Raw genomic sequence first — 72,089 nt, forward strand, 5'->3', positions numbered from 1 at the left:
GACCTTCTATTTATATCTTTCATATTGTCAAGTTGGCTAGAATATAACTTAGAACAATTAATAGTCATCTCCTTAGTCAGCTAGAACCAAGAGACAAATCAATTGAACTTAATATGCCAAAACAAGAAAATCCTTTGTTAGTCAACCCTACTTGATAGACACTAACTCAAAAATGATTTTCATGTGTTAACCAAGTGAACTCAGTCAACACTGCATATTCAAAAATTTCCTTTGGTAACCAAGTGAGCTTAGTTAACACTGGTTCCATCCAACATTTCCTTCATAAACTAAGTGAGCTCATTTAACACTCAACTTTCGCAAACTTTCCTTTGGCAATGAAGTGAACTTGATAGATATTGTCTTCTAAATTAGGAAAACTCTGAAATGCTTGGCAGACATAGAAAGTTGTCTTCAATGCCCAAGTAAGCTCGGCATACATTGACTGGTAATAACATGACATTTTGTGTAACATCAAAGACAATACACAATTAATTGATTGTTGCAATAGTTTGGCCAACCTAACATAGTTATAACACTTAATACCCAGATATGTAAGTTTTGAGAGAGCTTGGGTGTGGAAGCTACAAGAGATGTTACCTCACTTATATGTTTGAAGGTTTATAATGGAGTCTGTAGTGTTATAAAATGTGTACTTGTACTTATTAAGTTTTTTTTTTTTTCATAAGATAGAGTTATTTTTAAGGATCAATTTTCCCTCTTTCCTATTATTTGTACATAAAAAGAAAATTGTGTTCCAATGAGGATTTTTTTTCTGATGTCCAAATATTAAATCTTTCTAGAGGAAATTTTAATTTTTTTATTAACACAATTATTTTGATTATCATTTGTAGGCATCATATGATACATTGGGATCATTACTCCGATGTCTTTTAAACTTAAAATTATGTCCACCAGAGATGGTCATTGGTCTTTCAAAGATGAAATTTTATAAATAACTTTAAAGGACAAACCTTCATAACTTAATGTCTTATTTAATCATGTGAACAATACAAAGCTAAGAAATTTTCTTGATAGTTTATCTATTTGACCTTGTAAACAACATAGTACTAAGCTATTTCCTTGATAGTTTATCTAAATTTGAAATCTGACATGGATACAATCTCTTTCTATTTCCTTAGTTCTATATCAAAGATGAACATTTATAATTTTCTTCAACATAATTTTTTCTTGGATGAGATACAAATTAATTATCTAATATTAATCTTATGGAGATTTCACTTCTCTTTTGTTGAATATACCAAATAGGAGATTTTAATATTATTGGATTTAAATTTTTCTTAACCTTAATGCCTTATATCTCCCTTTTTTGTTTCTTGAATAATCATCCCAATGCTTTAACCAAGAAACAAATGGAGATAGAAATTCCCCCTTCTTAAGCTTCCTAGATGATCTAAAGAACTCATGCAACTTAGTGTATTGATCAATATTCAAAATCGAGGGCTATAAACATGACTTTTTTTGGATATTAGATAATAGTTGTCCAATATTTATTTTATGGCCATTTCTTCTCTTTTATTAGCTATACTAAATGAGATTTCATGTCATGTTCAAACTATTGTTTTAGTTTTCAACTTATATTTGGTGCAACTTTAATGTCTTTGTATCTCCCCTTAGCATTTTCTTCTTGAGTACTCATCCCCAATCTTTCAATCATTATTTTGAAAGGAATGGGATAGGTCTCATTTTCTAAGTCTCCTAGATTGTGCAAAGAAGCCATGTGGATGAAAATTGACCAATACTATGAATTTAGGGATACATGTGGCAATTATGAACTCAATTGAAACATTTTTGCAAAATCCAAACCTTTCCATTACTATAATTAAAAACTTTCAATTCACTTCATCATTAGCCTTCTTGATATCTAATTTATAACTAGCACTCTTGATATTTTTCTAGTTTTGATAGTGAGTATGGCTTCATGAACAATAATGATTGCATATGTGATTGTTTGGTCTAGAGTAAAAGAAATTCTCTAAGATTAGGTCTAGTACTACACATTGATTTTATTACTCATTTCCTTGGATATTGTTTTATCTAACACATAAATATTTTTTGGAAGTCATACATAGTTTATTCTCTAAAATTATTTAGGACCAATGTGATATAAAGTTTTCTCATTTATTTTAGTGTTAAAAATATCTTTCCTAACATTCAACTATATATGATCAATTATATTCTAGTATTTATATAAAACTAGCTAACAAACCTTTAAGATCTATGGATTTATAGTGTCATTTGAGAGACTACCAAACTGACTTTATTATCTATTCAAAAAATTTAATTTGGACTTTGTTGTGTTCTTTTGTTATTTTTCATGGAATATTCCTAGGAAAATCCAATTGTGACTAGTAATTTGTGTTGTTAGTAATTTTCAATGGAAATTTGAAGAAGTTTATAACCATGTCACTTATTTCTTCTATGTCCTCTATTACTCTAACAATGATTTTCATACACAATAACATTTCTATATTTCTCACAATGTTCATTGTATTATACAAAATATTTTGGTGTTCATATCTTCCACTTTGCGCCAAAACTTTACATTTATATATCTAATATATATGTCCTCTCACGTGCAACTATTTTAATGTGTCAACCTTTTAAATATTTCTCCTTCAAGCGATTTTTTTATCCATCTCTTCATCATGAATTCATTGAGGAAGTATAGCCTTGCCTCCACTTTTGTTGTCTTCTAAGGCATTCTTAAAATCAGTTTCATCTAAATTCTTTTAAATATTTGATATGGATTGACCTTTTATAGAAATTAAATAGTTTCCCTTTGATCTTAGAGGCATAATTCTATCGTTCTTTGATATTCTTTTATCAACTCTAGATGACTCATCCACAAACTTTTATTTTGAATGGACAACTTATAAGTTTAGATTCAAGTGTGAAATTAAGAAATGATGAAAAGTGATCAAACCCTAAGATTGAAAGTATAATTTGAGATGAAATTGGATATGGGATTAATCACCATAAAATAAATTTGGTTTAGTATAATCTACAATATTTTTAATCCTAGCCTCCATTTTAATATGTTCTTGCTACCTTGAAATGGGCCCCCATTTGAAGCTTAAGAAAGTATCTTTTGTTAGGGCCCAATATATATTCCTTTTTAGTGCAAACAATAGACATTCATCAATGAGTTTCAAGGGTTTCTCTATCAAAAACTTGGGGACCTCGTACTTTTGAATCTCATAAATTTGTAGAGAGATTGTTACCCACTTCATTTCACCTATTTTCAATACTTTTTCTTATGTATGCACCTCACCTATTAGTGCCATAATATCATTATACGCCCTTTTAGAAACACAAATGAATTTACTACCTTCTTTGAGTACCCCATCAACCCATTCATCAAAGGCTTCCGCCAAGGCCTTCCCCCTTTGAAGCTTGCAAGGGAGGTAGGATCAAATGTATGTGGTGCCTGAGCAAGAGTTTGAGTGCCTAAGCTGCTAAAAAAGTGTTAGTGTAATCTTCCATAGCCTTTATGATTTTCTTCAACTCCTTATCTTCTTCCATGTTCGATTTAACATTCATTTTTCTAACACTTCAAAATGATGATTATTGGTCTCCATGTTAGCATAGATCACTCACAAAATATATACTAGGAGGAGGAATAATAAGATCCCTCCATAAGGGAAATCCAATTGGCACAAGAGAAAAGTACCAATGCATGATCTCCCTAATGTGAGGATACATTGGATTTTGTTCCTCCTTTCCCTAAGAGAAATAATCATTAAGAAATAAAATCAGTTATGTAACTTGGTTTGTGAAATAATGAGATATGAAATAACAAATAGGGAAAGATTTGTACCTAGATGTACACCCTAATATAATTTGTCAAATTGAGTTTGAAACTGGAACATACCTAGATCCGAGGTCTAAAAGTTAGAAAATACAAGTCTAGAAAGCCTTAAGGTCCTAGGTCAAGGTCAAGATGGAGGGTTTTGTTAACCCCAACCAATAATACCAATAATTTATACATGAAAGACTCACATTAGTTTTTTTGTTTTCATTGATGTTAAGCTTGAATCAGTAAGACATTATGGTAATTTAGTAGAGTGCCATATCATTTGAATGATGAAGAGGATTTTAAGAAAGTATGTTGATGAAGTTTTGATAAGTGTATGGATTTCAAGTGACACTTCATGAATTTGACTTTGATAAGTATAATGTTGGTTTGATTGTTTTACATGATTCAATTAAGTGTTGAGATCATGTATGAGCAAGTTATGAAGTTATGAAGTAAGAAGATAGTTTGGTTGGTGAATGAAGAAATCAATGGTAACTGAGCTACTATAGTTATCACCAAGCATTTATAGTTATAACCAAACTTATGGACAGAAGCAATGAATGAATAGTATTGAGAGAGTAAGGATAGTGTTCACTAGAGCCTAGTGTTGATTGAGTGAATGAAGTATCAACTAAGAGAAGGAAAAGAATAATAGTTTGAAGAAGGATTGATTTGAGGCCAAAATTTGATCAAAATATGGATTGTTTGAGAAGTTTCAAAAATAAGGATGACGTTAGTATGAGATAAATACGGCTAGAAAAATTCAAAGAAGATCTAATGAAGGATATTTGATGATTTGAATTGAAGAAAAAAATCAAGGTGAAGGTGTAAAACCCGAGTGTCTAGATTCAATGAACCTAAGCTAGATGAAGATAAAACAAATGTAATCAAGTAGAAAACATGGAGGAATCCACTGAAGTAGGAAAATTTTATGTGTATGTGAGTGAATTGACTAGAAAAAAACAAAAGGAAGGAAGAGGCTAAATAGAGAATGAAGATTGAGAAAAAATAGAGATATGACCAAGAAAAGCAAGTTGCTAATCTTAATAGATTATTTATTATAACTCTGAAATCATTGTAGAAAAAACCTATTAACCAAGTAGACCTAACAAGTTTTATATGTAAATCCAATTGCATGGTAGCATTGAGTTTAATGTTTGTAAGTCCTTTAAAGAAGGCCACTCTAAATATTAAGGAGTGATAAGTTCTAGATGATATTTGTTGCAAATCCTCTAACAAGGTCACATTTGAAAATGTGTATGTAACCTTTAACAAGGTTGGCTCCTAACATAGTTCACTTTAGAAAAGTATAATTTTTTGGTTTTATGTCCTAGGTGGTTCTTCCCTTAACAAGGTTTTCAAGTTAAAAACTTGTGGTAGATTGTCCTCTTGGATTTACATTTCCATTAATAGATTGAAATTCAACACATTCCTTTGATAATTAAAATTCAGAAGAATTTTTTTTTTCATTCAATTGGTCTTCTGAGATTGAAGTTAAAAAAAAGTGAACTATGGTTTATATTCAAGTTCTTTGCCTAGTGATTGATGGTAAGCGTGCACTATCTCTAAAGGGTTTTGATTATCTTGAAGTGAATATTGAATTAACTCTATTATGTCCAATAGGAGTAAGGAATAGGTCAAATATAATTTCAATAAAGCATATTATTAACTAAAGTCTTCAGAGTTCTTTATCATACTCCAATGCTCTACAATTCCTAAAACATATACTTGTTCAAAATATTTAAAGGATTCAATCAAGTATTCAAAAAGCATTAATCTTTCCATATATGGATTCTCCTTGGGAATAACTTTCTATCCCAAGAGAATCATGTTATAAAATCTACATAAGCCATATCAATTAATCCCCATTAGGCTTATGCACCTAGGTTAATAGATCCTAAAGTGAAGAGGATTTGATCTCTAAGTATCAATCCTAGTCATTGGCCAAATTGTGTTGGATTATCCAACATTAAGTAAGCAAGGTTCATAGGTTTTTCCACCAAAAATTTGAGGAACCAACAAATCAAATGAATCACAATGAGATAGAACATCACTTGGTCAAAGGGAATAAGCCCTCAAGACCAAGGTTCCTAGCTCTACATCCATGCACAAAAGGTGCAAAGAAAAAAATTAAAAACAAAACAAAAAGGAAAAGATATGACAAAGGGATCAGTACTAAAAACAAACCAAAATCAACTAGTGAGAGAGACCTCGGCTAAAGAAACATCTCACCCACTAATATTATATTTGGAAATCCATTATAAGAACATAAATAGTGACATAATAAATGCAAGAGAAACATCCTTAATAAACATAGCATCTAGATCTATCTCTACTAGCATGAAATCAAAAGAGAGAGAAGTGATTACGTCACCAGATAGAGTGCCCACCTTATTGTGAAACACCAAAAGAGATGTAGTAAAAGTTGGCATCGAATGGTCTAGCAGGGTGGTAACCTGCTAGTCAACCCACCAAAGTTACATCCATTTGTATCACCATGGCATGGTCCTGTGTAAAAAGGTATTACTCATGTATGGATTCAACATATTTTTCTTGAATGCATTACCTATATTGGGACTTAGCAAGTTGTTATGCATTACCCAAATATAATATTTAGCATTTATATGCCTAGATGTGTTACCCATGAATGAGCTTTAGAAAGTTTACCTACGTTACTCATTATGAGATTTGGAATATGTGTTTGAGTGTGCAAAAAAGAGATGAACTAACAAGGCATAGATTTGAGAATGACTTAGAAAGCATACCTATCAACTAGGGCTAAAGTAATCTAAGTCATGCTTAGAATCTATATTGGCTACCCCATGAGAGAAAGACTATATATAAGAAGGGCATATGTATGCCCCCTCCTTATCATGTCTATATCAAATAGGCATGAGAAGGAAGACAAAGAGGATACCTACTTTACACAACAAGGAGATGTCTTTAAACAACAATGTGGACTATATTCATAAAGAAGAGCCTTTCCTCTTACAATCTAAGAATACAGACAATCATGAAAAAGATATATCACTTATGGAAAGAGGATCCTCAAATGGGAGAAATCTTAATCAAAATATGTTCACCTAAGAGGAGTTATTGATCAAGATAACATATATGAGAAGAGAAGGAAGGAAAGAAGAACAAGAATGCACCTATTCATCCCCCTATAGATAAAATAGGGATCCTTGGATGAAGGATAACAATCTCCAAGTAAGGGAAATTGTATATAATGGACATAGCTTTACTTGAGAAAGAAGAGGTGAGGATGTAGGACATGAACCTCTTGCAAAAGAGAGTCCATAATCAAGACACAATTCTTCATAAAGAAAAGAACAATGTTACATAATAAATAAGTTCCATGTAAGCTTAAAGAAAGTAGATCCTCTGAGAAAAAGATAAAGAATGCACAAATCTTCTTTCCCCCCAAGCGTGAGCCAAGAAAAAAAAAGATTTATAGTGGATCATATAACCAGATATTGAAGAATATAAGGATGATTTGTAAGAAAAAACCAATAGCCATGCACAAAATGCAAGCACCCAATATCCAACAAGAGAAACATAATACTACACTATAGAGGAGTAATCAAATCTAAGCAATATAAGAATGCCAGAAAAGAGTAACATAGATGAAAGGAAGCTATAGAAGATCATTATATGAGAAGCATTTAGATTGATTATATGAATGATACTATACTAGAAAAAAAAAAACACATGGTTAGGCATGTAACAAAGAAAAATATATCCACATCTGAAAATGTTCCATAAAACAATACCAATCTATAGGAACAAAAGATGTCATTATAACATCTAAAGAATATCATAGCAATCCATAGAATGCAAGAAGATGTAACATATAAACATAATGCAAAAAAAAAAAGAAAAAAAATAGAAGTTGTAATAAAGAAGAGATAACAAACTCCTCTTCTCAAGTAAGATTTCAAACAATGCCCATGTATAAGAAGAAAGAAAAGAAGGAATCACTGCCCCCTACAAGAAAAAGAGACTTCTCAGAAGATTTCAAATACACAGTATACAATATATTGTGTTATCTACTCCAATAAGTGAGAAATAAGACTAAGTGAAGGGTATGTGCAAGATCATGGTCAACCAAACTATGTGCTTAAGTGGCAGTGAAAAACCAGCAAATCAGGATCATGTCAACTTGATGCATAATTTTAAAGTAGTAATAAACTTTATATCAAAAAGTTGTAAGAAAATAATATATATTAAATTTAATTTAGTTTCTAAATTACTAGGCCTTATTTGAAGAAAAAAATGTTTGGTCAAAATTTTGGATTTTAATGCAGTACTACAAAAGATTCATGACAAAAATAAGAAGTAGGTGTATGTCTAACCACCTTAATAAAAATCAAATGATAATTTTTTTTAATAACATTTTATATATAAAAATTACACTCATTCCCTGATGTGACACATATTTTTCTGTATTTTTATTCCAAATAAATAATAAATTATGAATTTTCTACTATACCATTTTTAGAATTAAAAACTCTTGTGTCTGACCACCATGACTAATTTCAAAAAATAAAAATTAAATTATTATTTTTTCTTCCTTTATAGTAGTTGAAGCATAGAATATGACACATCTTTTGGATTTTAAAAATATTGTATGGTTTGAAAGTTATAGCTATTTTTCAATCATTATGTCAATCAACACTTTGTAGCTAACTCCATTAGAAAATAAGTAATAATTACTTACTAAACTCGCAATCTAACAAACATTATATCGATGAAAAGCTGAGAAAATTATCAAGAAACCCTTTTTCAATTCATCAAATTTGGATGAAAAAAGTCATCAGCTACATGGCCGAAGTCAAAAACAAACAATAACAGGCCAAAAACACATTTTTGGGACATTTTTTGTGTTGACCATTGAGGGTTGGCATCTAAAGAAAAACCAAGCCTAATCAAGTAGGATACCTAATTTTCCCAAAAAAAAAAAAATTGAAAATTAGATTTTTTTTTTTATTTTTTAAAATTAAAAATTATTTTTTTTTTCATTTTTTTAATAATAGTATGACCCCTTTTTAGGATCCTTAGTATGTCTTTTTAAAGGCTTTAGGATCCTTAACCATATATATAATAGTTCTAAAGGATCATAAGGGGTCATAGGGCACGACCCCAATGATCAAACGAGTAAGTAAACGGCAAATTGGCATAAAATGAAAAAATGATGATTGATTGTGTTTGTGCATACTTATTATATAAGTATAGAATCTATTGAACATATCATTATGATAGAATTTGTGTCATTATGGTACAATTTGTACCATTAATTAACTTACCGACCGAAGAATTATTAAGAATAATTATAGGAAATTATTCTATAATAATTATAGAATCTATCAATAGATCTGGCTTAATTTCACAATTGGATCAGGCAATAAAAACTCTAATATTCTAAAAGAATAATATTAGATTGATGAAAGAAAATAATATCTTGAAATAAGAAGAAAAGCAACTTTGGTAAAATACTCTTTCTTCTGTCTATCTTTATTCAAAAATACTTGACTTATGTAAAAGTCAGTTATCTCATTTTTGGGCATGAATTAGAAAAAAACTTGTTGTTTTCATTTTGTCAACAAATAAAGGTGTAGGAAAGATGGCTGAGCGGTTCAAGGCATAGCATTGGAACTGCTATGTAGGCTTCTATTTACTGAGGGTTCGAATCCCTCTCTTTCTGTATATTTGTATTCTTTTTTGCATCGTTTTATCATTAATCTAAACCTGATAGGATGGTTTCATTTTCCCACAATCTCCTTCCATTTCGGGGTAGAGAAAAAAATATTGAAAAAAAAAAAAGAAATATTGAATTGAATAACAATGACATTGTTATGTAACATACAAAGGAACAAATGTGCAGAAATCCTTTCTTTTCATTCCCTTAAAATTGGGAATAATTTAAACTCGACAGGAATAGTATTCTATGACCAATAATTCATTAATCTTCAAACTGATACGCTTATTATCTATTTTTTTTTTACTAATCCACTATATTGTGACTTTTTTTTAATCCGATTTAAATGGGGGGGCACCCTCATTTTATCCTTTTGAAAAATCTCTATATTTTTCTTCACTATATTTCTCAATCCTTGTTTCTCTTTTATAGAAATTAAATCTTGGGGTTTGCAACGCTAACTTGGTATATCTACTATATGACCCTTGACTAAGATATGCCTATGGTTGACTAATTGTCTGGCTTTAGGAATAGTAAGCGCCATACCCAATCGAAAAAGGATATTATCCAAGCACATTTCCAATAATTGTAATAGAACCTGACCTGTTGATCCCTTGGCTCTTCTAGCAATACGAACATATTGAAGTAATTGGTGCTCTGGAAGTCCATAATGAAAACATAATCTTTGTTTTCTTTTAGACGGACAGGATATTGAGAAGATTTAAGAGGTTTAGAATTTTTTTTTTAATAGGCTTTTGAATTCTGTTGGGTGTTTTCTTACTTAGTCCTGGTAAAGTTTTGAGACGACTTATTATTTTTAAATGAGGTCCGCGATAACGGGACATAAAAAACTCCTTATTTCAAGAAATGACATAGACATAAATTAATGTTGGAAAGAGGAATAATATAAACAGCACGAATATTGGAATGATTTTATATACAGAGAGAGAGAAAAATTATCTTCAATTTGAAAATAAAAATATTGTAGAGAGAAAAAAAAGATATGTTTCAATCATTGATTTCGTTTCTAGTTGGAATGAATCATGCCATGACAGACCCGACAAGCTGACGATACAAAAGTTAAGAGCCTTTTCCTTATTTCATAGATTTTAACGATCTATGGTTGATAATGGTAAGAAGTGGAAAGAATAAAAATGAGCCAGCTATTGGGATCGAACCGATGACCATCGCATTACAAGTGCGACGCTCTCACCTCTAAGCTAAGCAAGCTCATATGCATGCAATATGTAGTCACATGCTTATTGGCTGAAAAGATCTCCTCAAAATCGCTAGAATTATACATAGCAAATTGAATTATAATAATGTAATTCAAATTCAAAACATTGCATCAATTTATCTTAATGGATTATTATAAAACAATAATGGGGCGTGGCCAAGCAGTAAGGTAGCAGGTTTTGGTCCTATTATTTCGAAGGTTCGAATCCTTCTGTCCTAGGTGGAACAGTATTATTGAATTGAAAAAAAAAGACTTATAGAAGGAAAAGATGATTTCGATAAGATTCTAAATAGAGAAAGGGATATTTTTGCAGTTTAGGATGGGACGATAACAACATTGCATCAAAAATGTAGAAATAATAAATTGCTCATGCAAATGAAATAATTGATGGGATGCAATTATTGTTTTATGATTTCGTTCTACAAGAAGGGGATATGGCAGAATCAGTAGATGCTACGAACTTAAATTTTTTGAGCCTTGGTATGGAAACTTACCAAGTGATAGCATCCAAATCCAGGGAACCCTGGGATATTTTGAATGGGCAATCCTGAGCCAAATCTAATTTCTAGAGACAATAGTTTCCTTTCCGAGAACAGGATAGGTGCAGAGACTCAACAGAAGCTATTCTAACAAATCAACATAATTTGGATTGGATACAATCCATTTTTGGAAGTCATAATTGTATGAGGATAAAGATAGAGCCCAATTCTACATGTCAATGTCAACAACAATGAAAATTGGAGTAGGAGGAAAATCTGTTGGTTTTATAGATCGTGAGGGTTTGAGTCCCTCTATCCCTAGGTTATCTATTTATTTTCGATTTGTTAAGTGTCTTAGAACATAAGAAGTTTTAATTGTATGATCAATGTCTGCTTCTCTTCGATATACATCTTTGTCTATAACTGTATATAACATACACAAATAATACACAATATATATTGTGTATTATTTATTGTATAAATAATGTTTTTAGTTGTATCGTTGCTTCTACTCATTCAAATGTTGTCTTTTACCCTTTTTTCTAGTTGACAGGAGTTTAGTTACTGTGCTAGTATGATGCACAGGGGAACAACCGAGATAGCTTAGTTGGTAGAGCAGAGGACTGAAAATCCTTGTGTCACCAGTTCAAATCTAGTTTTTGGCATATACACTTTGTATAAGTATGAAAAAGGATAAGTAGATCTTATTTTATATTTATTTAAATATAAAAAATAAATAATATTGATTATTTACGAATAGTCATCAGTAATTATATGTTATTGAATTAATAGGGAGTTCGTCCAAGTTATTTCAAAGGGGATAAAAACTACTTGAAATAACTCGAACTAGAGAGCAATTTTCTCAATTTCATTCATATTAATATCTTCTCATAAAGGTAGAAATAAATAGAAACTATTATATAGTTTATAGTTTCCAATTCCTTTGGAAGATTCTATATATAAATGATTTTGATTAATATAAAGATTTAGAAAAAATAGCTTCCACCTTAGCACTATATAAAAATAGGACTAGATCGGGGTAAAGACCAATACCTATAATTGGTAGAAAGAGGCAGATCAAAATAAAAAGTTTGTGTGGTCCCGAATCTTTAAAATAAGGATTGGGGACATTAAAAACCTTATATCCATAAAACATTCGACGTAACATGGATAACAAATAAATGGGAGTTAATATCATTCCAATTGCCGCTATTGCAATAATAATGATCTGAAAGGTCGAAGAATAATTATGATTAGTAATTATGCCCAAAAATATCATAAATTCTGCTACAAAACCACTCATTCCTGGGAATGCAAGAGAAGCCATTGAAAAGCTACTAAACATAGTAAATATTTTAGGAATTGATATAGCAATTCCTCCCATTTCATCAAGAAAAAGAGTACGTATCCTATCATAACTTGTTCCTACTAAGAAAAAAAGTGCAGCGCTAATTAATCCATGAGAAATAATTTGCAAAATGGCTCCATTGAGACCTATATATGTCATGGAACCAATTCCTATAATTACAAAACCCATATGAGATATTGATGAATAGGCTATCCTTCTTTTCAAATTGCGTTGACCCATAGAAGTTAGAGCTGCATAGATAATTTGCACTGCTCCTATGATAATCAACCATGGCGAAAACAAAGAATGAGCGTGAGGTAACAATTCCATATTGATCTGAATCAACCCATATCCTCCCATTTTCAATAGAACTCCGGCCAAAAGCATACATGTACTATAATGTGCTTCCCCATGAGTATCCAGTAACCAGGTATGTAAAGGGAAGATTGGTAATTTTATAGCATAAGCGACCAAAAATCCTAAATATAATAGCATTTCAAGTGTGATGGGATAATCGTTTTTAGCTAATAATTCAAAATCAAATGCTGGTCCATGAGATCCATAGAGACCCATACTTAAAGCTCTCATTAAAATAAAAATGGAACCACCTGCGAAATACAAAAGAAATTTTGTGGCTGAATAGAGATGTCTTTTTCCCCCCCACATGGATAAAAGTAAGTACACTGGAATTAGTTCCAACTCCCACATGAGAAAGAAAAGAAGAATATCTCGAGAAGCAAATAATCCCAATTGTCCGATGTACATTGCCAACATCAAGAAATATAATAATCGCAGATTTTGAGTAACTGGCCAAGCAGCTAAAGTAGCTAAAGTAGTTATAAATCTCGTTAATAAAATAAGTCCAATGGAAAATCCATCAATTCCCAGTTTCCAATAAAAATGAATAAGGCTTATCCAGTTATAATCCTCTTCCAATTGGATTAATGAATTATCAAAATGATAATGATCACAAAATATATAGCTCATTAAAAGAAGATCTAATAAGCAAATACCTAGAGTATACCATCGAATCATTTTATTTCCTTTATGGGGAAATAAAGGGATTAATAACCCCGCAGATATGGGCAAAATAACAATTATTTTTAACCAAGGTAAATTACTCATAATGAAGAGAAAAGAGACTTTCTATATCAAAACCCATGCTTTCATTTTTGGGTTGAGTATGGGTTTTGATCAGTGAAAGAGGAAAAGGAGAATGAAAAATATGTATGGGTCCTAGGACCCATTCAATCACAATATGTGTGCTTATGGGTCCTAGGACCCCTAACTACATAAATGATGTGATCTAATGGCTCAAAAGGGGTTCGAGAATTCCCTATAACCTCTTTTGACTCATTCAATGATATTAAGTGTGCTTAGGGGTCATAGGCTACTCTATTACCCTTTTTGACTCATTCGAACACATGTTATATGTTGTCTAGGAACCATAGGGAACTTTATGACCCCATTCGACCCATTCAAACACATAATGTATGTCCCTAGGGGTCTAGGACCCTTAGGAACATATGTTGTCATATAATGAATTGAAAGGGGTTATAGGGGACTCTATGACCCCTTTTGACTCATTTGAACACATGATATGTGTTCAAAGGGGTCCTAAGACCCCTAGGAACATATTTTCTAATGTAATGGTTCATAAGTGGTCATAGGGAACCCTATGACCCCATTAGAAAAATTGAGACACACGATATATGCCACTAGGGGTCCTAGTACCCCTAGTAATATTTTTTGACACATAATGCATTGAAAGGGGTCATATGGTATTTTATAACCCCTTTTGACTCATTCGAACACATGATATATGTTCCTAGGGGTCCTAGGACCCCTAAGAACATATGATATCATTTAATGGGTCAAAAGGGGACATAAGGCACCATATGATTGCATTTGACACATTCAAACACGTGATGCATCTTCCTAGGGGTCCTAGGACCTCTAGGATCATACATGATCATACAATGGGTCAAGAGGGGTCACAGTATACCTTATGACCCATTTTGATCCATTCAAACACATGATGTATGTCCCTAGGGGTCTTAGTACCCATAGCAACATATGTTTTCATATAATGGGTTGAAAGGTATTATAGGGTACCTTATGACCCCTTTGAATCCATTAAAACACATTATACGGGTACCTAGGGGTCTAGTACACCTATGAACATATTTTCTCATATAATGGGTTGACGAGGGCCATAGGGTACTCTTTGGCCCCTTTCAACTCATTTGAACACATGATATATGTTCCTCAGTGTCCTGGGACCCCTAAAACATATGATATCATTTAATGGGTCAAAAGGGGTCATAGGGCACCCTATGACCCCATTCAACCCATTAAAATACATGATGTATGTCCTGAGGGGTCCTAGGACCCCTAGGAAGATATGTTGTCATATAATGGGTCAAGAGGGGTCAAAGCATACCATATGACCCCTTTAGATCCATTCAAATACATGGTGTATGTCCCTAGGTGTCATAGTACACCTAAGAACATGTGTTGTCATATAATGGGTTGAAAGGGGTCCTAGGGTACTCTACGACCCTTTTTAACTCATTTGAACAAATGATATATCTTCTTAGGGGTCTTAGATGTTCTCATTTAATGGGTCAAAAGAGGTCATAAAGCACCCTATAACCCAATTCAACCCATTCAAACACATGATGTATATCCCTAAGGGGTTTAGGAGCCCTAGGAACATGTGTTGTCATCTAATCAGTTGAAATGGGATATAGGGTACTATTTGACCCCTTTCAACTCATTCAAAAAAATGATATATGTTCCAAGGGGTCCTAGAACCCTTGGGAACATATATTCTCATTTAATGGGCCAAAAGGGATCATAAGACACCTTATGACCCCACTCGACCCATTAAAACACATAACGTATATCCCTAGGGATCCTAGGACCCCTAAGGACATATGTTGTCATATAATAGGTCAAGAGGAGTCATATTGTACCCTATGACCCATTTTGATCCATTCAAACACATCATGTGTATCATATAAAGGGTTGAAAGGGGACCTAGAGTACTCTATGACCCCTTTTGACTCATTTGAACACATGATATATGTTCCTAGGAACAAATGTTCTCATTTAATGGGTCAAAATGGGTTCTAGAGTACTCTATAACCACTTTCAACTCATATGAACAATTATAATATGTCCTTAGGGGTCCTAAGACCCGTATGATTATATGTTATCAATAAATGTGTCAAAAGGGGTCATAGGTTATCCTATGACCCCTTTTGACCCATTGGACAAATAAAATAGGTCTCTAAGGGTCCTAGGACCCCTATGGACACATGTCATAAAATATGTCGAAAGGGGTCATAGGTTATCCTATCACACCTTTCAACCCATTCGAACAAATGAATTAGGTCCTAAGGGGTCCTTGGACTCCTAGGGACATATGTTGTCATGAAAAACATCAAAAGGGATCATAGGATAACCTATGACCCCTTTCAACTCATTTGAACAAATGAAATAGGTTCCTAGTAGTCCTAGGACCCCTATGGACATATATTGTCATGAAGTGTGTTGAAAGGGGTCACTAGTTATCTTATGACCCCTTTTGAACCATATGAACAATTATAATATGTCCCTAGGGGTCCTAGGGTCCTAGGTTATCATGAAATGTGTCAAAAGGGGTCATAGGTTATCATATGACCCCTTTTGACCCATTGGAACAAATAAAATAGGTCCCTATGGGTCCTAGGACCCCTATGGACATATGTTATCCTAAAATGTGTTGAAATGGGTCATAGGTTATTCTATCACTCCTTTAAACCCATTTGAACAAATGAATTAGGTCCTAAGGGGACCTAGGACTCTTAGGGACATTTTTTTTCATGAAAAACATCAAAATGGGTCATAAGATAACCTATGACCCCTTTTGACCCAATTTTCACAAATGAAATAGGTTCCTAGTAGTCTTAGAACCCCTAGGAACATATGTTATCATGAAATGCATTCAAAGGTGTCATAGGTTATCTTATGACTAACCTATGACCCCTTTCGACCCATATGAACAATTATAATATGTCCCTAGGGGTCCTAAGGTCCTAAGTGATCATGAAATGTGTCAAAAGGAGTTCTAGGTTATCATATTACCCTTTTTGACCCATTGGAACAAATAAAATAGATCCCTAGGGGTCCTAGGACCTCTAGGGACATATTTTATCATGAAATGTGTTGAAAAGGGTCTAGGGACATACGTTGTCATGAAAAATATCAAAAAGGATCATAGGATAACCTGACCCTTTTAGAACCATTTGAACAAATGAAATAGGTTCCTAGTGGTCCTAGGACCCCTGGGGACATATGTTGTCATGAAATGTGTCGAAAAGGGTCATAGGTTCGACCTATATGAACAATTAGAATATGTCCCTAAGGGTCCTAGAGTCTTAAGTTATCATGAAATGTGTCAAAAAGGATCATAGGTTATCTTATGACCCCTTTTGACACATTGAAACAAATAAAATAGGTCCCTAGGGGTCCATATGTTATCATGAAATGTGTTGAAAGTGGTCATAGGTTATCTTATGACCCCTTTCAACTCATATGAACAATTAAAATATGTCCCTACTAGTCCTAGGACCCCTAGGGACATATGTTGTAGTGAAATGTGTCGAATGGGGTCATAGGTTAAATAGGTCCCTAGCAGTCCCAAGACCCCTACAAAAATATGTTGCCATGAAATGCATTGAAAGGGGTCATAGGTTATCCTATGTCCTCTTTTGACCCATATAAATGATTATAATATGTCACTAGGGGTCTGACGACCCCTTGGGACATATGTTGTCATGATCCATGTTGAAAGGGGTCATAAGTTATCCTATGACCCCTTTCAACTTATTCAAACAAATAAAATAGTTCCCTAGAGATCCTAGGCCCCCTAGAAACATATGTTGTCATGAAATGTGTCAAAAGGGGTTATAGGTTATCTTATGACCCCTTTCAACCCATTCAAAAAAATGAATTAGGTCCTTAGAGGTTTGAGGACCCCTAGGGACATATGTTGTCATGAAGTGTGTCAATGGTCATAGGTTATCCTATTACCCCTTTCGACTCATTTGAAAAAATTTAATAGGTCCCTAGGAGACCTAGGATCTCTAGGGACATATGTTGTAATGAAATGCATCAAAAGGGGTCATAGGTTATCATATGACCTCTTTCCACCCATTCAAACAAATGAAATAGGTCCCTATGGGTCCTAGGATGCCTAAGGACATATGTTGTCATGAAATGTGTCAAAAGGGGGTCATAGGCTATCCTATGACCCCTTTCAACCCATTCGAACATATAGAATAGGTCCCTAGAAGTCCTAGGACCCCTAAAGACATATGTTGTCATGAAATGTGTCAAAGGAGTCATAGGGTACTCTATGACCCCTTTCGACACATTCAAATACATGATATATGTTCCTAGGGGTCCTAGGACCCTTAGGAACATATGCTATCATTTAATGGGTCAAAAAGGGTCATAAGGTAACCTGTGACCACTTTTGGCCTATTGAAACACATGATTTATGTCCCTAGGGGTCCTATGACCCATAGAAACATATGTTGTCATATAATGTGTTGAAAGGGGTCATGTGGTAATCTATGACCCCTTTCAACTCATTTGAACACATGACACATTTTGACCCATTACACGAAAAAATATTCTCATAGGGTTCCTAGGACACCTAGGGACATACATGTGTTCTAATGGGTCGAATGGGGTTAAAGGATATCCTATGACCCCTTTTGACCCATTATATGACAAAATATGTTCTTGTGGGTCCTAGGACTCCTAAGGACAAATATGTTGTGTTCAAATGAGTTGAAAGGGGCCATAGGATAAACTATGACCCATTTCAATCAAATACATGATGACTTATGTTCCTAAGGGTCCTTAGGGACATGAATGTTTTGTTCTAATGGGTAGAAAAGGGTCATAGGATATCCTATGACCACTTTGGACCCATTACATGAAAATATATGTTCCTAGGGTTCTTAGGACGCCTAGGGACACACCTCTAATATTCCAATGGGTAGAAAGGGGTCATAAGGTATCCTATGACCCCTTTTGACCCATTCCATGAGAACATATGTTCCTAGGGGTCCTAGGTCCCTTATCATCATGTGTGTTGTATTCTAATGCATCAAAATCCTATGATCCCTTTTGACCCATTACATGATAACATATGTTCCTAGGGGTCCTAAGGCACCTATGGTCATACGTGTGTTCCAATGGATCAAAAGGGGTCATCAAATACCCTATTACCACTTTCCACCCATTACGTGACAATATATGTTTCTAGGGGTCATAAACGTATTTTGTCATGTAATTAGTCAAAAGGGTCATAGGATACTCTATGATTCATTTTGACCCATTGGAACACAACATGTATGTCTTTAGGGGTCCTAGGAGCCCTAAGAATATATGTTATCATGTAATAGGTCGAAAGGGGTCATAGGATACTCTATAACCCGTTTCTACCCATTGAAACACACAAGATGTATGTTTTTAGGCATCCTATGACCCCTAGGAACATATGTTATTGTATAATGGGTCGAAAGGGGTCATAGGGTATCCCTGACCCCTTTGGACTCATTGTAACACATGTATGTCCCTAAGGGGACCCCTAGGAACATACATCGTCATATAGTTTATTAACTTAGGTTACTAATATATATGATATATATTTATAATGTATATGATATATAATTATATAATAATATATAATAAGTACTAACTATATATGAAATAATTATATAATAAATTATTATTATTATTATTTAATACTATATAATAAATTATAGTAACTATATATAATAATTGGGCCCCCCCTTTAAGTTTGGTAAATAAAAATTAATATTTATTTTTAAAATTGGTCCTCATTCCCTTTACATTTGAATCTAGTGCCATGATTTGGGCGCATAGGTTGGGTACCCTTTTTTCAAATCAAATATTTTTTCTTAAGTTGGATACCTATTTTCAAATCGAGTACTCGATAAGGAAAGGTATTACATTTTTGGTTTGGTGTCAAGATGGATGGGAAAAATGTCAAAGAAGATTTTGAAATTCTTTTAGATGTTTCAAAGCTACATTGTTTCCACATTGCCATTTTTTAGCACACCACGATCCTGCACATACCCTAAAATTATGAATTGTAACACCTCAGGCTAATAAGGGATAAAATCTAGAGAGGCCTTTTCCTTAACATAAAATTAAAAATAAATACAAGCAGAAATCATGTGAGAAACATCATAATGAAAAGGAGATAAAAATACAAAAAGAAAATCTTTAAGAGGTATGCTAAAAAATATTGGTTCTACAACAACTACTTGAATATACACTTGTAAAGCTAAATCTATGTTAGGATCAGGATAATCAAGATCACATTTAGGTAAGAGAAGATGAAGAGGAGGTCATCTAGAATATTCTTCCACTATGTTGGAAGGAGAATATTCAATACCAATTCTGTCCATCTTAGGAGATACATGAATAGGATTTGTATGACCCTTCTCATTAATACAAAGTACTAAGCCAGTACGACCTTGTTTAACATTCATGTAATAATCTTTAGGATAGTTATTTGTCAACACTTATACAAGAGGAGATTTTTCATTATAATAATGTGCAAAGGTAGTGTAAGGAATGATAATAGGAGGAACAAAGAAACTTTTTGTTTTCCCTTATTATGAGTAATAGGAGGAGAAGTTTCATCTAGAAATGCAGTAACATCCTCATCATGAGCTTGAAAATATGTTTGGGAAGTGCTAGGAGATGAAGAAGAAGGAGGATTAGAAGGGTTAGGAAAAAGATTAGGAGGATTTTAAGCATCCTCAACTAAGGTTCTTAAATAATTCAAAGAAAAAATAAGCCAACCAAATAAAGATCTAACCACAATCTTAATTGAAGAAAATGATGTATTTGTTAACTTCATAATAGTATAAGCAAGAAGAGCATGAAGAGTCATAAACACCATGAAACTTATATAAACATCATAAGTGTTGTAAAGAGAGGCAAGGAGGATAGTGAAAAAGATAACCATACACCAAATGATCTTCATAATGAAAAATGTAGGCTAAGAAAGAGAAGAATCTAATAAAGATAGTTCAACAACAATGGAGGAAGGTCAAAAAGAAAGTAGAAGGATTTAAATCTCAGAAAAAGAAGACATGAGCTAGTTTCACCAATAAATGTAGGGTTGGAAAATTGAAGTAGACTAACAACACATAGAATGGAAGGGGAAGACCAAGATCCACCCATTTTGATTAGATTAGATCAATACAAAGGGGGGTATCAATCCAAACCAAATACAAAGAAGAATGAATAACTCATATTTACTTCCCTCTCACCTCCACCTTAAGAGGATTTAAGCCAAAAGATAAAATAATGTAATGTTATATTGTCAAGTAGGGAAATAGAAGGAGAAGAAAAAATACCTTGTGGAATACAAACCTAAAAATGTACTGTCAAATGATGTCAAAAGATACTATAGCCTAATATCTAGACTAAAACCTAGAAATCATTCAGAGATCTGTCAAGGGTGAACTGAATCATCTAGGGAAAAATGGATCATCAGGGATGCACTATGACCCTGATTGACTATGTGTGACACTGATTCTAGTTTTGTAACTCCATAGAGAGCCAAAAAGGTCATCTAGATCCATAACCTATTCATCAATCCAAGATCTAAAGCTTGTAAAATAAAGAAGTAGTTTGTTCATTTTTTTTTTTGTGTGTGTGTGTGGGTGGGGGGGGGGGGGGGGGGGGGGGGGGGGGGGGGGGGGGCGGGGGTTCCTTGGTCAAATCCCAATTTAGGAATTAACCTTGAATTGAAATAGTAATAGAATACTAGCAAGTAGTAGTGATAGATCTAACATGAAGCAATGTAAATCTATGAATATGCTCTTGAATTTAGAATGTAATCAAGTATGTAGATATAGTATCTTTGACTCAAATTCAAAACCCTAGAAAGGATATCAAAGTGAAACCAAAACCTTCATGAGTGTATGTGTTTTGAAATCCACCTTGTAGATGAATGTAGATCTTGAAAGGATGAATGTAGAAGATGCAACAAAGGATCTTGAATATATGAAGGGAGATCTTAAATGTTGAAAATTAAATATAAGATCTAGCATAAAATCCTTCAATTGCTTGAATGCATAAATCCATGATCTTCAAAGAAGAGATAGCTTGAATTCCTTGAAGACGTGAATGTCTTATTCATAGAATGCTTATGTATGTGAAGTTGATGGATGCTTGTTTTGGGAAATGAGGCATATAGAAGGACTTAAATAGAATGTAGAATCAACTAACTCCTGTAAGCTAAGCTGCCTAGAAATTAACACCCTGAAAGTATCTAGACATAGGACCCAAAGAGGAGACCCAAACTGCACTTCTAATTGGTCCATCAAGGGTGCACTATGCCCCTGAAAACTAGGTCCTAAAACCTATAGGATCTCTTCATGATCCCAAAACATGTCTGAGATATCTAGAATTAGGTATAGAATATGAGATATAGCTATTACAATGTAAAGAGAAGATTCCAAGTGGATGGATGAAGGGAAGCGAGGACTTAGAAGGATAGATCCTACCTTGAGCTTAACACCATTAAAATAAGAGATTTAAAGAGGATCTATTAGGTTTTACCCCAATTCCACAAAGGAGAGAGAAAAAAAAAAGGAAGAGGGAGGAAGTTGGAAATGATAGATGGCCTTGCATTAAATGGGTGTCAAATCATCACTAAATTGGAGTGTGTCCAATTTAAGATGGAATAGGAGTAAAATAATAAGCATTTAGTATAAAAACCCCTTAAGAGGACATGTCCCTATTAGGAGACCTTCAACCCTTGTTAGAAGGTTCCAACCTTGTCAAAGGTTGAATGGAAGTAAGTAGAGTCAATACCTAAATGCTCTAACAAGTGTAAAAGATGATCTATTAGGACAACATATCCAAAAGCATGAACTAACGGATGTGCAAATTACTTGCCAAAATAATTCCTTTGAAGCTCACCTCAATCAACCAGCATCATCACTAATCTACTTTAATCATCCATCATACATGCTTAGATATGCATACCATAATAATGCCCAAACAAGGAAAATATATTTTCTTTATACCCTTTATAAATAACTACTTAGGTCATCTTGTTAGAGCTTCCCCAATGTATAGTTAATTACATAGGTCCATGCTAGGGCATGCATGCCTTCATAAGAATCTTTACAATTATTACAATAAGGTTCCCATATGTTACAATAAATATATTAAATTTTATAACGATAAAGAACATGATTCCATAACACATTTCTCTACCACTAAAATATACCACAGACTAAACAATAAAATCCTTTCAAGAATAACCCAATTAATTATCACTCTTGAACAAGTAATTTATCATATCCCAAGCTCGTTGACATTAATTCCTTCTTTCCAATAAGTTTTTGCAAAAATGCTACCAACTATCTCTGACATCACTCCATGTATAGTACTCTGGTACTAGTCTTCACCAAATAAGCTATAACTCATCCAGAACTCAATGTAAAGCTCAAAAAACATAGAGATGATGCCTATCCTCATGTTTCCACACAAATCTAAGCTCACATATACAATACTATCACCAACTAACCTTGTTGTACTAATAATAAACCTGTGATATACATAATTTGTGTCTTTTATGATCATACAAAATTATGTTTTCATCAATGAAAAAATTAGTAATCAATACAACATCTCAACTACTCATATGAGTGCAACAAAAGCCTCAATTCCTAGCATACAGATACCCCAAGTTTTGGGTTTCAAGACTACCTTGTCTATTTACAATAAAATATTTTTTTCTTTTGATAAATAAATCTCAAAAATTAGAGAAATATATTTAAAATTAATACTTATCAAATTATACAAGAATTTCAATAGAAAAATACCTTCAAAGTTGTAATACTACCTTAGCACAGAGACATGGTGTCTTCCTCCATAATCCAAAAACCTATAAGAAAAAACCAAGTGTTGATTCATTATGAGAGTTCAGTACTCAAGCCATTTTGTCCTTTCAAATTCTTCTTTGCTCTTTAGTAATATTTTACCCTCATCACCAAAAATAATGAAGATGCTAGAATAAAAATCTCAGCAACTCAACTATTGAGATATTATATTATATCTTATGTGTGATACATTAGGCATGTTTAATGCTAAGGACATGATGTGACAACATTTTAAATTTTCAAGGATTAACATATTTATTAGGAGGTGGGGGATGCTCCACCAAGGGTAGGGCAGTGAACTTGGTGGGAAATGATTGGAGCTGAAATGCCAATTTTCATCACTAAAGAACCACCAGCATCTATTGATACACCAATGGTAGGCCACCAAAACTTGGTTAGAGATGAAATCTTAAAATGAAATTTTGACTACACAAGTCGTAAACTAGTAAAAACCTTGACTCACAAAGTCAAAGATAAACACCAAGATTATATGTGATTCAATTAAGGGAACTTTAATATATAGGACCCTAGTTCCATAGTTTAAGAACTGCAAAACTTGCAAAGGGAACATCGCAATGCACCTATAAGAATGCAAAGGAAAATCAGACAAACCAAAATGAGTTAGTGTCAAAGGGAACTAACTACACTAGGCGCAAACAAAATAAATGCAAACACAAAACCAAAAGGGAAGAAGTAGGGCTTTGCAATTCAAGCATGGGCATCATGATTTCAAATGAGAAGAAAGATAGTTTGAGTTTGTGGCATCCAAAGATTAAAAATAGCATAGGAAAATCCCTCTACCTTTGCAAACATTGACAAGAAAAAAAAAAAAAATACACAACCAAACCAAAAGGAGGAAACAACCAAACCAAAAAAGAACCCCAAATTTACTAAGAAGGGAAAAGTCACCAACCTTTCAAAACAAATTTGTGGCTAGGAAGAACCTTGTAGATGATAGAAATTCACCTGCACGAGCCTATTTATGTGAGTACCAAACACCTAATTGTAGAAAATAATTTCTAACTACTTCAAACTCATCGGGTTGTATAAATCACAAAAATTTTAAGGATGCAAAGGCTTAAGTCCACACAAAGCTCAAATTTGATTGCAAGATGAAGGTAAAATGAGGTAGTAATAAGCCTTATATAACATTAGGTAAAAGGGAGAATTAATCATGGTACCCCTCATTAGATAAATTTAAATGCTTTGAACATCTGCCTTTGGAAAATGTCCTCCTCCTATGTTTAAAAACATGAAAGGAGCATGCCTTCACAAGAAGCCAAAATCAAAAGTTCTTCTTGGTTCATTCAAAGGGGCACCCCAGGATTTGGAATCCCATGATCCATCTAGAAAGATAAACAAGTGAACTAAATGAAAATAAACAAAAAAGTCTCAGACATAGGATGAAGGACTTTGGGGCCTAAACCTACGAGGCCACAAAACAAAGGAAACTTGTCTGGCCAAGGAACAAGGAAAAAGTGAAAAGGGGACCAAACAACTTTTCCTAGAGAAATCGTAGGGATGAATATGTAATGCATAACAAGATCTAAGATAGTTATTCCAAGGTATGTCAAAATGAATCATTCTTCAAATTACATAATTGGTGACAAAAATACAAGTGTGCTAACTAGAAGCAAAATCAAAGAAGTTGTTTGTTCGATATCACAATTTGAGCCCAAGACTACTAAGGAATACATAAAGATGATGATTGGGTTAGTTCCATGGAAGAAGAGTTGGGTCAGATAAAGATTAATGAAACTTGAACTCTAGTCGAGACTTCAAGACAAGATTGTGATAAGTACAAATTGGTCTTTGGAAACAAATTAAATAAAGAAGGTAAAGTGAATAGAAACAATGCAAGGGTTGTATACAAGGTATACGCTCAAGAAAAGTGTCATAATATAATTTGGTATGGTTGTTAACCATCCTAATTTGGCACATAGGTATTGCCAACATTTTTGCACAAAGGGGTAATTGAAAAGAATATGATTGATATTTTATTCATTTTTTTCACATAAGGAACATATGATGGTTGATAGAATTAATTTTATTAGACCATTTTGTCATTAAAATCTTACCTTGTAGAGTTTCCCATGTAAATATGTTTTTTTGTATACATAATTTTTTCTAGCATAGATGGATTAGGATTTGTGTGTCATTCGGCCCCTGGTGCTCTACTATGACTATGCATCTTTCCTTAGCATTATAATTTCTAGTATTAGATTCATTCCATATGATTTCATGTTGACCTTTCTCTAAAGAAAAATATCTATTATCTAATAGTTTTCTTAACTAATTAGGATCATGTGATGCCAAATTTAAATCGTCAAAATCCTTCTACTATTATTTGAGGGATTTTTTTGGGTTGTATATTTATATAGTCATTTACATTACATTACCAAGATTATTCACATATATCTCTTATTGTAACATATTTATTTTTTGTCAATAATTGGATACCTTCCCTTAGAATTTTTATAGCATAATGCTTTTTAAAAATCTACCATGTGCCATTAAATTTAGCTTAAAACTATATCATTGCATCTAGACATGAAATTCCATGAGTGATCCCCTATTTAAATTGAAAATATTAAAAATCACTAAATCTCTCTAGAATCGAGTAGGTTTTTGGCTTTTACTATTATAACCTACTTTAACTTTTCTATGAAGTTTCTAAAATTGTTTTGCTCATGTTTAGGGGTAAATGAAAATGATAATTAAGATATGTAAATATAAGGCTCCCACTTTACACTAACTATTAAATACAATAGAAATAGGGCCTTCCAAACATAATTCTCAATACAACCCAAGTTAGATTAGCAAACCCTAAAGGGATAAAGGGATGTCAATGCTAAAACTGAATTATATCAAGGAAGTATGCAAACATTTCCTCTTTCATGCAATGTAAAGTGATTAAAGATGTGTAAATGTAAATGTGAAATTGGACTAATTGACTTAATGAGAAGTGTCAAATAGATCTAGGTGTAAACATGTGTAATCGACCAAATCACCAGTGCAATCACAACACCACTAGACCATGAGGTGATCTCCATTTTTTATTATATATTCTTATTAATATAAATTATTTTATAAATAAAAATAACTATGAAAAATTTAAAATTTTATTTTGAGTTTTCAAATTTTATAAAAAAAATCTTTTATTTTTACACATACACATACACTATATATAAAAGGAGATACAAAAAGGTATGAAAAGAGATAGAGTGGTGATATATATATATATATACAAGTAAAAAGATAGAAGTAAAGAAAGATGAATAAAAATAGATAAGAGAGGAGCCATATAGAGTAAGAAAGAAATTCAAAATAAATCATTTAAAAATTGAATCTCTTCAAAATTTGATCTAAAATCAAGCAAAGAGTGAGATATTTGTCAAAGCATTCTTAGTTTTCGTCATCATTGTCATGTCAATTAATGAATGAATGAAATATTTTAATAACATCTGCAAGGCCAAAGCATCCTTTGGGACCCACAAGACAATAGACAAGTACCCCCACAAGATAAACCAAACATTGGGCCTTTTGGAGTTGCTTCTTTAAGACTTCCCTTCGATAGTGAATATTGACCACTAAATTAGTTGTCTTGTCCAACTACTCTTCCTCAAAAAGAGTATCTAAATTGCCATTTCCTAGAATATCTTGATAGCTGGAGCGGATGTCACTGTATGTCAGGCACTCCACGAGAAAGTGTCGCTTGGTCTCCATTGTTCTTGTGTTACAAAATAGACATACTCTCTCCTCTCATTCCTCCTTGGGTATCGTCCATTTTCCTATTTTGCATCTCAAATGATGTGAGCCCATCCTAAGTTATGCTATAAGCATCTTAGCTCTCCATTTAATACTTGCTCCTAGGTATGTTTTTTCTCTATGGGCTCCCCATTGGGTTAAATTCATTGATATAACAGTCCTTTTTGCATCCTTTTTGTTTTGACCATGTGCAACTTCAAAAAATTTCCTTCACAAACTTCTTTACCTGAACATTGTTGTTGGGACATTCATTAATACATATATTCCATTTTTCCCTCCATTTAACATTTAATTTCATCCATGTGTTCTTTCTTCTATCCAACCTCTCTTCCATGATCATCTTAGGCCAACGGTGACTTTCCATACTTTGAGCTTTCTATAAATAGCATAATAACCAAATCATTATTGATCCCACTAATGGAAAGATGTCTATTTTTTCCAATAGGATCTCATTAGGGACAATGGTTTTAATTTTGAGACAATGATTAAGTGCTTTTGGATTCTTTTTACCTGTCTCCATTTATGATTCAACATGTTGTTGCCCCAAATCTTGTATCCATAGAAGATCACTAGTGTAACTAACAAGCCAAAGAGAACTTTTATTGTTTTCTAATACCATAATTTTGCATTCCTAAATCTATTTTGTAAACAGTATAGGGCTTTCCATCCTCCTTGAATTCTTTTTGCTCTGCAAGTTCGGATATTATTTCTAACCTCTTATTTCTTTTCAAAGAGAAAATCATCACCTTGGTCTTGTTAGTGTTCACCTATATCCCAACCACTTGACAGAAGATCTCAAGCGCCTTCAAGTACTCTCTCAAACCATCCATAATTTTAGCAATTAATATGAGGTCATCCACATAAAGAAGCAACATAATCACATATGTAGCCAACTGATCCCCATCGTCATTGTTCTTGTCTAGACATTCTTCTAATTTTTCAATATATAACCTAAACAAGGTTGGGGATAGAGGGCATCCCTATTTGACCTTGATATCGTTACCAAAGCTATCTAACATCCCTTCCACTGTTATTATTTTAGCCATGACCTACTCATATAATCTATGTGTTGCATCCCTAAGTTTAGTAGAAATTTTCAACTCTTAGATTCTAAGCCAAAGCTTGTCCCGTGGCACCATGTCAAATTTCATTTTAAAGTTGACAAAGAAGCAAAAGGCCCCTTTTCCCTGTGTGTTACAAATATTTTCAACCAAGAGTCTTAGTGTTACCCAATGATCAATAGTGGAGTGTTTTGGTCTAAAACCTACCTGCCCCTTAGCTCTTTTACCTTCAGATTCAACCCACTTGTTGATCTTGTGTTCTACCATGCTACCAAAGAACTTTCTCAAGAGGGGGTTAATCATAATAATTTCATAGTTAGAAGGATTATTTATGTCATCATTTTTAGGGAGAAGGATAACCATGCTAGTAGTCTAGCTTTCAAGAAGCCCCTCCTTAATGACATCATTAAAGATGTGATAAATATGACGAACCAAGATATCGCTGCCCTATTTCAAATGTTCATCTTGTAGCCTATCAATACTTTGGGTCTTTCTCCCCGCCAAATTCTTTATCCCTTGGTACATGTCTTCCATATTAAAAAGCTCATTTGTAGTCATGTTAATGAAGGTTTATGCTTATCTTTTTTGTGCTCATATAACACTCTTTCATATTTAAGCAAAGGTTTACATTGACTATGGGCTAAATTAGATGTGATGATACAGACCTATTTCAACCCTTCAATAAGTGGAGAGACTTGTTCCAAGAAGTTCATTATTTTATGTCTTCATAAAAGATAATTCTCAATTGCTTGTATTATGTCATGCATTGTTATGAAAAGAAAACCAAAGAGATAATTAGTTGCATATAGCAAAAAGAAAGCCAAAGAGATAATTGGCTACATCTAGAAAAAAACACAAAATCCATGTTATTTGTCACAAAAATTGATGGCCATGTTCTTTCAAATGTATTTCCTCAAGGTGAATATTGTGTGTACCTTATCTTTGTGGCTACCCAAAGATTTGTGGTTATGTTTTTCTAACTATTTTTCGATCATATATATTAATTTTCTTAGTGTTGTGATAAAAATGAAAAAATGTAGTCCACCTTTTCTTGGCATATTTATGGAAGAACTTGTCTAGAAAATGTTAGTCTTCAGGTAGAAGATGGGGGAGCAATTATGGAAATTCATCTATGCATTTGATTGGGTATAGGGTTGCAAGCAGGTTCAAAGCATAGATCCAAGGCAACCCTTTAGCAGCCATCTCCAACACACTGCAGCCAAGGATCAAAATTCTGAAGGTAGCCTCCGCTCCATTTGATTCACTACTTCTAGAGCCATATATAGTGGTGTTCCTCTTAATGCACTTAGCTCCTTTTCCTCTATTCTTGTAGTGGATCCTTAGTCCCTAATTTTTACAATGCCAAGCACTTTTTTGCTCTTGTTATTGTAATGCACAATCTCCTATGCAGGTAATCTAATCTACAGAGGATTCATCTGTCCACCACATTTATCCAGCAGGTCTCCCACATTGTTGCTTGTACTCCATCAAATTACACATCTCCACATGATTCTCATTGCTATACTCTATGCAAAGGTTAGCCTAGGATGTCTTGAGAGTCCAAAGTCTTGCAAATATTCTATTTATGTTCCAAAGATGAAACAGATCCCTGTGACATGAACTTTATTGTGAAGAGCACAATATTAGGGTTGTTGATGGCAAGAATAACTCTGTCGAAAAAAGAAAATTTGTGGATAAATTACTTTGAAAGAAGAAATGAATTTGAATGTTTTGGGCCTCTCATGGAAGATCATTTTATACTTGTAAATATATGTGACTTGATTCTGAATACAGGGAATAGAAAAATAGATTATTCATAAAAAAACAAAAGAGACGTCATTCAAAACAAGATATATTAAAGTGAAAAGTCAGGAAGGTTACAGTAATTATGGAAGAAAATTTTGAATTCTAGAAATAGAGGAGAGTAAGTACTCAGTGAAGACCCAAGAATTATTGGATTGTAGGAATTCATGACCTGATTAAAGCAACTTGATTTTGCTTACTAATATGCACAAGGGAAGAAGATGCAGCCAAAGTCTATAATGGCATTGCTATAAGATTCAAAAATTTCCCACCATGAGTGATGAAATGAAAAAATTATAGTTAGTGTTTGAAACTATTGCAAAGCATAAATGTGAATGAGCTTTAAATGACGTCCTCAAGACCAAGCAACCTAAGGTACCAAAGGAATGAAGTAATAAGCAATTTCCATATTCCTTTCCATTTCCAATCTTCTTCTATGCATCTTAACCAAAAATCCAGTAGTTTGGTTGACCTTGTCAACTTCAAACAGGCTAGGCATGATGTCTGCATTCAAGATGACATCATAGTATGTTCGGATATCATCGTATTTCTGTGCAATGAAAGAGAAAATGTCATTTTGTTTCAATTGCTCTCGTCCTACAAAACATGCAAGTCCTCTCCACTCAAGCCTCTTTGGGCTTCTTACATCTACCTGTCTCACATCTTAGGTGATGAGATCCCATCCTTAGTTGTGTCACTAACAATCTTGCCTCACCTTTAATATCAGCCCCTAGATACACTTTCTCGCCATGTTCTTCAGTTGGGTTGAGTTTTTTACTGTAGTAAGTCTTTTTGCTACCAATGTTGAATTTTTTGTGAGAAACCAAAAATTGATGAATGTAAAATAGCCAAAATCTAAAAGTAGCATCCTCTATATTGACTTGCATCCCCTCTAGGATAATCTGTGTTGATGTTTAGAATCAATTGATCTACCTCGTATAGGGACACCACCGTAATAATTTTTTAAAAATAAAATTGTTAAGTATGTAACCTGATAATATATAGGTCTGAAAGTGTAGACCACACTAGACCTTCCTACCTTAAATATCATAAGTGTTACTTTGGATTATATACTCTTCTTGAGAGCCAGCAACTTCTTAGGAGTTGTTTGATAATAATTAACTAATTTAACACATTGTGTTAGTTAGTAAATGTTATGACTTTCCTTGCAGATTGTTGACTTCTAGATAGGTTATAATTGTTAACTTAGGAAGGGACATGTCCCTTTGAGGGACATACCCTTTAGTGTTGATATTTAAGGAGGTTATTGTCATGGTGTAGTTTTGAGGACACATAATTACAATTCAGTCTATTCCTTCAAGCATCAATATCCAGCGATTATATTGCAAAGATACTCCCATTTTAGATCAGATCAAAGGTTGATCATTCCTTCTTGCATCAAAATTTGAGAAGTTCAATGTTCACCACATAAAGATTGCTGATAAGTCTAATCAAAGATCATAGAATTAGCAAAAACTTTACATGGTATCAGAGCTCTAGTAGTCGAACCTAGGCTCTGCAAAATTTAGTTATCAGACTTCATATATATCTAGCAACTATCTCTTATTTTCAATGGCATACACAATCATACCCAAGGATAGGTTTGATGGGAAAGAATACTTTGTAATGTCCCCATCTTTTTAGCATATCAGTGGAATTCTTAGCCTTTACATTCTTCGAAAGCTAAGTGGAGAAATAAGGAGAAATTAGTTAAATTAATTTCTTATAAAGTCCACAAAAAAATCAAAATTTAAATTTAAAAAAAAGTGACTTTATATTTAATTAATTTAAATTATTGGAGAATGCATTAATTATTGGAAGGGGGAGGCTTCTCATAATTTAATTTTATAGAAGCACAATTAATTATTGTATTGCAAGGGAGAAGCTTCTAGCAAGTGCATTAATTTTTGGAAGGGGGGAAACTTCTAGAGAATGTAATTATTAAATGTTTTATTTAATTATTGTATTGCAAGAGGGAAGCTTCTAGCAAGTGCAATAATTATTGGAAGGGGGAAACTTCTAGAGAATGCAATTATTTAATTTTTTTTTTTCCATCCACGAGGGTCAAGGAAAAGTATAAATAGAGGTGAGAGCTTCATTGTTTATCATCTGATTTTGTGAATTGCATTTGATATCAAGTTGGGAGAAGAAACTAAGGTTTTCAATTTCAGTCAGCCATTGGAGAACGTAAACTTTTTAGTTTTGCAACCATTTGAGGTGGTGAAATATCCATTGAATTTGGTATTTGGGAGAGCTCCAATTCAGGAGTTCTATTTGTGCTTAATTGGAGAAAAGATTTGGATTGCTATAGTACGCATGCACGATGTCGTGCTACAGTGTCTTTTTTTGATTCATTTCCACTCTTGGGCATCACTATTATCATTGTACTCATCAGCATATGATTTGGCTCTGATAATTCAGAATCAAAATTTTGGCATTACTGTAGTCATTGTTTTTGCATCTCATTTCCATGTATTTGCACTAATAATACCAAAAGAATTTCATTTGAATATTATTTCCTTGAGAGGATACTACATTGGTATCAGAGCTATTGACCTGCCATCCTGTTAGGTAGATTGGACATTGAATCAATTAGTTAATCATGTTTACTTCAAGTACCTAGAAGCAGTGGGACAAGGATATGAAGAAGCTTAAACAAAATTTGAAAAGGTTGGATGAAAGTCAGAAAAGGATGAATGAATTGATGGTTTCCATGTTTAAGAGGACTACATCATAGAATAAAGAGAAAGAGGAACAAGAGGTCTCTATAGTATCTAGAAGCCTCTATGATGAGTTACCAGCAGTTAGTGACCATCATACAGTTGACCTAATGGAGAGCAAAAATCAGACCTTAGAAAATGAATCAAAAAATTCATTTGATGACAATGAATCCCAAGATCATGATGTGGATGGACACACAGTCACCTTGGAAGTGGAAGTGCTTGAAGATACTATTATATCAGTGGCTTCTACCTCGCCAATTGAGCCATCCTATGAGGAGCATAGCAACAAAACCCTGGATATTGAGGTGTGCATAGGTGATAGCATACACGATGTTGCTTATCATATGGTGAGTGACATTGATTCAACCTCATATCATAGTGTGGATGACAAATTGGAAGATTTGTGTGGAAATGTTTCGTCACAAGGGGATCATCATTTAGCAAGCCAATTGAAGGTTAATGACAATATGGTTGCCATAACCATTGAGCATTTTGATGTTTATCATCAAATGTTTTCCACCTATGGTTGGAGTACTCTTTTGACAGATAAGTACAGCGATAGTGTTTTTTCCCTTGCAGAGATACATGCACTCCAAGAAGCGATTGGAATGATGAAACAAAATTACCTACAACTACTTACAGATAGAGATTTTCTTCTCGAGTGGGATTGCATTTGTTATGTTGCATTGCAGGAAAAGGAGGAGAAGGTTGATAAGCTCACTCATGAGGTTGAGGTGAGTATGGACTCATTGCAAAGTGCCCATTTGGCCCTTCAAGAGTCACAATTATAGATTGAGAAGCTTACAGAGGAGTTGAGTTTGGCACAGTCTCCACCAGCTACTGATATAGTACAATTACATATAGAGGCAATTGATAAGGATCTTATATCCACGAGTTGTAGTGGGGATGTGGTTGCATCTATCACAGATATAGGTACAAAGGTTTCAGCTGGGATGAGTACCTTGGTTGTATCGAGTTCTCCTGAGGTTAGCACCGTGATAGTTGATACAAGACAATTTACTGGTAGCTCTTGTGTCACAATGGTGGATTCTCCTCAGAGTTGTGTGGTAGTACATGATGCTACTCCTTCATCCACACAGGGCATTCACAGAGTGTCATCTAGTTGGGAGTATGGATCTCATGTTGATTTGTTTCCATCTCTTGGAAGCAAATCTGTCACTTCATTCAATGCAGTTGATTTTGGATGCCAACTTGTTGTTTTTTAGAGTCAGAGGGATCAGCTGCTTGATTCAAGTTTTGTTAATAATGAGCCATAAATAGAGGTTGGAGCATTTTACCATGAATATACAATGAGGAGTGCCTATCATTTTTCTTTTGACCCATGCACAAAGGACTTGATGATGCATCGGTATGGATTGGTTTTGGAATTATACCATCCTTTGTGGGATTGGCATTCACCATCTACGAAAGATGGGATTAGTGGTTGCAAGCATCTGACTCAGCTGTTTGTGGGGGATTACTTGCAAGGACAGCTATCAGTTATACATCATGCTGATATGTATCCAACAGGGTTTGCTACTCCTATGTCACAAAGTTTTTTTATGGGTACATGGTTACAAGATGACTACGGTGTCAGTTGGCATGATGGTTTGGTTAGTTATCACATCCATGGGAGTTTAGCGAGAGCTATAGAGAGATGTTGTATTATAGACACTTCCAAATATTTTTATCGCTATATGGCGAATGGATGTGGGGTTCAATTGTTTTGGGATCAGGTGGCAAAAGGTTCGACACGATGTATTGAATGGGTCTCATTGGTTTGCTTCACCACTTTTGGCATGGTGAAGATGAGGTCAGAGTAGCGCAGAGGAAGTTAGAGGGCATTAGAGCAGTACTTATGCAGGAGAAGCACCCTATTGCTTATGAGAGTAGGAAATTAAGAGGGCCAGAGTGAAGCTTCAGCATATATGATAAGGAGATGTTAGCCATTATGCATGCTTTGGCTAAATTTAGGCAATATTTGGTAGGTAGCAAATTTTGTATCAAAACTGACCATAATAGCCTAAAACACTTTTTGGGGCAACGAGATCTCAATCTGAAGTGGGTGACCAAGTTACAGTCCTATGACTTTGATATTACATATTTAAAAGGGACACAAAATGTAGTTACTAATGCTTTATCAAGTAAGCCCCATTTGAGCTTATTGACAGATATATCGGAGGATTGGAGAAACTTTAACCTTGCAGAATATGCAAAGAATGCGTGGATCGCCAAATTCATAGATGGAACTAATCAAGACAGCAGATATACCATTGTGAATGAGCTCATCATTTACAAAGGGCAGATATTTTTGGTTCCAAGCTCAACAGTGAGGAGGATGGTTCTGAAATCTTTTCATGATTCACCTATGGTAGAACATCCTGGTTTCTACAACACATATCAGCATATTAGAGAACACTTCACATGGAAAGGGCTCAAAGAAAAAGTACTTCAGTATATTAGGGAGTGTCCCACCTGCCAACAAAATAAGTAAGAACATTCCTATCCAGGTGGTTTACTTCAGCCACTTTTGATTCCTAATAGAAAGTGGGAGTGTTTATCTATGGACTTCATCATAGGACTGCCTAGAGCCCAAGGCAGGGACTGCATATATGTGGTTGTGGATCACCTTATGAAGTTTGCACACTTCTTTTCGATCACTACTACATACACCGCTACACAGGTGGCAGAATTATTCTTCAAGGAGATATTCAGACTACATGGCTTACCTCGAAGCATTGTGAGTGACAGAGACAGCAAGTTTGTGAGTCAATTTTGGTAGGAGCTATTTAGGTTGTGTGTGATAGAGCTCACTCTGAGTACTAGCTACCACCCTCAAACAGATGGTCAGACAGAAATAGTGAATAAATGGGTGGAGGGATATCTCAGAAATTTTATAGCAAGGCAATAGAAAGCATGGGTAAAGTGGATTTATCTCTATGAGTATTGCTACAATACTAGTTATCACATGTCTATTCAAATGTCGCCCTTTATGGCCCTGTATGGGTATGAGGCACCCAATTTTATGGATCTACTTTTGAGTGACAGTAGAGTGCCTAGTGCAAGTGATTTGTTATAGGAGAGTCAAGACATTGTTAAGACTCCCAAGGATAATATAACCAAGGCACAGAATTGATAGAAGCAGTATGCAAATTAGAAGAGGACAAAACGAACTTTTGAGGTTGGAAATATGGTGTATCTTATGTTACAGCCTTAGCAACAATCCACTCTCAAGAAGAGTGGTGCCGAGAAACTTAAGCCACGATACTATGGTCCATTTAGGATTATTAGGAAAGTGGGAGAGGTGGCTTATGAGTTAAATTTGCCAGCCGAGAGCAAGGTGCACAACATCTTTCATGTGTCACACCTCATGAAGGTGCTAGGACATCATATTGTTCCTTCTACAGTGCTCCCACCCTTGGATGATGAGGGAAAATTTATATTGATGCCAGAGGCTATCATTGATTTTGGAGAAAGGAACTTGAGGCGACGCAATATAAGGGAGTATTTGGTGAAATGGAAGGACCTACCAATTGAGGATGCGACATGGGAGAATGAGGAGATTTTTCAGCATCTGGACTTAAAGTTGCTTGAGGACAAGCAATTTCAAGGAGGGTGGACTATAATGTCCCCATCTTTTTAGCATATCAGTGGAATTCTTAGCCTTTACATTCTTCGAAGGCTAAGTGGAGAAATAAGAAAAAGTTGATTAAATTAATTTCTTATAAAGTCCACAAAAAAAATTAAAAGTGACTTTATATTTAATTAATTTAATTTATTGGAGAATGCATTAATTATTGGAAGGGAAGGCTTCTAGTAATTTAATTTTCTAGAAGCACAATTAATTATTGTATTGCAAGGGAGATGCTTCTAGCAAATGCATTAATTATTGGAAGGGGAAAACTTCTAGAGAATGCAATTATTAAATATTTAATTTAATTATTGTATTGCAAGATGGAAGCTTCTGGAAAGTGCATTAATTATTGGAAGGGGGAAACTTCTAGAGAATGCAATTATTTAATATTTTTTTCCTTCTATGAGGGTCAAGGAAAAGTATAAATAGAGGTGAGAACTTCATTGTTTATCATTTGATTTTGTGAATTGCATTTGATATCAATTTGGGAGAAGAAACTAAGGTTTTCGATTTCAATTAACCATTGGAGAATTTTAATTCTTCAATGTTGCAACCATTTGAGGTGGTGAAATATCCATTGAATTTGGTATTTGGGAGAGCTTCGATTCAGGAGTTCTATTTTTGCTTAATTGGAGAAAAGATTCTGATTGTTCTAGTACGCATGCACGATGCCACGCTACAGTGTCTATGTTTGATTCATTTCCTTTCTCGAGCATCACTATTATCATTGTACTTCATTAGCATATGATTTGGCTATGATAATTCAGAATCAAAATTTTGACATTACTGTAGTCATTGTTTTTGCATCTCGTTTCCATATATTTGCACTAATAATACCAAAAGAATTGCATTTGAATATTAGTTCCTTGAGAGGATACTACCCACTTTGAGGCCTGGAAATTCATAATCATGATGATTCTTGAAGAGAATGATGTAAGACAGTTCGTTGATAAAGCATCCAAACAACCACCAGTTGAACCTCATAAATCCATCTGAAGCAAAAGAAATAGGAAAGCAATTCAAATAATATTAGACAGAGTAAAAAATGATATTGTACCCATGCTTACAAAAAATAAAACTACATTTGATATGATTAATGTATTACAATATGACGTCAACAGTACAACTAGGGTTCTAGCACTAAAAAGGCAACTAAATCACATTCAGATAAAGAAAGAAGAATCAATGAATTCTTACTTCCTAAGGGTTGTCAGCATTAGAGATGAACTATCAAGTATAGGAACCATTATTAGTGATACAAAATTAACACTAATGGCTATAGATGGATTAGTAGATTCATGGGAGAATTTTGCACAAGGAATAAGTGCCAGAGATAATCTTCCTGACTTCAACAAACTTAAGAATGATTGTCTTCAAGAAGAATCCAGAAAACTTAACAGTGAAGTTGCTATTGGTGATAATTAAGCACACTCCGTAGAAAGAATTGGAAATTGCACCTTGAACTAAAATCAAGAAATACACTTCTTCTCAAAAGTGTACTATATGTACCAGTAATAAAAAGAAATCTAATCTCAATTACAACGCTTGAAGATGATGGGCATAATGTTGCATTGGTGGATGGAAAAGTATTAACTTGGGCAAAGAATTCATCAATCAAGAAAGCAAAGTTGATTGGTCAAAGAAAAGGATATTTGTATGAATTGAATACAGAATCCTATTGACCTATTCAAGTCTTAGTTCATGAAGCTACTGATACAAAAGATTAGGGCATCTAAATTTTAAAACCTTATCAACTATGGAGAAGATGGTTACTGGATTACCTAAACTAAATAAAGAACACTCAAGCATATGCAAAGGGTGTGCTCTGGGTAAGAACATCATGATAGCACTAGGAAAACAAAAAATGTTTTGGAATTAATTCATTCATATTTATGTGGGCCTATGTTTGTTCCTTCTCTTGGAGGATTCTGGTATTATATTTTGTTCATAGATGACTTCTCTAAGAAAACATGGATTTACTTCTTAAAATGAAAAGAATCAAAAGAAATCCTAAAGAGATTTAAAGAATTTAAAACATTAACTAAAAACCTTTCAGGACGTAAAATTAAAACCCTTAGAACTAATAACGAAGGGGAATATACCTCAGACTTGTTTAAAAAGTTTCGTAAAGAATCAGAGATTAAGAGGGAGTACATTGTTCCTTATAATCCAAAACAAAATGGGGTGGTAGAAAGAAAGAATGGGACAATTATAAAAGCTGTTAAAGCTATGATTTTTGATCAAAATCTATAATATTATATTTGGGCAAAAGCCTCTTGTAATACTATCTATATTCAAAATAGAAGCCCTCACTCTTACCTTAGAGATAAAACTTCTGAAGAAGTATTTACTAAGGTCAAATCCAATATAAGTCTCTAAGGATTTTTAGGTGCCATGTATATATCCATGTTCCAAAAGAAAAGATAACCAAGTTGGAACCCTCTGGAAGGAAAGGTATTTTTGTAGGGTATAGTGAAACATCTAAGGTATATAGGATTTTCATACCTGGACAGAAAAGTATTGAACTTAGTAGGGATGTCATTTTTGAAGAAGATCTTGCATTCAAAAGACCTCTATCTAGTTCTGAAAGAGATGGTGAATCTGGTTCCCAAAGGGAGAACTTAGATGAAATTGAAGATGAAATTCAAAATATGAATCTTGAAGAAAATCAAAATTCAAAGAAAATACCACTTTGGACCATTAAAGCAATCGAGGCAGCTCAAGACTTTGCTGCCCCTTCCAAAACAGTCACAAAGAGCAAAAAACCTAAAAGATTCTCTAATTATACAACAAACATGAGTGATTTATCCAAAACAAAACCAACCAATCCTTCTGATGCTATTAAACATACAGCTTGGAAAGAAGCTATGACAAAAGAATACCAATCTATTATGAAAAATGATGTTTGGAAAATTGTTCCAAGACCTAAAGGAAAATCTATCGTTTCTTCCAAATGGATATTTAAAATAAAGCATGATGTTGACGGTGGCATTAAAAAGTATAAAGTTAGATTTGTAGCTAGAGGATTTTCTCAAGGGGAAGAGATTGATTATGAAGAAACCTTTACCCCTATTGCCAAATATACCTCCCCAAGAGCAGTCTTAAAAATTGCAGCATCAAAGGGATGGAAAGTATATCAGATGGATGTAAAAACAACATTCCTAAATGAAAAGATTACAGAAGAAGTATATCTGGAGCAACCTGAAGGATTTGAAACTCATTATCCTAACACTTTTGTTTGCAAGCTCAAGAAAACTCTCTATGGGCTTAAACAAGCTCCTAAGGCCTGGTATAAAAGAATTGATAAGTATCTCACTAGCTTAGGATTCTCCAAGAATGAAGCCGATCCAAATTTATATTATAAAAGAGATAAAGATGATATGATAATTTTGATATTGTATGTTGATGATTTACTAATAACAAGTGATGATCATCTCATAGATCAATGCAAGAAAGATCTAACTAGAGAATTCAAGATGAAAGATTTTGTAATGTCCCATTTTTAGGGCGGCTTCAGATTTAACTTTTATTTATTTCCATTTGATAATATTTCTTTTTCATGTCCCTTCCAGCATTCGATATTCAATATTTATACGTATATTTCAAATAGTCATGTCCTTTCATTAATATAAATTATATTAATAAGCATGATATAATATATATTATTTATATTAATAAACTTTATTATGTTACCTAATAATTATACCATATAGTATAATTTTAATAGTATATCAACTATTATATTATATTTAATAATAATATAATTATATTAATTAATAAGGTTAGTTACAATAATGTCATAAAGAACATTATTTTAATATGTCAACTATTTATTATATTGTAATACATTTAGTAATATAGTATTTTTATATTAAGATATATTTTAATCATAATATTATTATTTATAATATGATATTATAATATAATATCATTATTAGTATACCTATTTGAATTATATGCTAAAATGGGGACATCACAGTCCTCCCCTCTCGAATTTGCTTGTCCTCAAGCAAAAATCATTCATGCACAAGTTCCTTCACAGACACCAAACATGTTTGCATGCCAAAGTCCAAAAGATTTATAAGATGCATATCACATAGTAGATACAAAGTAAACACTTGAATGCATGAAGACACGAAGTAGACACGATGCAGATAGTTGAAGACACAAAGCAAACATGATGCAAACACATAAGACACACATTATGCATTTCCATAATTGTGAACTTGCAACCAAAAAAAAATCATTAGTACACATTATATATATAAATTAATCTCCTCACAAGGTGTTTATAGTCTCAATTTATTAACTCATCATTTTCTAAATATGGAAGGAGGAACCCTTATAGGGTGCCCTGTTACCCAACCAGTGGGCCTCACCGTTCTCCCTCATTATCGTTACCTTCCTCCGATCATCATTTCCAAGAAGGCGCCTTTGTATGATGTACCCTGAGATGTCCCATCACCGAGGCCTTACCCAATACCTGTAGGCTTTATCCAGTACCTCGCGTGATGTCCCCCAGTCCATTCCACCACAGGCCTTATCTCAACTTGGAGAATCATGAACTTAAGGTGATTCTAAACTATTTTTCAATAAGAAGTCTTTTCAAGCATAATCTTTGAAATATCAGATAGTTAATCTTATCATTCAATTATAGGAGGAGAAACCATAATGGGGTGCCTTGTTACCCAATCAGTGGACCTCACCGTTCTCCCTCATTATTGTTATCTCTCTTCGACCATCATCTCTAAGATAACGCCTTTGTATAATGTACCCTGAGATGTCCCATCACCATGTCCTTACCCGATACTCATAGGCTTTATCTGATACCTCACGTGATGTCCCCCAGTCCATTCCACCGCAGGCCTTACCTTATCTTAGAAGATGATGACCTTAAATAATTTAATCATTTTTACTTAACAACATTGTAATTTATTAAACCTTTAGTTTAAAGCATGGGGAGAAATTTGCTTATCCTTTGATTAGCCATTTCAAATTTAAATTTCCCTTATGTATATAAATAGATCTCATATTACACAAAATGATTTAATGAGAGAATTTAATAAAGTAAATAAATTGAAGTCTTACCTTTAATTTTAGGTTTTCCAGAAGCTCTCCAGTACATATGTAGTTTGTCTCATAGTACAAACTTTATCCTCCAAATATTGCTTTGGAGAATCTTCTCAAAATGATTTTCTTATTTTAGAGTAATAATACATAATTTGTAATAAAAATATTTTCAAAATGAAAATATTACTCTAAATTTTGAGAGTACTTTATAAAATATCAAGAAAGACATGAATAAATAAACAAAACTTATATCCACATGCATTTTATTTTTCATGCTTGAAATAGAAATAAATAGTTACCTTTTTACAAGAAGATTTAATAAATTTAATATTTCTCTAAGTCATTTTTGTTAAAATAAAACATCATAAAATATATATATATATATATAGTATTCAAATATTAAAACTAATACTTTACCACTTTTTCTTTTTTTTCTTTCTTTTTACCTCTTGTAATGTCCGGTTTAAGGGTATTTGCTCATTCTCCTTATTCGTAAAAGTTTTCATAATAATCCATATCTTTGAAAAAAAAAAATTACCTTTGTTTGCAAATGTTGCCGTACAGCAAACTTCTTATCACCTTAAATATTGAATTGGATGAATATATATTTTAATGGAAAATAACATACACTATCCATACCTTAAACATATAATTGATGGCGTCCTCTGATGGACTGTGGTTAGTACCTTCACATGGGAACAGTGGTAAGCTTATGTACCTTGCGCCGAAACCAATTTTGTACGCTGATGCGAATATCCACCCAAGCGATGGGAACAGTGCTTTTTAATACAAATCTCCTTCACGTGGGACTGATGGCCATTATGGGTTAAATGTTGATCTGTCACCTTTGTTTTTTATTTATATGCCTCTCTTGGTGATACATTCACTATAGAATACCTCCATGCTCTAATTCGCCCTATATGTCATGAAGAGTCACTCGTCGAGCATTTTGTTGGCTTTTGAAGAAAGAGACTAGCAAGACATTCCATGTAATGAACCAGCAATAACTCGGAGTCTATAAACAGTGAACTAGTACTAAACTAGAAGTTACATTAGAACCTCTATAACCACTTGTAATGTCCCGTTTTAGGACATTCCATAATTTCCTCTTGAGTTCTGTAAAATTGATTATATTTCCTTCACGTGGCTAATGACGATAACTGGTTTAAATTCTGATATTTTGCCTTTTGCTTTTCAATCTCATATGCACTGTCACCTGTCAACTTTGGTAAAGCACCCCCATACACATATTTGTGAGCCTTTGATTTACCGCTTTATATACTCTTATTTGTATTTATTTTTCTTAACCTTTGATTTACCACTTTATATACTCGTATTTGTATTTATTTTTCTTACTGTGGTTTAATTCCCTTCAGGTGCACACTACATCACTTGTGTTCTCAACGGGACCTTATCCCGTTCAAATTCTTCTTGGCTAGAAATGGCCTCTTTGAATGTCTGATTCAAGGGTATCCATCTCAATGGCGTCTCCCATAAAATAATTCTTGATTGCTAATATATTTCTCTGCTGGAATCAATCTTAGTCAATATCATGAATTGTTATATCTCCTATTCTACCTCTCCCTTTCTTATTGGCCGCTTATGTCCTTCGTACTGGATAAACTCTCTCAATAACAATTTATATCTACAGCTTCAACTACTGCCTAATTCCCGTTTAAGCACATTCCATAATTTCCTTATGAGTTCTATATAATTGATAATATTAGCAAAACTTCATCAAAAGATTTAAAATCTCCCTTGCCATTTTAGTTTGTATGAGTGGGATTCATATCATTCTGAGCTCTTGAAAGCAAGATGATAATGAGCAAATTTAATAGGTCTCTTGAGGTAGAAGGTTGTGTGTAATTTGATATTTTAAATGATTTGTGGCACTCTATATTGATCAACGTTATCATCCATAAATGAAACCAGTAAGGACATTATACACATGTAATGTCCCGTTTCAGGACATTTTAGGTTTTTCATTTATTTTGTACATATTTCATAATATTCCCTATTTGTGTTATTATATTTTTTTTTCTCCCTTATCAAATATAGCATCTATCTTTCGAACTTGGCTCCTCTTTCCATAGGTTGGCAGGAAAGATGCTCTGATACCACTTGTAATGTCTCGTTTTTGGGGCGTCTTCAGATTTAACCTTTATTTATTTTCATTTGATAATATTTCTTTTTCATGTCCCTTCCAGCGTTCCATATTCAATATTTATACGTATATTTCAAATAGTCATGTCCTTTCATTAATATAAATTATATTAATAAGCATGATATAACATATATTATTTATATTAATAAACTTTATTATGTTACTTAATAATTATACCATATATTATAATTTTAATAATATATCAACTATTATATTACATTTAATAATAATATAATTATATTAATTAATAAGGTTAGTTACAATAATGTCATAAAGGACATTATTTTAATATGTCAACTATTTATTATATTGTAATACATTTACTGATATAGTATTTTTATATTAAGATATATTTTAATCATAATATTATTATTTATAATATGATATTATAATATAATATCATTATTAGTATACCTATTTGAATTATATGCTAAAATGGGGACATCACAGATTTGAGACTCCATTACTTCCTAGGATTGGAAGTGCGGCAGAATTTTGACAGTATCATACTTAATCAAGAGAAATATACATCAGACATTTTGAAGAAATTTGCAATGTGGAATTGCAAGCCTATGTCTTCTCCAATGGAGACTAACCTACATAAATTTAAGGAAGCAATAGTTGAATCACCTTCCATAGATTCTACTCTCTACAGACAGATGATTAGGTCCCTTATGTACTCAGTAAATACAAGACTAGATATTTGTTATGTTGTTAATGCCTTAAGCCAGTTTATGTGTGAGCCAAAGGAGGTTGACCTAGTTAAAGTTAAGAACATTATGAGATACTTACAAGGCACTCTAAATTTGGACTCAAATATGAGAAGGTTGCTTTAGATTTGCATGGATTCACCGACTCAGATTGGGGTGGAAGTGTTAAACACAGAAAAAGTACTTCAGGATGTTGTTTCAGTTTAGGATCAACTATGATATCTTGGATATGCAGAAAGCAGTCTTCAATAGCTCAGAGCTCCACAAAAGTCGAATACATTGTAGTAGCGATGGCCTCTCAAGAAGCAGCCTAGCTAAGGAAGTTACTTGTAGGATTATTTGGGCAAGCCATGAATCCTATGATTATCATTGTGATAATCAGAGCTCCGTCAAGCTTTCAGTGAATCCAATTTTTCATGACAGGTCCAAGCATATCGAAATTCCTTACCATTATGTAAGAGATATGATAGACAAGAATTTTGTAAAATTAGAATACACTTGCACTGCAGATCAGACAACAAACATACTCACCAAACCTCCATCTAGAGTGAAGATAGAACGCTTCAGGAGGAAACTTCATATGGTTGAGTTGTAATCCATTTGTACTCTTAATTATTATAAAATTATTTTATTTTATTTTGTCAGGCTATTGATTGTTATGGACTCCACCATTTGTATGCATTATTTAAAAAGGTGACAATCTCTTAGATAACATGCTAAACAGTAGAGTTCTATTGTAAGATCTAGATGAGTTTTAGATAGTATTGTGATGTTGACATTGCTATGTATGTGAGTCACCAATTGGATAAAGGAAGAATCTTAGTATTCTTCAGGTTTATCCTGTATTATGGTAGATTTTAAACTCAGGATCTTGTTGTGATATGGAAATACCAGTTTCTATTAATCGCAACTTGGATAAATGAAGAGATTAAATTACTCTTCAGATTTATCCTGTATATTATCACTAGTAGCAGTGATTTGTCATATCACAAGTTTAGTAATAGGACATTGTATCATGTGTTCTATGATACCACATACTAAGAAGATTTAGACAGATATAGAGTATTAATTTTTGTTTATTTATCTATATTGATGTTGCTAGATATGATATCTCTCTATATGATTATCAGGTTAAGAGAGTGTTAAGTATGTAACCTGATAATATACAGGTCTAAAAGTGCAGACCGCACTAGACCTTACCTTAAATATCATAAGTGTTGCTTTGGATTATATACTCTTCTTGAGAGCTGGCAACTTCTTAGGAGTTGTTTGATAATAATTAACTAATCTAACAGATTGTGTATGTTAGTAAATGTTATGACTTTCCTTGCAGATCGCCGACTTATAAAGGGACATGTCCCTTTGAGAGACACACCCTTTAGTGTTGATATTTAAGGAGGTTATTGGTGTAGTTTTGAGGACACACAATTACAATTCAGTCTGCTCCTTCAAGCATCAATATCTAGCGATTATATTGCAGAGATACTCCCATTTCAGAAGATCAAAGGTTGATCATTCCTTATTGCATCAGAATTTGAGAGCTCAGTATTCACCACATAAAGATTGTTGATAAGTCTGATCAAAGATCACAGAATTAGCAGAAACTTTACAAAATTCTCATACACTAAATAAATATGATACTTAGAATTTTGATGCAAATATATCATTACAAATGTTTGAAAATGACTCGTCAAACAGAACAGGATAATTAGAACTCTTAAGACAATTCTATTAACATTCTCCCAATGTTTAATTTTAGATTTTTTAAATATTTAATTACCGCAAAAAAAGCCTAAGAAGTTCTCAATTTCTGACCTTACAACATTGAAGATTCCCTTAGAATCCTTAATGCTACAGCTGAGGAAGCATCTCAAAGTCAGTGTACTGCAGTTGGGAGAGGTTGCCAATAGTATTAGAGAAATCCTTTAAGCTTACAGACCCTTCCAAGTATAAGTGTTGCAGTTGTGACAATTTGCCAATGGTCTGAGGGAGGTGGTATAAACTTGAACACCCTTTCAAGTTCAAGTGTTGCATCTGTGATAGTTTGCCAATTGTATGAGGGAGGTTATTCAAACTTACACAACCTTTCAAGTTGAAGTGTTGCAGTTGTGATAGGTTGCCAATGGTATCAGGGAGGTCATTTAAGCTTACACAACCTTCCAGATTCAAGTGCTGTAGCAGTGATAGGTTGCCAATGGCATGAGGACTTCTATTTAAACTTACACAGCCTTCCAAGTCTAAGTGCTGCAGCTGTAACAACTTGCCAATGTTATTAAGGGGTTTATCTAACCTACAACATGATCTCAAGTCCAAGTGTTGCAGCTGTGACAGCTTGCCAATATTGTAAGGAAGGTTATTTAAGCTTCTACACCCTCTCAAATCCAAATGCTGCAGTTGTGACAGCTTGCCAATGGTCTCAGGGAGGTTATTTAGCATATCACAGAATCCCAAGTTTAAGAACTGTAATTGTGACAGCTCTCCTATGGTATGAGGGATGTTATTTAACATATCACACCACCCCAAATTCAAGCTCTGCAGCTGTGATAGCTTGCCAATAGTATAAGGGAGGTGATTTAAGCTTCTACAACCTCTCAAATCTAAGTATTGCAGTCGTGACAGGTTGCCAATGGTATTAGAAAGTATATTTAAGCTTCTACACTCTCTCAAGTCTAATTGCTGCAGCTGTGACAAGGTGCCAATCATGTCAGGGAGGTTCTTTAACCTATCACACCATTCCAAGTTCAAATGGTGCAGTTGTGATAGGTTGCCAATAGTATCAGGGAGATTATATAACCTCTCACACCATGTCAACTCCAAATGTTGCAGCTGTGACAGGTTGCCAATAGAATCCAGGAGATTATTTAAGGTTCTACACCATCCCAAATCCAAATGTTGCAGCTTGATAGCTTGCCAATGGTACTAGAGAGATTATTCAACCTATCACATCATCCCAAATCCAAGCGTTGCAGCTGTGACAAGTTGCCAATGGTATAAGGGAGATTTTTTAAGTTTTCACACCCTCTCAAATGCAAGTTTTGCAACTGTGACAAGTTGCCAATGGTATGAGGAAGGTTATTTAAGCTCTCACACCCTCCCAAGTCCAAGTGCTGCAACTGTGACAGTTTGTCAATGTTATCAGGAATATTTTTCAAGTTTATCCGCGCTTCCAAGTCTAAGTGCTGCAGCATCTGTATCATAGGAACTGAAAATACTGAGGATATAGAAAGCCCATCGTTGTTTTTCAGCTGCACAATCTTCAATTGTCCAATACTACCCACAAATCTGGAGTGGCATGGCTTCATTAGTGCTCTATTCGTCTTTCTTATTGCTTTAAGGATGGTCTGTGCTGCTTTATTCAACCTAGTTGCAGAGGCACAATTCTCCAACCTTAACCATATCGAACTTGCAGGAAGCATGGCAAAGGTGTCTTCTGTCATGCCTTCAATGGGCAGATTCTGCAAATGAAGATAGCGAAGGCCAGGTCTGTACAGCATTTTTAGCCTTTGTGGATTGCCCCCATTGAGCCAAAGACGAGAGAAACTGATATTGTTGGATGCAGTGGTCAAATTTGCAGCATCCCAGAGTCAGGAACTCCTCAATTCTTTTTCTGCAATGGCCCACCCAACATCTCGGAAATGGTCATGCATATCAAAGACACCTTCGTCATCAACCTTTTATCAGTAACTTCATTGAAAGATTAAGTAGAGCAGTGTCTACCATACTGTACAACGATTTCCAGGAAAGAATGGGCAATCTTTTGCTTTCTCCAATGAAAAAACAAGCAATATCTACAAATATTTCTTTTTCCTCATCGCGAAGAGCATTGTAGCTGATGTAGAGTCTTTTGTGAATGTCTTGGTTTAGTGTAATATTATGAAGAGCTTCAGTCCAGTAACCTATGCTATCCTGCTTATCATACAAGAAGGATCCAATCACTTCCAGCGAAAGAGGATGTCCTTTGCAGGCTTTTGCTATCTTTTCGGAGAGTTCTTCATAACCGGGACTCGGAGATGCTTTGAGAAAAGCATGCCAACTAAATAATTGGAGACTTTCATTTATCTTCAATCCGGTCATTTCCTGAATGCATCCGGATGGCACCTGAGCAACATTGAAAATGTGTTTGTCCCTGGAAGTTATAATGACTCTGCTGCCAGGGGCCAACCGATCTCCAATTAGAGCATCAAATTGTTCAGCAGCATCCACATCATCCAAAATAATCAGCACACGTTTTTTTCCCAAAAGATCTCTGAACAAGGATTTACCATCATCAACACTGTCCACTTCTCCACCATATTTGGATAAATCTTTGAGAATCTGTTTCTGCAAATTTGTAAGACCAGAGGGGTTTTCAACAGTGGTGTGGACATTAAGCACAAATGAAGTAGCATCAAAATCACTATAAACTTGATTGTACACAGACTTGGCAACTGCGGTTTTCCCAATACCACTAATACTCCATATTCCAGCTTTAATCACCTCCTCTACTGAACTGAGATTTAGTTTCTGAATGATGGCATTTTTCACATTATCCATTCCCACTGGATGCTTGGCAACTTGTAATGGCACTCTGTCCAAAGTCTTAATCAGATCATTCACCATCATCTTTACTAGCCGAGCTTCGAAGGTACAATGCCAGATTAAATCATTAAAAATTGCATAAGTAATAGTTACTATCAGTGTCCTATTCCTGTGCTGAAGGTTCAAGCAAAGTTCTAAAAAAAAAAAGTTCGCATATAACATGAAAGAGAGAAATCAGAAATTCCTTCCATCTTTGATGAGCATTTGTCAAAAATTAGTTAGTGAGTGGTACAAATAATTAACATATATACAAACCTAATGCCAAATGTCATCCATAATACTTTTCAAGTAGCCCTCAAATGTAGACAACTCTTGTTACAGGATAGATACTCTGTAGTTAATGGGTTATAACATAATCTACAGGTGAGAGAAGGACTCAGCAATCACACATCACAGAAGCTAAATAATAGCAGTTGAAAAATTCGTCAATCTTAGTAAGGTAAGTCCTGAAAGGGCTAAGTAACAAAAGGTGGACAATGTCTTTATTGAAAGTGCTTCACATCAGCCCTTAGGAAATCAATGCACTTCGGTGTACTTTTAGAAACCAAATTCTCACCCTCCAAATCCACTCTTTACCATCAAAACAACTACTAGTTTTCGAATCCTTCAGCACATACTCAAATTTGTGACCCAAATAAATATCTTCCAATCATTTTTAGTTTACTTTAATGTTTTTCAATATATCTTTCCTATTGCACCATGTTAAATATTTTATGGATCTTTTTGCAAGCATGAGTGTAAATGAAATGAAATGGGATTATCAGGATAACATTACAGAAGAATTTCATAGCATCTAGGTAAGGACAATTGGAACAAGGGATGCAGAACAGCATAGTACCTGCCAAAGGCTGGAAGAGCACTGTTGATGGTCTGTGATTTGTTTATGTGAATGATAGAGTAAAATTTTGCACCTTATATTTGAAATGGATTGTTGCAGATCTGTGGTCATAGAAAGAACCTGGAATTAAAATGCATGAAGAAACATCTATAGGATAACTCAGTTAGAACCCATATCAATAAGTCATAAGTTCTTCATATAAAAACACCACAAGTGTCAAGAAGCTTTTATGGTATGAAATCATGCCCATTAAAGAGCCTCTGACTTCCTGTGAAAGAGAAATTTGGGGGGTGTTTAATTGTGAGATCCCATTGTGTGAGAAGTGTGCAATCTTTTAATTCTTTTGTTTCCTGGATTTTTTCCTTATGTAAAATCTAAGTCACCGGATGTGTCGAATTTCATTCATGAAGTTTGAATGTCAGCGAATTTTCACCCTTTCTGAACTTAGCCGGATTTTATGATATTTAGTATAAAATTGTTATTTTAAAATAATATTTTATTTTAATTATTTAGCGGTGCCAAACTATTTTGAAATTTTATGGATATATTACTTATATTTAAAAATAAATAAATTTATAAAATTTAATGTCAATTTTTTTTCCGAATTTTTACCCTCACCGAATTTCATTTGAATTTTACAATCGACGAACTCAAATTCAAATTCAAGCCTTATGACTTAGCGTAAAACAGTTGTAAGCTAGAATAGAAAATGTAATTCTCTGATGTTAAAAATAAGTTTGTCTCAAACCTATAAATCAATTGTCTATTGTTGGTCCCAGAAGGTGTAACTTTGTGTCAGAATTAACACCAATTATCTCTAGTGAGTCAAATCTTGTCAAACTTAATTTCATATTAGTAGTAATGACATAAGCACCTTCCAAGCAATAAGCATACCAGATGCAAGTGAGACAAGACAATTTAATGAAGATACAAATGATTTAATTAAGATATGAATTGAATTAACTAAGATATGATTTTTCTTTTTGTGTATCTCTCTAGAGACAAGGAATACATGGAGCCAGTATGTTGTAGTAGAAATCAGAGATACTGTGCAATCTCAACTTATGTTGACTAACAAATAAGAAATCTAGTGGAAGAAGTCTTATCTGAATTCAGTTGTGTTAGATGATTCTTCAGGAAAGGCAATGTAGAAAAGAATGCCCAATTTTTAAACCACGCTGTCTTGCAGTTTGAGGAGCAGTGTTAATATAAAATTCTTATACAAAGTGGCATTGCTAATATACAGAAATGGGTATTCACTAGCTTATTCATGTAAACTAGGAACTAGGTCTATTTCTACATCGATTATATTAAAGAAAGTGGATCCACTTGGCTCATCCTTGAATTTGATTGAAATTGGATTGGGCAAAAGGTGATTTCAATACTTCTTGATTGAGTTATGGCAAAATGTGGATTGAATGTAAGGCCTAGGGCTAGAAGGTGCAAAGTTGACAACGGCCAACATAGACAGATGATTGCACAACAATTAATTATAAACTCAACCTAGATCTTGAAAGAGGATGAAGAAAGGAACCTGATAGAAATCTGACTCAAAACTAGGTGGACATTGGCACGTGTGGGTGCCCTTGTCCCACAGAGTCAATTTCTGAACACCAAACTGGATTTGGAACTGTAAGACGCTGCACTGAGCCTCTGCCAAATCTCAGCCTGATCTGGGACGCCCCAGAGCCCAAACCACCCTTGTCTGTGTGCTTTCTGTCAGGCTTTCAACTGGCACTCTGTCTCTGAATCCTGAGCACTTTTTTGTCTTCAGTCTCTATCTGAAGCCTGTTGCTGAACCTAGATCAGCACATAAGAGGAGGAAAATGATGTTTGGCCTTGTATAGGGGTTGGGACTCAACCCTACAGCGTTGATGAATTGGAAACATCTGAATTGAAATAATTGAATGGCAGTGCTTAATTGAAATGATTGTATCTCCTATTGATGATGCAGCATTCTTTGGATAAGTCTTCCATCATCAAATCATTATTGAAACATTATTAAGATGCCTTGATGTAGCTTGCCGCATCTTAAACTCAGATTTTCCCTTGGAGAGAAACAATTTCTCTTGAACTGAAATTGAAAATGAAGAGTTGTGATGCCATGATGAAATGGATTAGGAGGGATAACTTACATAGGAATTTCAAACTAAAATCACTTTTTGGCCAGTTCAGAATTATCATATTTTTGCATCAGGGATAGTTTTGGAAAGGACAAAACCGCCATAATATCCTCCCAAAATTTTGGCCAAAAGGCACCTAGCAATGCTGCCCCAAACCATCATTAGACCAACCAAATTGGCCCAAGCTTTCAGGGATGGAAGATAATAGTGTCTAAATACTGGAAATGTATTCTTACGAAAAGATATAATAAATGGGGGAAAGGGTGCATTGAACTTTAAAATGGCATAGAACCCATATAAGGTTAAAATGAAATAAGATAAAGGACATACTTAAAATAAGGGCTCAAATAATAAAGAGTTGATATACTAAAAAGGAATAGGGCTCATAATATTAATTTAATAAATTAAGACCATGTAATGCATAGAGGAATGGGAAATACTATAATGAATGCTAGAAGAATGTGAAATTGAACAACCTAAGTGAAGGCATACAATTTATAATGCTATAGCATCATATATATTTAGGACATGGCAATTCTAATCTTTACTTTGTTAAAGTTTATTTCATAACTTGTACGATATATTAATTATTTGCCTTTATATTTTTCTATAGCATTCTCATGTCTCCAAATTAAAGATAGGAGCTTTGATAATAGAGAAGTAGGTCAAAATCCAAAAGAGACTAAAAAGTGTTGAAAATTGGGCAAGTGTCTCATTCAATCTGGTGCAAGGCCAAGTTCAAACTGAACCACTTCGTACAAAATGTAAATTGAACCTTATAACATAATTGTCAATGAATGTCTAATTATCCAACATAGTGCAGCAAGAGTTGACTTCAAACTATTAGACACCAGGAGATTTTACAACAAAGCATTCAACTATCAAGGTGGTTGCAGTGCAACATAGAATTTAACAAAGGTCCAAATCCAGAACCAAGCAAGGTGTTGGTAACATAAAGAAAGCTTCCATGGACTCAGGTCACCCTTTGGGCATAACCAGCAAAAGATTTCCCCATAGAAGAAAAATAAAGCAGTTCCTACTCACACAAAAAGAGTAGAACAGGATAACAATGATAGATTGGGATAAAACCCTTATTGTAATCTGGTATCACAGGCCTTGGCCAGTAGAAGAACATGCAATCTTCCATTGTATCACCATGTTGATTTCGTTTTACTGCAACCAGCAGCTTTACTAAATAATGAAATATCTATTTATTGCAAAAAATCTAAAGCTGATAGTATGTTTTGTGTGTGTGTGTATCATCTCTAGAACTGCCCAACATAAAATTGAACTCCTAATTTGAGGAAATAGACACCAACAAGAAATGTTTCTTTATTCAACTAGAAAAATACTGTGGCATGCCATATTTAAGCCACATTTCCACTATCAAACTATAGGAGGGTCAAGAATTGACATGGATCCACATGAGAACCTGGATACACCCTTTCCAATTAAAAAATAGCACATGTTATGTTATAAATAAACTGCCTATTGTAGAATTTGTATAAAACAAATAAAAGCCAGAATCTAATTAAAGACAGATTCATCAAGAGGAAATTAAAATTGTCAGAATAACAATACAAGAACAATCTCTGATGTAAATGCTCAAAGGCATAATAGCATCAATATTTCCTAATATGTAATACATAAGAGCTAGCCTGTTTATATAGGCAAAAGCTGAGAGGATACTTGGACAAGATTGAGACAAGTGTCTCAACTTGGAGGAAGTAGGGTCCTGATATAATCAACCACCTACAATTTAGAAGGGTGGTGTCCAAATTAGAATTAACCGTATGTGATATCTTAGGAGTAGTAAAAGTCAAAAGGATGACTCACAATATCCTTCTAATAATAATATCCAAGAATATATAATTCCTCCTAATTTATGAGTTTACCTAAGTAAATAATATAAAAGTGAAATGAAAAAGAACTATTTACTCAACACCCCCCCTTAAGTGCAACTTAGGGAGTACTATAATGCAATACATAGCTAATGGATCCTGTCATCAAAGCCATGTTAGGTACCCATGTACAACTAAAAAGAATTCTCTTATAACCAAAGAAAAAGGAGAAAAAACCAGTGGGACAAAACTTCTCTCCAAAAGAGAGTAGAAATGAAGCTAAAAAGCTCTAGAAGAAGACACCTATCACACCCCAAACAAGGCACGTAAGTGAATGAACTTGCTCTCACTGAAGGGTTTGGTGAAGATGTCTACAATCTGATCAGATGTCTGGCAATACTGAAGATCAAGGAGCTTCTCATGAATCAACTCCCAGATATAGTGCATGTGAATCTCAATGTGCTTGGTACTTTGATGATGGACAGGATTGCGAGAAATATGAATAGCACTTTGATTGTCGCGGAAGATGATTGTTGGCTTTTGGAAAAGAATGTCAAACTTGGTAAGGATGTGTTGAAGCCAAATAGCCTCAGTGGCTACATTAATTGCTCGTCAATACTCAACTTTAGTGGATGAAAGAGAAATAGCAAATTGCTTCTTGCTTGACCAAGAACTAGACCAGAACCAAGAGAGAAGCAATACCTAAAAGTAGACTTACGATCCATAGAATCACCTACCCAATATGAATCTGTATATCCCACCAAGTCAATATCCACACCTGTTGCATAATAAATCCCATAACTATGAGTACCCTAGATGTAATGAAGAATCCGCTTAGTTGTTTTCCAGTGTAGCTCATGTGGTTCCTGTATAAACCTAGAGACCATGCCCACAGCATATGAAATATCAGGCCTTGCGTGAGTAAAGTATATGAGGCTACCAACCAATTAACGATACAAGGTAGCATCAACCAAGGATGAAGAACAAGAAGCCTCAGGTTTGACCCCTGAGAGGAATGGAGTCGGTGTAGACTTCTAGTCGACCATGTGAAATCTAGAGAGCATATCAAGGGCATACTTAGGCTAGCCAATATATATACTAGAAGGTGACTGAGAGATCTCAATCCCTAAGAAGTAATGAAGAAGGCCTAAGTCAAACATTAAGAACCAATCATAAAGGGCAGCTTTGACTGTCGTGATGTGAGATGAGTGACTTCTTGTGATCAACAAGTCATCAACATAGAGTACAAGGTGAGAGTATCATCCTATCACAAGATGAAGACATTCGAATTAGAATGGCACCGAGTGAACCCAACTAATAGAAGGAAGGAGTCCATCTAGGCATACCAAGACAAGTCTAGAATCCTCAATGAACCTTTGTGGCTTGTCCATATAGATCTCTTCTTGAAGGTCACCATGAAGAAATGCACTCTCCACATCCATCTGATAAACTTCCCAACGATAAGATGCAACAATGGCAAGGACAAGTCAAATAAAATTCATCTTTGCAATTGGTGCAAAGGTCTCAAAGAAGTCAATTCCAGGAACCTAGGAGAATCCTTTGGCGACTAGGCAAGGCTTATACTTATCAACTAACCCATCTACTGCAAATTTTGTTCGATAGATCCACGTGCACCAAACAATTTTTTTCCTTAAGAAGAGGGACTAAATCCCAAGTATGACTCCTCTCTAAGGAACTAAATTCTTCTTACATAGCAGTATCCCACTCAGGAACACCAGAAGCTTCTCAAAATGTTTGTGGATCAGAAGTTGTAGCAATAAGGAGATGTGGAGCTTGCTCAAACTAAGACCTTGTTCTTCTCTCATTTGAAGAGTCACCAACCCAATCGCCTATTGATTCTAATGTCTGTCAAGCCCAACAAGGCCCAATATCTGAAGCATGTGGAGAATCTGGAGGAGAATCATTCTCTGAATGATGATTGGAGGAAGATGGATCCCCATCATCCTCATTTGAAGTAGAAGACTCCTCATCCTAGTCAGGAGGCTCAAGAACTTCAGAAGAGTTATCATCATGCAGTCGCAATGTCTCCATAGGAATGAAAGATGGAGAAATAATAGAAGAAGAATTGGAGGTATCTTCCTCAAAGCAAACACTCCTCTCAATGAAAAGCTCATGTATGGTGGGATGGAGAAGCCTATATAGCCTTTGACACCATCTGGATACCCAACAAATATACAAAGCCTGCTTTGTGGATCCATTACCTTGTGTTTCTTTGCTAGAATATGGGCCCATGTAGGAGACCCAAACACTCAAAAGTGTTTAATTGTAGATTTTCGACTGGTTCAAGCTTCAAAAGGAGTTAACCTCTTTACAGCTCGATGAGGAACCCAATTTTGAATATAACATGCACAATGCATGGCCTCTTCTCAATATTGAGGTGCCAATGATTTGGAATGGATCCTACTATTGGCCATTTCCTTTAAGGACCTATTCTTCCTTTCTACAACTCCATTCTGTTGTGAACTATAGGAAATTGTGTGTTGAAGATCAATTCCTTTTGAGATACAAAATTGCTGAAACCTTTAGTTGACATATTCCCCCTCATTATTTGTATGCAAGACCTTGATGAACTTCCCAGTTTGTTTCTTTGCAAAAGCTTTGAACTCTTGGAAATACTCAAAGACTTCAAACTTCTGTTTGAGAAAATATACAAATGTGTATCGTGAAAAATCATTAATGAATATTAAAACATATTTGGCTTTGCTAAAAGAATGATGTGGAAATGGTCCTGCCAATTCACTATGTACTAGCTCTCCATGCTTTTCCTTTATCAATTTTTTCTTCAAGATGCTTGCCAAGAATGCATCCTTGACAAACTCCGTTAGAAAATTGAATAGAAGACAACCCTATAACCATATCATGTTGACTGAGCTGTTGTAAGTAGCGGTAGTTCAAGTGGCCAAACCACTGATGCCACAAATGACTTACTTCATCAAAGTGAGTGAGTAATGCAAGTGAAGGTGAATCAGGAACAAAGTGAGAGAAGTGATACAATCTTGATTGATGTTCTTCCTTTACCACTTGAATTGTTGACCCATTGCTCATCTCACTAATAACCACTGTATTTGTAGTAAACTCAACTCGCTTGCCAGAGCCTGTGTGAGTGATCTAATAAATAGATAGGAGATTAGTTGACAAAGATGGAACACAAAGAACATCATGAAATGTCCCTTCGCTCACATCAATAGTCCCTCTCCCATGCACTTCAGCAGGAGTGTCATCACCCAGAAGAATGGATGGCATAGAACATGACTCCAATGAAGAAAAACTTTGTTTTAATAAAGCCATGTGGTGTGAAGCACCCAAATCAATAATCTATGAATTTGGTTGTAAGGAAACAGTTATTAGGGCCTTACCCTTTCCTTTTCCTTTACTTGATTCCTTGGAAGATTCTTGAGATGAATTTGACTTGACTGAATCAGGCACTTTGATATTGTTCCTTTCAAGAAGATGAGACAAGTGATCAATTTGCTTCTTTAGACATTTATGTTCATCGTTACCAAGTTTCTTACAATAGGAACATGTTGTTCTCTCCTCCTTGGGTTTATTGCTTTTTGAAGAAGATGCTTCATTTACCGCTCTTGGAGTAGAAAACTTCTTTTCTTGATTCTTTTATGCTTGGTACTTTTGTTTCTTTTCTTGCACAAGAAGCCCTCTTTGTTCTCTTGCACCCTGATTTCCAATCAAAGCATGAGACTTAGATGGCTTGATCGTACCCATATGGATCAACTTATACTACTCCTTTGTGAGTTCATTTGCAAACTCATCAAGAGAAGGCATTGTGTAGTTGTTGCCTAAGGCACTTTTAGTAGCATAAAAGGTAGAGACAAGCACATAATATGTAGGACCAAGCTTGGAAAGAATACTTAGCATTAGTTGTGAATCTTTCTTCTTAATTTCACATTCTTTTAGCTACAATCTTATAGCTTTCAACTTACTGAAGAAGTCTTGAATAGTATCAAAGTTACATGGATTTAATCCTATCAATTCATTTTCTAAGTGATGCCCTCTCAATTCATCTTGCTTTCCAAATAATCCTTCTAATGTTGTCCATACATTATTAGGAGTTGTAGATGATTTCACATGAAAGAGAAGGTCTAGAGATATAGCCATGCACAATATACCATATGCTTCATCACATTTGTTGTGTCATTTAGACTTTTTTACAAGCAATGTTGGTTCAATTTCAAAACTCATCGTTACTCTATATAACCCTAACTTGTTAAGATAGATTGTCATTTTAGACTTCCACTCATAGTAGTTATAGGGTGTGAGAAATGGTATTGTTGATTGATCCATTTTAGTGCAGAAATAAAGATCGTTGTGCAGAATGAAAGAGAAGAAAGGTTTACACGAGACTAATGAGAGTACAATAGATTACACGAGACTACCCCACTTTTTACTACATCAAAAATCACCCCCAAGATGCAATGATTTTGACACTTTATAATTCAGTGCATGTACAATTGCCACTTTTGAAAATATGGAACAAAGTGGACTTGATTTTGCAATTAAAACTTCCAATCTGAAGCAAATGAAGACTTATACAATCAGGACAAAGGATTTCTATGAATCCAAACTATTACAAATGTCAATTTTGGCCAAAGGCTGAAAGTACAATTTTTGTCCAAATATGACTATCCTTTCATAGAATATTTGGATTCTTCTCAAAAAATCATGGACTTTCAGATAAAATGACACTCCAAAATATATTTGTATGAGCCCATACGATGCTTCAGAAGTTGCAAAATGTAGGATTACACAGGTATAGTTATAAAAACCTGCAATTTAGGATTACCATCTGCATCCAAAACTTCAAACTAATACCACTACTGAATTATTTGAAAAATTCTATTCCAAATATAAAAAAATTGCATCTAATTTTGAGTCTAAATGACCAAGTTATGGTCATTCAAAGTAAGACTACCAAAATAAAAATGCAATTAAAGAAGGGTAAATCAAAATCTCTGTGCTTAAACTTGACAGGCTAATGGATGTCACTGAAGAGACAAACAACTGATAGAGACGAGCATTGTGGACGTCAAATTTAACTTGTATGATCAGTGGCTTAATGCAAAGACTCTTAGTCCCACATTGATGAATTTGAGAGAATACAAACACTTTAAAAGAAAGAGAGCTCAATAGCAAGTCAAAGTAAGTGGTCAGTGGTCTATCTTGGTGGTGAATGACGGCATTTGGACCCCAATTTGTGGCCACGTAATACATGGCCAGCTTCCACGTGGGTTTCTTCTTGAGCTATGGGTGGTTTCTTGTTCATGTGTGGGCCGCATGACTTACTTTTGACCCTTGTTCAAATGTAGGTGCCCACCATTTTTGAAATAATTTTTTTTTTTTTAATTTCAAAAACTAATATTTGATATTGCCTTGATTTGTGTCCTGAGATAGAGGAAAACAAATTTTTGCCACAATTCTGAGCACCAAAATAGGCTGAGTTATATATCAAAATGTCCCTTAGCCCTTCTAGATGCAATGGAAGGGTCCATTTGGCCTAAAAAAGCTTTGTTTTGTGTGCCCTCCAGATTTGAGCTACAAGCATGTATTTGTAACTAATGCAAACGAACTTCGATTTGGATGAAACAAAAAGTCGATTTTGACTTTTTTGAACCTTTTGGATGCAATGGAATTGTCAGAATAGCTCTATGAATCCACCAGAGTGCTGCAATCAACATATTAAGAAAAAACACATATATGAAAAAGAGGATTATTGGGTCTTCATAAATCCATTCTAATTCTCCAATTCGTATAGAAACCCAAGAGAAGAGCATATGGGATTTTACAAGACATTTAATAAAAATAATCTACTCTTTCAAAATTGCTCTAATACCATGTTAGAATTTGTATAAAACAAATAAAAACCAAAATCTAATGAGAGACAGATTAATCAAGAGGAAATAAAATTGTTAGAATAACAATACAAAAGCAATCTCTTATGTAAATCCTCAAAGGCATAATAGCATCAATATTTCCTAATATGTAATACATAAGAGCTAGCCTAATATTTTCTAATATGTAATACATAAGAGTTGGGAGGATACTTGGACAAGATTGAGACAAGTGTCTCAACTTGGAGGAAGTAAAGTCTTGATGGAATGAACCACCTACCATCCAGCTACAATCTAGAAAGGTGGTGTCCAAATTGGAATTAACCACATGTGATATCTTAATCAAAAGGATGACTCACAATATCCTCCTATAATAATATCCAAGAATATATAATGCCTCCTAATTTATCAGCTCACTTACGTAAACTTAATATAAGAGTGAAATGGAAAAAAACTATTTACTCTTACACCTATTTTGTAAAGTTGATACCAAATAGAGAATAGAATCATAAACATTTGTTTGAATACATTTGTTTGAATTAATGTAGTGGCATTCAAAGTTAAATAGATAGAGTTTTTCAACACGTTAGTTTTATTGTAATTACCGACTTTTTCTACCTTGCACACAATCATTTCCCATCCTATGTACAAGCTTGCCAAACTGCTCATTTTATTATTGACCATATGGATACTTAATGGAAGTCTAAGTTGGCATTTGTATTGAGGATATATGTACCCACTATACAATTGTGTCGTAACCTGAAGGCAATCTTTACCATGTACTAAAACCTTACAGTCACCATGTGCAAAAGAAAATATAGTTGGGCTTTGTTTAAGAAGAAAAAGTATACAATCTAAAAAAATCCTAGTCCTTGTTTTCCAAATGTGGTTTCTGATTCCGAGAGAACGGGAAAAATATTCAAGCAGCATGGATAAAAAGAGAGAAAAAAAGACATTATAAAGAATTAAGTTATCAAGATCTCACTAATATCGCACATTTCTAACATCTAACTAGACATTAAATTTCCCAAACTTGGCCAAGAGAAAACCTAAAATCAATTTACAATGTGCTTAAGAGATTGAGTACCATATTATTGACAAACAAAAGACATCAAGAAGAAATCATTACAAGAAAACATTGGGAATTTCATTAATTTAGTAGCTGAATTCATTATATAAATTTCTTAAACAATTACTGTTTTCATTAAATTGTCATTTATAATTTTTAAGTAACTAGTTAATTTGTTATGGTATGGTAAAACTAAAACAAGTTTTCTTAATACACACTCTACATACCGGTTTGGGCTGAAGGCATTGTCTCTTACCAAGTGTGAACATCAAAATATCATATCTATATTGAACAGCTTTATGATCTGAAATAGTGTTATATATGGATATTTGACTATGTGACGAACATGAAACACTTCAATATGCCTAAAGTATGAATATGCATTTCGATTTCAAAAGCATATTTCCTAGTAACTAAGCACTAGAGCAGTCAAATGCATTTGGTTAAATCATTATATGCCTTCCAATTGCATGTAAGATTTTATGAACCTTCTAGTTAAAAACAATAACTAGATTAAATTGCACCAAAAGAAAATGATAAAAAGGCTGTATATGTTGAAGAGGGAACTATCAAAGGATTTAGAAAAGAAGTTTATGGAGAATTGGAAAACGTGAACCACCAACATCTGCAGAAAGCCTTATTTGCTATTGTGCCATTGATGACTTCGCTAAGAATCTTTGCATACTTCTGCAATAACTCTGCTATCATTGGAAAACACTGTTATATATGTTAAGTAAATGAAATCGTAAGCAAAAACATGTCGTTGAGATGGGATAACACGTAATGTTAAACCCAGACACGTGGCAGCATTTCAAATTTCTACGGGTTCACGAGTCCCTTCCTCATATTTCTCCCGAAATCAATACGAACCGTTGATCTTAAATGAGATCAACAGATCCCGATGCATCATATTAACCGCACGGATAAAGTTTGCCTGTGGGAAGAAGTATTTATTATCTAGTTTGACTTTGGGAAGCTTCTAGATGTTGGCACCAAATTTGTCCTTTTAATTTGGGTTTTGGCACCCTGTTTCAATTGCTCATGTATTTTATACATTCAATGTAATATTTGATTGTTGTTGTTTCTTAGATTATTGCTGAATATTTTATGGTATGTTATGTTTTCCCTCTTGCTCTGCTTGTTGATCTACTATTTTTTCCTAACAACTAGTATCAGAGCTAAAGGTTTAGAGATCTAGGAAACCCAAGGTTTGCAACTGTGAGAGAATTGTTGCAAGCAAAGTGAGGAGAGCAGAAGGTTGGGTGTGACTAAAGAAGATTGAAAGTTTTAGGCAAACTAGTCGTATTCATGTTCGTATCTTGCAGAGACAAAAGGAGAACTAGTCAAGTTCACGTCCTGTAGAGACGGAGGGTTAACCAGTCGTGTGTAACCTGCAGAGGCAGAGAAAGAAAGAGTGAAGTGTTTCTAGAGAGCAGTTCAATTATAAGTACCTAGAAGCCTATGAAGGGTTTGTTGAAGGGTCTTATTTGATTTAAATGGAGTCAGCAATAGTCAGTGATATGGAGAAGTTAAATGGGGCTAACTTTTCCCTATGGAAATCCCAATGGAGGATATTTTGATTATGAAGGATCAATATTCTCCAATTGAAGGAGTGTCAAAGAAACCCACAACAATGACAAATGAAGATTGGAAGAAGCTGGATAGAAAGGCTATAGCATCCATCCATCAATACCTAGCCAAAAACGTGTATTTTAATGTTGCTGGAGAGAAGACAGTTGAAGAGTTGTGGAAAAAGTTGCATGATTTATATGAGAAGAACACAACAGAAAATAGTTTTCTTGATGAAGAAATTATAAAACCTCGAGACGAAGGAGGGTGCTTTAGTAGCAGAACAGTTAAATGAGTTCAATATAATCACCATCCAACTTGCCTTTGTTAAAATTGTTTTGGATGAGGCTAGAGCCATCCTACTAATGTGCTCCATGCTAGACAACTGGGAGAATCTGATTGTATTCATTAACACTTTTGCACCAGCAGGAACCTTGAAGTTTGTTGATGTTTGCAGCAGCCTAATGAATGAGGCACTGAGAAGATAATCTACCACAGAGAGTCAAGGAGGGGAAGCCTTAACTACAACTGATCATGGTAGCAAAATGGAAAGAAGTTGTCTAAGGGCATCCAAAGTCAAGAGGCGGATCAAAATCAAGAAGGGGCAAGCTGATTTGTTTTCATTGTGGAAAGCCAGGCCACATGAAAATGGAATTTTGGATCTTGAAGCGAGAGCAAAAGGATCAAAAATCAAGCAATGCAAATAAGAAATCAGCCAACACAATGAAGGTGAGACCACAGTTGTAATTTTTGATAATGTTTTATTTACTGTTTCAATGGAAGATGTATGTCTGTATACCTCCAGCTACAGCATTGATTGGAATCCCGATTCTGGGGCATCTCATCATACTACCCCAAATAAGGATAACTTCATTGTGTATAATTCTGGTAATCATTGTAGAGTGCATTTGGAAGACAATCACTTTTGTAATATAGTTGGAGTGGGAGATGTCCAAATCAAGACAAAGGATGGGAAAAACATTTTTCTGAGACAAGTTAGGCATGTTCCAGAGATGCGTATGAGCTTAATCTCTATGGGACGGTTGGAAAGGCTACTTACAAGTTTTTGAAGAAGTGGCTGGAAAATTAATAAAGGGCCATTGCTCATGGCTAAAGGACCCAAGACAAAAACATTGTATACATTGAGTGTAATAGCAGAGAAATCAAATGTTGTTGCTACTGTAAAAGAAGAAATTTCAGCAGATTTGTGGCATAAGCATTTGGGTCATATGAGTGAGAAGGGTCTAAAAATCCTCATGGACAAGAACTTGCTGCCAGGTTTGAAATCTTATAACTTTAATCTTTGTGAGCATTGTATTTATGGTAGGCAACGAAGAGTTTCATTTCTTAGAGGTGGTCATGAGAGAAACAAATTTGTTAGAATTGATACGTTAAGATGTATTTGGGCCAGTAAACACTAAATCATTAGGAGGAGCCTCATACTTTGTCACATTCATAGATGATGCATCTAGGAAGCTTTGGGCTTACCCTATGACAAGCAAAAATGAGGTATTCAAGATATTTCAAAAGTTTCATGTTGGTGTTGAAAGAGAGACTAATAAATTGTCGAAATGCTTAAGAACTATGTTTGCCTGAGTTTCCGATATGAGGACATCAGGGGACATCGGGATGGGTTTCCGAGATGGCAAAATGTTTTGCCAATTTTGGGGATAAGGGTTACGGCTATAAAAATATATGATAATTTTAAAATATAAATTGAAATTTGTAAATATGCATGTCATTCGTATGAAACTAAGCACAAAGCATATCATTTAAACATTATAGAACCTTAACATACACCATCTAGGAAATAATAATCGATTGTAATGTCCCCACTATTAGAGTTAGTTTGGGACAAATAATACCTGCAAAATAATGGTTGGAATCACAACAATAACAAAACTAACTATATTATTCTACCCTTTAATTTAACCCCAATCTTAAAGATGTCTCCAGATCAGGCTTCCTAGCTCATAACTACCTTGTCGTCTTCACAGAAGCGCACCCCTTAAGATTCTTCTTGAACGGACATCCTCTATTCAAGGTCAATCGCATATGCATATTTGACAACATCAAAATATTCTGGCACATTGATATTCGGCTATGGCGAACAATGGAGATCTTAATATCTCACATGCACCATGCTTAGAGTCTCATTAATCTCCATTGTGTTAACCCCATGAGCTAACACAATATTATCCACAAGTATGATTCATTAATATAAATAAATTCATAAATATAATTAAACAAATATAATCCATAAACATACCTTTTTTACCTTCTTTTCTTAGTCCATGTGGCTCTATCCTTAGTCAACCCTTCAATGAATTATTCCTTCTAGATTATCTCAACTCTATATTTGCTTTCTAAAATTCTTCATTTTCTAATTATAAAGAAAGGACAAAATATGTTACTTGTATTTCTTCTTTTCCAAGAGTCACAATCTTTCATAATATAAATCCTTTGAAAAGTTACAATACCTCATATTTGTAATCCTTTCGAAAAGTCACAACACTTCATAACTAAAATCCTTTGGAAAAGCCCCCATATTTTATAATCAAAATATTTTTGCAGAGTCACAACTATTCATAATTATAACCCTTTCAAAAGTTCACATCCTTTCAATATAATTGATACCTTTTCAGAAAGTCACTTCCTTATTTTCTTCATATTACTTTCCTCTTCCATTTTCCTTTTTGAACTCCTCTCTTCTCCTCTTCTTTTTTCTTCTCTCTAAAATAAACTCTCCTCCCTTCTATATTTTAGTTTTAAGGAGTTGTGTCTATTTGTTAAACATCTCTTGACTTTTCATTAGATTTAGTTAATTTATATTATTCTATATTATATTATTTATTTACTTATTTGTGTTTATTATTATTTATTATTAAATTCTATTTAGAAAGTTAATATACTTTCTACAATATTGTCTCTAGTATTTAATTTTATTTCTTTATTTACTCATTAAAATTTTATTATTTTTTAATTATCATATTAAATATTATTTAATAAATTATATAGATTAAATAGTTATTATTTCTTAGTTTAATATTTTAGTATTAGTTTTAATATAACTTTATTATCATTATCTATTTAATAACATTGTATTATCTAATTATTATTAAAATTCTATCTTAAAATGGGGATATGACATCGATTCAGTACTCAATTCTCAATATGCATATCAATATGTGAACAAAAAATATATGTTTAGCAGTGAACAATAATAATATAGCCTTGTCATAACTTGCTTTAGCCTCTTCTGCTAGAGGCTGTTGCAGATAAAATAGACTTCTGAAATTGATGTGATTTGAAAGTAGAAACCAAAAGAACATTGGTGAAAAGAGACAATAAGAATATAATTGACTCAGTAGGGAGTGAGACTTGCAAAATAAACTTACAATAACAAGCAGCAAAAATAAAATTGTTATAAGAAAATAAACTAATGGTAATACCTATGCAAAATACAACAGATATTTATTAATTTTCAATTGACCCTACAACACTTTTGCACCCTGGATTTGGTTGGACCTTATACAGAAAGAAACTTATATTTTTAAATTGGACCTACAACATATTTGCACCCTGAAATTGGTTGGAACTTTTACAACTTAATGTCAACTAGATGTAAAAATACCAGAGAAAATTCAAAATAAATTTTATTAATATTAAAAAGCAACCTAGAAAGGGATAGCAATGCTATTGCAAAGTTCAATCAGCATCTTTCCAAAGACTACATTACCACTAAATTAGATGCCAAGGCCTAGGTAAACTATTCTGCCTACTCTAGACTCTCCCTAAAACAAAGAACAACGTCAAATTGAAAGATGTTAAATAAACCTACCTAAAATGTAGGATTGGAAAACGATTATGAAACAACTGATGAGAAACCATGACCACTTACAAAGAACTAAAAAATAACAATGATGGTGACTGAAAAGAACAATTTGCAAATTGTGTTAATTTGTGAGCCATTCGATTTCTTTTGACTTGCAAAACATTGGGATGGACGACCCTCTATAACATCCACCTTTTCTGGGTCTTAACTAACAACTAACATATCAAAGAAATTCTGGGAATTCTGCAATGTTCTTGGTCTTGTTGCTGCTCTAAATTTAGAATGTGAACAATTAGATGTAAAAATAGTCTTTCTTCATGGTGAATTGGAGGATGAGATTTATATGGAGCAATTGGAAGGATTCAAAGATATAGGTAAAGAAAATTTGGTTTGCAGGTTGAAGAAGAACCTCTATGGACCGAAACAAGCACCTCACCAATGGTATAAGAAATTTGATTCATTGATGTTGGATCATGGTTTTAAAAGGTTAGAATCTAATCATTGTGTTTATATCAAGAGGGATGATCAAGATAAATACATTATATTATTGTTGTATGTGGATGACATGTTACTTGTTGGACATGATAAAAATAATAATAATCAGCTCAAAGAGTTGAGTAAACAATTTGAGATGAAAGATTTGGGTCCAACACAACATATATTGGGCATAAAGATTATTAGTGACAGAGAGAAGAAGAGATTATGGCTATCACAAGAAAAATATATTGAGAAAGTTCTTGATAGGTTCAATATGAAGGATGCCAAGCCGGTTAGTACACCCCTTGCATCCCACTTCAAATTAAGTAAAGACTCGTGTCCCAAAGATGACAAAGAAAATATGGAAATGAGTAAAATTCCTTATGCTTCAGCTGTTGGCAGCCTGATGTACGCTATGACATGTACTCGACCAGACTGCACATTCAGTAGGAGTTGTAAGTAGGTTCCTTGCAAACCTAGGCAAACAACATTAGGGAGCAGTAAAGTTGATTTTGAGGTATCTTAAGGGTACCAGTCATTATTGTTTATGTTTTGGTAATAATGATGTTGTGCTTAAAGGTTACACAGACTCAGATATGGCTTGACATGTGGACACTAAAAAGTCCACCATTGGTTATTTATACACTTTCGCAAGTGCTACAATATCTTGGACATCTAATCTGCTCAAAATTGTAACTATCTTAACAACAGAGGTTGAATATGTAGCTGCAACAAAAGCTTGCAAAGAGATGTTGTGGACACAATGATTCCTTGGAGAGTTAGGAGTAAAACAAGACAAATATGTCTTGTACTGCGATAGACAGAGTGCCATTCATTTGGTGAAAGATCCAACATTTCATTAACAAACCAAGCACATCAACTTGAGGTACCATTAGATTAGGCAAGTACTAGAGGAAGGACAGTTACACTTGGAAAAGATTCACATGGATGCGAATCCTACTGATACGCTCACAAAATCTTGCCAAGAGAAAAGCATGAGTTGTGCAGAGACTTAATAGCTATGTTCCTTGGGGACACATCCCCAGCCAAAATACCTTTGTTTCCGAAATGAGGATGAGGGGACGGGTAGGGGACGTCCCCCACCGTCCCAAAAAATGCAAATTACCAAGGGACGTCCCTGAAACTCGAGGACGGATGGGAAAAAAAGGTACGGAAACGGGACACCTAACGGCCATCCCAAAAAAAAAAAAAAAAAAAATTTGTTTTTCTTTATTTATGCAAAAAAATAATTTTAAGGCTCCTAACTAGGTCGCCCAAGTGGGCCCCACCCCTCCAAATGCTGTAAAAGGTTTAAAGACACCACATTTTAGTTGTTTTGTCATTTGTTTGATTTTCATTTTGTGTTGCAGCTGGCTGGAGTTTTCATTTTGCATGAAGAGGCAAAATAGGAGCAGCAGTCTGCTTCATTTTTCTATGTTTTGTTTTTTATGTTGAACATGAACATGATTATGATACATTGATACTTATTACTTTATGGCAGCCCTCTAGCTTTTGAGGTATACCTTTGGGCATATTTAGATTTGGATTTTCATATTTATCATGTTTGTCATTATGATATTGTTCTCTGATATTGATATGCATTTTAACAATTGAGTACTAAAATCGGACATTATTTCCTAGATGGCATTCAAATATTGTATGTTATGATTGTATAATGTTTAAATAACATGCTTTGTGCTTAATTTCATATGAATGACATGTATATTTGCAAATTTCAATGTATATTTTGCAAATTTCCCTATATATATATATATAGACATCCCCGTTTGCTGCCCCCCGTCCCCAAAATATCCAAAAAAGTTTGCCATCCCGAAAACCTGTCCCACCCTCCCTGTACTGGATACTTGGGGGAACATAGCATAATAGGCCTAGGGTGATTTGATCACCACTGTGTTTTTTTAATCCTACTTCATTTACTTCAAGTGGGAGAATGTTATATATGTGAAGTAAATGAAGTTGTATGCAAAAAGATGTTGTCCGGATGGGATATCACGTAACGTTAACCCCAGACACGTGGCAGCATTTCGAATTTCTGCGGGTTCACATGACTTGCTTCCTCATATTTCTCCCGAAATCAATATGAACCGTTGACCTTAAATGAGATCAACGAATCTCGATGTGTCATGTTAACCACGAGCATAAAATTTGCCCACAAGTAATTGAAGCATTTATTATCTAGTTTGACTTTGGGAAGCTTCCAGATGTTGGCGCTCAATTTGTCCTTTCAATTTAGGTTTTGGTGCCCTGTTTCTATTGCTTGTGTATTTTATACATTCAATGTATTATTTGCAAGGAGGTGAATGTAATGTGCTGAAGAAGCTATAGATGATTGCTGGTGATTTATTAATAAAGCATAACCAGTTTCTCAAGTGGGTTCTGTATGTTTTTTGATTGTTGTTGTTCTTCTTAGATTGTTGCTGTATATTTCATGGTATGCTCTGTTTTCTCTCTTGCTCTGCTTGTTGCTCTGCTATTTTTTCCTAACAAAGAAAACCCCCTTCTCACTGTAAATTTTTAGCAGACTGCAAATCTTAGTTTGCCCACACCCACACCCTCTCAAACCTCAACATTGTTCATTATTAAAACTCTTCCACTGTTTTGATAGATTCATGTTGTGCCCAAACTTACGGATCCACTGCTATATTTTCTAATGGTGCTTCAATCCTAAGTTTTTAGGGACAGCTGAGAGCCTACAGCATTTTATTACTAGAAGCTGACTCTGCACGTGTTTTCCTTTGAACAAATGGCTACGAAGTATATACCTATTGAGTTTTTTAAGTTTGTATTCAACAAGCACTCCAATGGACAACTAAAGAGCCATTCGGTTAAATCTTTTACATCTGATCGCATAAATTTTTTAATTACAACAATTTTGCATGTGTTATTTTTGGTACAGCCTAACTGGATAAAGATATGGATTGGTAACTGTTATACATTAGTTAGATTGCAACAGAATACCCTGCACGATGTAGGAATCTACCAGACAGATAACCTTCAACTTGAGAATTGAGATATGAGTGAAGCCCTGAGTCTGGATTCATTATATCCTGAGTAACTAAATATCCCGCTCTACAATAACTGAATCCCACGTACTAATTAAACGGGCATGCTCTAATCAAATTAGAAAACTTAACCGGTCCCAGATGATTAAAAGACAGAACGGAAGAATGCAATTCGGACAAAAGTACAAACAATTTTATGTGCAAATCTTCTAGTACTTCCATCTAAAACCACAAAAAAATGAATTCGGCAATAAAAATCAAACCCCAAAATGTAATAAATTAGTACGAAAGTTTAACTACATTAGAAATTGTTGGAGAAACAAAGCAGATTTTCTACCCTAAAGAACGAGTGATTAAGAACATCTCGAAGGTCGCGGGCTCCATTTTCCATTTCATAAATTAACAAACTCAACCGAATTTAACAACAAATGCAAGCCCACAACAAGTGCATTATCCAGCACGTAAACAATTGGGTAGCAGAGCAATGCACTAAATGTGAATGTAACACAGAACAAAATCAATCAGCTAAAACTGTAACACAGGCCAAAAAAACGTTTAGAACGAGGACTAGGGCAAAAGGGAATAATAAATAGATGGCCAATGGAAATTGTACGTAAAGATTATGAGTTTTTGCCTACAGAGGAGGTGCACTGGATCAATGCAACTATTGATAGATCGATACAGCAGATCCCGGCGTCTTATTCAAATCCAGAATAGATCCGTGCAAGAATGCATTGCCATGACAGTAAAATAAAATAAAACCAGACCGCTCGACAAGTTTTCAATTTTTTTGGGCAAATTATGTTTATCAAACCGCATTATTAAAGATACACAGTTAAATGACAATTATGATTTATACTTTAAATAAAAAGATATTTTCTTATTTTTATTTGTTAAAAAATAATGTCTTAATAACAAGTTCAATGGAGAATCTGTTAATAGTTCTATGATAAGAACAGCATTAACATATCAATAGTCGTTATAGTTAATTTTGTACATTCTTAAATTAAATTTTATATTTTATTTTTTTTTTTTTTATAGTGGATACAAATGTCTCAAATGAGCTAATAATGAATGAAAGAAGTTAAAAAATAATAAACTATTAGTATATGTGAAACTATTATGTTTTCTTTCTTTAAAATAGTAATCAAGGAATTAGATGCACAAAAAGTGCACACTATTAAAACAAATTTGATTACAATACTCTTTTCTTAATGTACCTTTTAAAATTAAAACATTTGAATACAAATGTTGTTTCTTCAACATTTGAATATGGGAAAAATATTAAAAGAATTTAGGCACATTAGCTTGGATTCTTGTTATTATTGTACAATTTGAAAGTATGTAACTTGTCAAACTCATAAATTAAATTAAGTAATTTATATTATTTTTTAGCCTCATAAAGTTGGTTAAGCATAGATTTGATTCTTAGTTTTTTAATTCACAATATCAATTATTGTCATTTATTTTTGTATAATTTATAATTTATAATTCATACTGTGAATTCAAAGCTAACAATCAAGCTATGCTTAACCAACCTTATGATGCTAAAAATTAATATAGAATACTTAATTTAATTTAAATAGTTTTTCATAAATCTATAACTTTGTGATGTGTGTCATTGTGAGTGATTTTTAATAATATTTAGATTATAAAATGTTTTTATTATTATTTTAAAATTCTAGTTATGATTTAAAAATAAAAAATAAAAAATAGAAAACTTGATTTAATAAATAAAATATTTAAAATTTTACAAAATGTGAAGATTATACTTTTATATGAAGTAAGCATTCTTATTAATAAAGATGATCAAAATATAATTCAAAAAAAAAGGTTAAAAAATCACTCTTGGAAAGTCAAACATGCATGTCTAGAAACTCAAAACATTAAAATTGTGTGCAAAGCCTAGAAGTGGGGAAACACTAAGCATCTAAAGCATTACTAGTTGATGAAGGTAGACTTGGGTCGTCCTTCTTTCCCTATACATTATTCGGGTGAGGATTGGGGTATGGAATAGACCAACTATCAACTGCTTAATCTTCCTCCTCGTTATCCTTTTTGACGAGAGAAATAGCCAAAGCAAGCTGGGGTGACCACTTAGAAGAGAAAGGCCAACTAGAATCATTGTTTGGACCGAGCCAACTTTACTAGCTAGAGAAGAATGAACACCCAACATAGGGTTATCTAGTGGCAGAACCACCAGAAGGTGGTGAAGCTAGTTGTCAACAACATAAATTTTAATTTGGTGATTACGAGAACGTCGTCAAGGAGCTTGTGAAGGGGTGTGTGGGGATTCTTGACAAAAGAATTGTAGACATGGTGATTACCACTGAATAGAGAACGACCATGGGAGATAGAATAGT

General features: G+C 34.0%; 2 non-coding genes and 1 pseudogene across 2 annotated transcripts; 1 reads left to right on the forward strand and 2 right to left on the reverse strand.

The window, feature by feature from the left end:
* Positions 1-10,672: 10,672 nt before the first annotated feature.
* Positions 10,673-10,745, reverse strand: TRNAT-UGU (transfer RNA threonine (anticodon UGU)). The gene has a single exon. It is a non-coding gene; the product is annotated as a tRNA-Thr (tRNA).
* Positions 10,746-11,823: 1,078 nt separating this feature from the next.
* Positions 11,824-11,896, forward strand: TRNAF-GAA (transfer RNA phenylalanine (anticodon GAA)). The gene has a single exon. It is a non-coding gene; the product is annotated as a tRNA-Phe (tRNA).
* A 34,361-nt stretch (positions 11,897-46,257) lies between these two features.
* LOC149535005 (putative WRKY transcription factor 19) lies at positions 46,258-49,227 on the reverse strand (annotated as a pseudogene).
* Positions 49,228-72,089: the final 22,862 nt, after the last annotated feature.

The sequence above is a fragment of the Cupressus sempervirens genome, chromosome 10 (genome assembly GCF_028749045.1).
Source record: "Cupressus sempervirens isolate cs-2001-9-10 chromosome 10, ASM2874904v1, whole genome shotgun sequence".
Taxonomy (NCBI): domain Eukaryota; kingdom Viridiplantae; phylum Streptophyta; class Pinopsida; order Cupressales; family Cupressaceae; genus Cupressus; species Cupressus sempervirens.